We start from the raw sequence: 72089 nt of genomic DNA on the forward strand, positions 1-72089 counted from the left end.
TAGTGAGCACATACTCAGAATGTCTGGGTTGCACAACCGCTTGTCTCAGCTGGGAGTTAATCTCCCGGATGACGCGGTCATTGACAGAATCCTCCAGTCGCTTCCACCAAGCTACAAGAGCTTTGTGATGAACTACAATATGCAGGGGATGGAAAAGACCATTCCCGAGGTATATTCAATGCTAAAATCAGCGGAAGGGGAGATCAAAAAGGAACATCAAGTGTTGATGGTGAATAAAACCACTAAGTTCAAGAAGGGCAAGGGTAAGAAGAACTTCAAGAAGGACGGCAAGGGAATTGCCGCGCCCGGTAAGCCGGTTACCGGGAAGAAGTCAAAGAATGGACCCAAGCCCGAGACTGAGTGCTTTTATTGCAAGGGAAGTGGTCACTGGAAGCGGAACTGCCCCAAATATTTAGCGGACAAGAAGAAGGCCGGCAACACCCAAGGTATATGTGATATACAAGTAATTGATGTGTACCTTACCAGTACTCGTAGTAGCTCCTGGGTATTTGATACCGGTGAGGTTGCTCATATTTGTAACTCAAATCAGGAACTACGGAATAAACGGAGACTGGCAAAAGACGAGGTGACGATGCGCGTCGGGAATGGTTCCAAGGTCGATGTGATCGCCGTCGGCACGCTACCTCTGCATCTACCCACGGGATTAGTTATAAACCTCAATAATTGTTATTTAGTGCCAGCTTTGAGCATGAACATTGTATCTGGATCTCGTTTAATTCGAGATGGCTACTCATTTAAATCTGAGAATAATGGTTGTTCTATTTATTTGAGAGATATGTTTTATGGTCATGCCCCGCTGGTCAATGGTTTATTCTTGATGAATCTCGAACGTGATGCTACACATGTTCATAGTGTGAATACCAAAAGATGTAAAGTTGATAACGATAGTCCCACATACTTGTGGCACTGCCGCCTTGGTCACATTGGTGTCAAGCGCATGAAGAAGCTCCATGCAGATGGACTTTTGGAGTCTCTTGATTACGAATCATTTGACACGTGCGAACCATGCCTCATGGGTAAGATGACCAAGACTCCGTTCTTCGGAACAATGGAGCGAGCAACCAACTTATTGGAAATCATACATACCGATGTGTGCGGTCCAATGAGTGTTGAGGCTCGCGGAGGATATCGTTATGTTATCACTCTCACTGATGATTTAAGTAGATATGGGTATGTCTACCTAATGAAACACAAGTCTGAAACCTTTGAAAAGTTCAAGGAATTTCAGAGTGAGGTTGAGAATCAACGTGACAGGAAAATAAAATTCTTACGATCAGATCGTGGTGGAGAATATTTAAGTCACGAATTTGGTACACACTTAAGGAAATGTGGAATAGTTTCACAACTCACGCCGCCTGGAACACCTCAGAGAAATGATGTGTCCGAACGTCGTAATCGCACTCTATTGGATATGGTGCGATCTATGATGTCTCTTACCGATTTACCGCTCTCATTTTGGGGTTATGCTTTAGAGACTGCCGCATTCACTTTAAATAGGGCACCGTCTAAATCCGTTGAGACGACACCGTATGAATTATGGTTTGGGAAGAAACCTAAGCTGTCGTTTCTAAAAGTTTGGGGATGCGATGCTTATGTCAAGAAACTTCAACCTGAAAAGCTCGAACCCAAATCGGAAAAATGCGTCTTCATAGGATACCCTAAGGAAACTATTGGGTACACCTTCTACCTCAGATCCGAAGGCAAGATCTTCGTTGCCAAGAACGGGTCCTTTCTAGAGAAGGAGTTTCTCTCGAAAGAATTGAGTGGGAGGAAAGTGGAACTTGATGAGGTGATAGTCACCCCTTCCGAGTCGGAAAATAGCGCAGCGCGGGAAAATGTTCCTGTGGTGCCTACACCGACGGGGGAGGAAGTTAATGATGATGATCATGAAGCTTCGGATCAAGTTGCCACTGAACTTCGTAGGTCCACAAGGACACGTTCCGCACCAGAGTGGTACGGCAACCCTGTCCTGGAAATCATGTTGTTAGACAACGGTGAACCTTCGAACTATGAAGAAGCGATGGCGGGCCCGGATTCCGACAAATGGCTAGAAGCCATGAAATCCGAGATAGAATCCATGTATGAAAACAAAGTATGGACTTTGACTGACTTGCCCGATGAGCGGCGAGCCATAGAAAACAAATGGATCTTTAAGAAGAAGACGGACGCAGATGGTAATGTGACCATCTACAAAGCTCGACTTGTCGCTAAGGGTTATCGACAAGTTCAAGGGGTTGACTACGATGAGACTTTCTCACCCGTAGCGAAGCTGAAGTCCGTCCGAATCATGTTAGCAATTGCCGCATACTATGATTATGAGATATGGCAGATGGACGTCAAAACGGCATTCCTTAACGGCTTCCTTAAGGAAGAGTTGTATATGATGCAGCCGGAAGGTTTTGTCGATCCTAAGAATGCTAACAAAGTATGCAAGCTCCAGCGCTCAATCTATGGGCTGGTGCAAGCATCTCGGAGTTGGAACATTCGCTTTGATGAGATGATCAAAGCGTTTGGGTTTACACAGACTTATGGAGAAGCCTGTGTTTACAAGAAAGTGAGTGGGAGCTCTGTAGCATTTCTCATATTATATGTGGATGACATATTATTGATGGGAAATGATATAGAATTCTTGGAAAGTATAAAGGCCTATTTGAATAAATGTTTTTCAATGAAGGACCTTGGAGAAGCTGCTTATATATTAGGCATCAAGATCTATAGAGATAGATCAAGACGCCTCATTGGTCTTTCACAGAGTACATACCTTGACAAGATATTGAAGAAGTTCAGTATGGATCAGTCCAAGAAGGGGTTCTTGCCTGTATTGCAAGGTGTGCAATTGAGCACGGCTCAATGCCCGACCACGGCAGAAGATATAGAAGAGATGAGTGTCATCCCCTATGCCTCGGCCATAGGGTCTATTATGTATGCCATGCTGTGTACCAGACCTAATGTAAACCTTGCCGTAAGTTTGGTAGGAAGGTACCAAAGTAATCCCGGCAAGGAACACTGGACAGCGGTCAAGAATATCCTGAAGTACCTGAAGAGGACTAAGGATATGTTTCTCGTCTATGGAGGTGACGAAGAGCTCGTCGTAAAGGGTTACGTCGACGCTAGCTTCGACACAGATCCGGATGACTCGAAGTCACAGACCGGATACGTGTATATTTTGAATAGAGGAGCAGTAAGCTGGTGCAGTTGCAAGCAAAGCGTCGTGGCGGGATCTACATGTGAAGCGGAATACATGGCAGCCTCGGAGGCAGCACAGGAAGCAGTCTGGATGAAGGAGTTCATTACCGACCTAGGGGTGATTCCCAATGCGTCGGGCCCAATGACTCTCTTATGTGACAACACTGGAGCTATTGCCCTTGCGAAGGAGCCCAGGTTTCACAGGAAGACCAGGCATATCAAGCGTCGCTTCAACTCCATTCGTGAAAGTGTTCAAAATGGAGACATAGATATTTGTAAAGTACACACGGACCTGAATGTAGCAGATCCGTTGACTAAACCTCTCCCTAGGGCAAAACATGATCAACACCAGGACGCAATGGGTGTTCGATTCATCACAATGTAACTAGATTATTGACTCTAGTGCAAGTGGGAGACTGTTGGAAATATGCCCTAGAGGCAATAATAAATGGTTATTATTATATTTCTGTGTTCATGATAATAGTCTTTTATTCATGCTATAATTGTATTGTCCGGAAATCGTAATACATGTGTGAATACATAGACCACAACCTGTCCCTAGTAAGCCTCTAGTTGACTAGCTCGTTGATCAACAGATAGTCATGGTTTCCTGACTATGGACATAGGATGTCATTGATAACGGGATCACATCATTAGGAGAATGATGTGATGGACAAGACCCAACTTAAGCATAGCATAAAAGATCGTGTAGTTTCGTTTGCTAGAGCTTTTCCAATGTCAAGTATCTTTTCCTTAGACCATGAGATCGTGCAACTCCCGGATACCGTAGGAGTGCTTTGGGTGTGCCAAACGTCACAACGTAACTGGGTGACTATAAAGGTGCATTACGGGTATCTCCGAAAGTGTCTGTTGGGTTGGCACGGATCGAGACTGGGATTTGTCACTCCGTGTAAACGGAGAGGTATCTCTGGGCCCACTCGGTAATGCATCATCATAATGAGCTCAATGTGACTAAGGCGTTAGTCACGGGATCATGCATTGTGGTACGAGTAAAGAGACTTGCCGGTAACGAGATTGAACAAGGTATTGGGATACCGACGATCGAATCTCGGGCAAGTAACATACCGATTGACAAAGGGAATTGCATACGGATTGATTGAATCCTCGACACCGTGGTTCACCCGATGATATCATCGTGGAACATGTGGGAGCCAACATGGGTATCCAGATCCCGCTGTTGGTTATTGACCGGAGAGGCGTCTCGGTCATGTCTGCATGTCTCCCGAACCCGTAGGGTCTACACACTTAAGGTCCGGTGACGCTAGGGTTGTAGAGATATATGTATGCGGAAACCCGAAAGTTGTTCGGAGTCCCGGATGAGATCCCGGACGTCACGAGAGGTTCCGGAATGGTCCGGAGGTGAAGAATTATATATAGGAAGTCCAGTTTTGGCCACCGGGAAAGTTTCGGGGGTTATCGGTATTGTACCGGGACCACCGGAAGGGTCCCGGGGGTCCACCGGGTGGGGCCACCTGTCCCGGAGGGCCCCGTGGGCTGAAAGTGGAGGGGAACCAGCCCCTAATGGGCTGGGGCGCCACTTTGGGCCTCCCCCCCATGCGCCTAGGGTTGGGAACCCTAGGGGGGGGGGGAGTTTCCCCTTGCCTTGGGGGGCAAGGCAACCCCTTCCCCCTTGGCCGCCGCCCCCCCCCTTGGAGATCCCATCTCCAAGGGCTGCGCACCCCCCTTGGGGGCCTATATAAAGGGGGGGGAGGGAGGGCAGCACACTACAGCCTTTGGCGCCTCCCTCCTCCCCTGCAACACCTCTCTCTCGCGCGCAGAAGCTCGGCGAAGCCCTGCCAGAGAGCCGCTACATCCACCACCACGCCGTCGTGCTGTTGGATCTCCATCAACCTCTCCTCCCCCCTTGCTGGATCAAGAAATGAGGAGACGTCGCTGCACCGTACGTGTGTTGAACGCGGAGGTGCCGTCCGTTCGGCACTCGGTCATCGGTGATTTGGATCACGGCGAGTACGACTCCGTCATCCACGTTCATTGGAACGCTTCCGCTCGCGATCTACAAGGGTATGTAGATCCACTCCTTTCCCCTCGTTGCTAGTAGACTCCATAGATGCATCTTGGTGAGCGTAGGAAAATTTTAAATTATGCTACGATTCCCAACAGCCCTCTCCCCTTGGCCCATAAGGCCCCCCAACCCTTGTCGGGGCCTCCGAAACACCTTTCGGTCACGCTGGTCGTCACCCGATACTCCCAGAACAATTCCAGACTCCAATACCCTTCATCCAATATATCGATCTTCACCTCCGGACCACTCCGGAGTTCCTCTTCACGTCCGGGATCTCATCCGGGACTCCGAACAACCTTCGGTAACCACATACTATTTCCCATAACAACTCTAGCGTCACCGAACCTTAAGTGTGTAGACCCTACGGGTTTGGGAACCATGCAGACATGACCGAGACACCTCTCCGGCCAATAACCAATAGCGGGATCTGGATACCCATATTGGCTCCCACATGTTCCACGATGATCTCATCGGATGAACCACGATGTCGGGGATTCAATCAATCCCGTATACAATTCCCTTTGTCTATCGGTATGTTACTTGCCCGAGATTCGATCGTCGGTATCCCAATACCTCGTTCAATCTCATTACTGACAAGTCTCTTACTCGTTCCGTAACGCATGATCCCGTGGCTAACTCATTAGTCACATTGAGCTCATTATGATGATGCATTACCGAGTGGGCCCAGAGATACCTCTCCGTCATACGGAGTGACAAATCCCAGTCTCGATTCGTGCCAACCCAACAGACACTTTCGAAGATACCTGTAGTGCACCTTTATAGCCACCCAGTTACGTTGTGACGTTTGATACACCCAAAGCATTCCTACGGTATCCGGGAGTTCCACAATCTCATGGTCTAAGGAAATGATACTTGACATTAGAAAAGCTCTAGCAAACGAACTGCACGATCTTGTGTTATGCTTAGGATTGGGTCTTGTCCATCACATCATTCTCCCAATGATGTGATCCCGTTATCAATGACATCCAATGTCCATGGCCATGAAACCATGACCATCTATTGATCAACGAGCTAGTCAACTAGAGGCTTACTAGGGACATGTTGTGGTCTATGTATTCACACATGTATTACGGTTTCCAGTTAATACAATTATAGCATGAACAATAGACAATTATCATGAACAAGGAAATACAATAATAACCATTTATTATTGCCTGTAGGGCATATTTCCAACAGAATGTAGTGTCTAGGTTTCTTGCATTTGTGACAAAGCCTTTTCTTGTAGTCACGAGATGAGGAATCATTGCTCCTTGAGGGTCTTCCAAAGCGACCACGTCTTGAGAACTTCTGGAATTTCTTCACAAGCAGTGCTAGTTCATGGCTCAGTTCTTCAGGATCACCAAGGCTGCTGCCAGAGTCTTCATCTTCAGACTCAGAAACTGCCTTGGCCTTCAGTGCACGTGATCTGCCATAGCTCGAACCATAGAGATCTCTCTTTTCAGCAAGCTGGAACTCATGAGTATTTAGCCTCTCGAGGATATCAGCAGGATCAAGTGACTTGTAATCAGCACGTTCTTGTATCATCAATGCCAGAGTATCAAATGAGGAATCAAGCGATCTCAACAATTTCTTCACCGCCTCATGGTCGGTGATGTCAGTGGCACCAAGCGCTTGAAGCTCATTTGAGATGTCAGTGAGGCGATCGAAGGTTTTGTTGAACATTTTCATTGTCGAGTCTTTTGAAGCGGTTGAAGAGATTGCGAAGAACATCAACTCGAGAGTCACGCTGAGTTGAGACTCCGTCATTCACTTTGGACAGCCTATCCCAGATAAGCTTAGCAGTTTCCAAAGCGCTCACTCTTCCATACTGTCCTTTGCTCAGATGGCCACATATGATATTCTTCGCTTGAGAATCGAGTTGCTTGAATCTCTTCACATCAGCAGCATTCAGAGAAGGTGTGACTGAGGGAACACCATTTTCCACAACATACCAGAGATCGTTATCAATTGCCTCAAGATGCATTCGCATCTTATTCTTCCAGTAGGGGTAGTCCGTCCCATCGAAGGTAGGACACCCAGCAGAGACCTTGATCATACCTGCGGTCGACATAACTAAAACTCCAGGCGGTTAAACCAAAATCACACAGAACAAGGGAGTACCTTGCTCTGATACCAATTGAAAGTGCGTTATATCGACTAGAGGGGGGGTGAATAGGCGATTTTTATGAATTCTTCACTGAGGAATTTGCGGGTGAGGAAATTCCTTAGTGAAGAACTACTTGCAGCAGAATAAGTACTCAGAAGTAAACATAATAGAACACAAGCATGGTCATCATGATGAAATGAAGACAGGCACAGAGTACAGAAAGCGTAAACGCAGGATAACACAGGATGAAGACAAACAGACTGAAGAAATTGAACTGAGGAAATTGAGAAAGTCTTCAGTCAAAGTCTTCAAACACATATATGAACGAGCACACAACACAGAGGAAATGAAAGAGTTGAGGAAATAGAACCAGTAGGCTTGGTGAAGACAATGATTTGGTAGACCAGTTCCAACTGCTGTCTCAGTTGTACATCTGGTTGGAGTGGCTAGATATTTAAACCTGAGGACACACAGTCCTCACCGTATTCTCCTTGAGCTAAGGTCACACAGACCTCGCCCAATCACTCGTGGTAAGTCTTCAGGTGACTTCCTAACCTTCACAAACTCGGTCACTCGGCGATCCACAATTCCTCTTGGATGCTCTAGACCATGACGCCTAACCGTCTGGAAGAAGCACAGTCTTCAAAGGTAACAAGCGTCGGATCCACGCAGGATCAATCTGTTGGGAATCGTAGCATAATTTTAAAATTTTCCTACGCTCACCAAGATGCATCTATGGAGTATACTAGCAACGAGGGGAAAGGAGTGCATCTACATACCCTTGTAGATCGCGAGCGGAAGCGTTCCAATGAACGTGGTTGATGGAGTCGTACACGCCGTGATCCAAATCACCGATGACCGAGTGCCGAACGGACGGCACCTCCGTGTTCAACACACGTACGGTGCAGCGACATCTCCTCCTTCTTGATCCAGCAAGGGGGAAGGAGAGGTTGATGGAGATCCAGCAGCACGACGGCGTGGTGGTGGATGTAGCGGGATGTCGGCAGGGCTTCGTCGAGCTTCTACGAGAGAGAGAGGTGTAGCACGGGAGGAGGGAGGCGCCCAAGGCTGTGATATTGTTGCCCTCCCTCCACCCCCTTTATATAGGCCCCCTGGGAGGGGGGGCGCCGGCCAAACCCCATCTAGGGTGGGGGGCGGCGGCCAAGGGGGTGCCTTGCCCCCCAAGGCAAGTGGGGCGCCCCCCCCCACCCTAGGGTTTCCAAACCTTAAGTGTGTAGACCCTACGGGTTCGGGAGACATGCAGACATGACCGAGACGCCTCTTCGGTCAATAACCAACAGCGGGATCTGGATACCCATGTTGGTTCCCACATGTTCCACGATGATCTCATCGGATGAACCACGATGTCGAGGATTCAGTCAATCCCGTATGCAATTCCCTTTGTCAATCGGTATGTTACTTGCCCGAGATTCGATCGTCGGTATCCCAATACCTTGTTCAATCTCGTTACCGGCAAGTCTCTTTACTCGTACCGCAATGCATGATCCCGTGACTAACGCCTTAGTCACATTGAGCTCATTATGATGATGCATTACTGAGTGGGCCCAGAGATACCTCTCCGTCACACGGAGTGACAAATCCCAGTCTCGATCCGTGCCAACCCAACAGACACTTTCGGAGATACCCGTAGTGCACCTTTATAGTCACCCAGTTACGTTGTGACGTTTGGCACACCCAAAGCACTCCTACGGTATCCGGGAGTTGCACGATCTCATGGTCTAAGGAAAAGATACTTGACATTGGAAAAGCTCTAGCAAACGAAACTACACGATCTTTTATGCTATGCTTAGGATTGGGTCTTGTCCATCACATCATTCTCCTAATGATGTGATCCCGTTATCAACGACATCCAATGTCCATAGTCAGGAAACCATGACTATCTGTTGATCAACGAGCTAGTCAACTAGAGGCTTACTAGGGACACGTTGTGGTCTATGTATTCACACATGTATTACGATTTCCGGACAATACAATTATAGCATGAACAATAGACAATTACCATGAACAAAGAAATATAATAATAACCATTTATTATTACCTCTAGGGCATATTTCCAACAGTCTCCCACTTGCACTAGAGTCAATAATCTAGTTACATTGTGATGAATCGAACACCCGTTGCATCCTGGTGTTGATCATGTTTTGCCCTAGGGAGAGGTTTAGTCAACGGATCTGCTACATTCAGGTCCGTATATACTTTACAAATATCTATGTCTCCATTTTGAACACTTTCACGAATGGAGTTGAAGCGACGCTTGATATGCCTGGTCTTCTTGTGAAACCTGGGCTCCTTCGCAAGTGCAATAGCTCCAGTGTTGTCACAGAAGAGAGTCATCGGGCCCGACGCATTGGGAATCACCCCTAGGTCGGTAATGAACTCCTTCATCCAGACTGCTTCCTGTGCTGCCTCCGAGGCTGCCATGTACTCCGCTTCACATGTAGATCCCGCCACGACGCTTTGCTTGCAACTGCACCAGCTTACTGCTCCTCCATTCAAAATATACACGTATCCGGTTTGTGACTTTTTGTCATCCAGATCTGTGTCGAAGCTAGCGTCGACGTAACCCTTTACGACGAGCTCTTCGTCACCTCCATAAACGAGAAACATGTCCTTAGTCCTTTTCAGGTACTTCAGGATATTCTTGACCGCTGTCCAGTGTTCCATGCCGGGATTACTTTGGTACCTTCCTACCAAACTTAAGGCAAGGTTTACATCAGGTCTGGTACACATCATGGCATACATAATAGACCCTATGGCCGAGGCATAGGGGATGACACTCATCTTTTCTATATCTTCTGCCGTGGTCGGGCATTGAGCCGTGCTCACTTGCACACCTTGCAATACAAGCAAGAACCCCTTCTTGGACTGATCCATATTGAACTTCTTCATTATCTTGTCAAGGTATGTACTCTGTGAAAGACCAATGAGGCGTCTCGATCTATCTCTATAGATCTTGATGCCTAATATATAAGCAGCTTCTCCAAGGTCCTTCATTGAAAAACACTTATTCAAAAAGGCTTTATACTTTTCAAGAATTCTATATCATTTCCCATCAATAGTATGTCATCCACATATAATATGAGAAATGCTACAGAGCTCCCACTCACTTTCTTGTAAATACAGGCTTCTCCATAAGTTTGTGTAAACACAAACGCTTTGATCATCTCATCAAAGCAAATGTTCCAACTCCGAGATGCTTGCACCAGCCCATAGATTGAGCGCTGGAGCTTGCATACTTTGTTAGCATTCTTAGGATCGACAAAACCTTCCGGCTGCATCATATACAACTCTTCCTTAAGGAAGCCGTTAAGGAATGCCGTTTTGACGTCCATCTGCCATATCTCATAATCATAGTATGCGGCAATTGCTAACATGATTCGGACGGACTTCAGCTTCGCTACGGGTGAGAAAGTATCATCGTAGTCAACCCCTTGAACTTATCGATAACCCTTAGCGACAAGTCGAGCCTTATAGATGGTCACATTACCATCCGCGTCTGTCTTCTTCTTAAAGATCCATTTGTTTTCTATGGCTCGCCGATCATCGGGCAAGTCAGTCAAAGTCCATACTTCGTTTTCATACATGGATCCTATCTCGGATTTCATGGCTACTAGCCATCTGTCGGAATCCGGGCCCGCCATCGCTTCTTCATAGTTCGAAGGTTCACCGTTGTCTAACAACATGATTTCTAGGACAGGGTTGCCGTACCACTCTGGTGCGGAACGTGTCCTTGTGGACCTACGAAGTTCAGTAGTAACTTGATCCGAAGCTTCATGATCATCATCATTAACTTCCTCCCCAGTCGGTGTAGGCACCACAGGAACATCTTCCCGTGCTGCGCTACTTTCCGGTTCGGAAGGGGTGACTATCACCTCATCAAGTTCCACTTTCCTCCCACTCAATTCTTTCGAGAGAAACTCCTTCTCTAGAAAGGACCCGTTCTTGGCAACGAAGATCTTGCCTTCGGATCTGAGGTAGAAGGTATACCCAATAGTTTCCTTAGGGTATCCTATGAAGACGCATTTTTCCGACTTGGGTTCGAGCTTTTCAGGTTGAAGTTTCTTGACATAAGCATCGCATCCCCAAATTTTTAGAAACGACAGCTTAGGTTTCTTCTCAAACCATAATTCATACGGTGTCATCTCAACGGATTTCGACGGAGCCCTATTTAAAGTGAATGCGGCAGTCTCTAAAGCATAGCCCCAAAATGAGAGCGGTAAATCGGTAAGAGACATCATAGATCGCACCATATCCAATAGAGTGCGATTACGACGTTCGGACACACCGTTTCTCTGAGGTGTTCCAGGCAGCGTGAGTTGTGAAACTATTCCACATTTCCTTAAGTGTGTACCAAACTCGTGACTTAAATATTCTCCACCACGATCTGATCGTAAGAATTTTATTTTCCTGTCACGTTGATTCTCAACCTCACTGTGAAATTCCTTGAAATTTTCAAAGGTTTCAGACTTGTGTTTCATTAGGTAGACATACCCATATCTACTTAAGTCATCAGTGAGAGTGAGAACATAACGATATCCTCCGCGAGCCTCAACACTCATTGGACCGCACACATCGTTATGTATGATTTCCAATAAGTTGGTTGCTCGCTCCATTGTTCCAGAGAACGGAGTCTTGGTCATCTTACCCATGGGGCATGGTTCGCACGTGTCAAATGATTCGTAATCAAGAGACTCCAAAAGTCCATCTGCATGGAGCTTCTTCATGCGCTTGACACCAATGTGACCAAGGCGGTAGTGCCACAAGTATGTGGGACTATCGTTATCAACTTTAAATCTTTTGGTATTCACACTATGAATATGTGTAACATCACGTTCGAGATTCATCAAAAATAAACCATTGACCAGCGGGGCATGACCATAAAACATATCTCTCAAATAAATAGAACAACCATTATTCTCGGATTTAAATGAGTAGCCATCTGGAATTAAACGAGATCCAGATACAATGTTCATGCTCAAAGCTGGCACCAAATAACAATTATTGAGGTTTAAAACTAATCCCATGGGTAGATGCAGAGGTAGCGTGCCGACGGCGATCACATCGACCTTGGAACCATTCCCGACGCGCATCGTCACCTCGTCCTTCGCCAGTCTCCGTTTATTCCGTAGTTCCTGTTTTGAGTTACAAATATGAGCAACCGCACCGGTATCAAATACCCAGGAGCTACTACGAGTACTGGTAAGGTACACATCAATTACATGTATATCACATATACCTTTGGTGTTGCCGGCCTTCTTGTCCGCTAAGTATTTGGGGCAATTCCGCTTCCAGTGACCACTTCCCTTGCAATAAAAGCACTCAGTCTCGGGCTTGGGTCCATTCTTCGACTTCTTCCCAGTAACTGGCTTACCGGGCGCGACAACTCCCTTGCCGTCCTTCTTGAAGTTCTTCTTACCCTTTCCCTTCTTGAACTTAGTGGCTTTATTCACCATCAACACTTGATGTTCTTTTCTGATCTCCACCTCCGCTGATTTCAGCATTGAATATATCTCAGGAATGGTCTTTTCCATCCCCTGCATATTGAAGTTCATCACAAAGCTCTTGTAGCTTGGTGGAAGCGACTGGAGGATTCTGTCAATGACCGCGTCATCCGGGAGATTAACTCCTAGCTGAGTCAAGCGGTTGTGCAACCCAGACATTCTGAGTATGTCCTCACTAACAGAACTATTCTCCTCCATTTTACAGCTGAAGAACTTGTCGGAGACTTCATATCTCTCGACCCGGGCATGAGCTTGGAAAACTAATTTCAGCTCCTCGAACATCTCATATGCTACATGTTTCTCAAAACGCTTTTGGAGACCCGGTTCTAAGCTGTAAAGCATGCCGCACTGAACGAGGGAGTAATCATCAGCACGCTGCTGCCAAGCGTTCATAACGTCTTGGTTTTCTGGGATTGGTGCTTCACCTAGCGGTGCTTCTAGGACATAATCTTTCTTGGCTACTATGAGGATGATCCTCAGGTTCCGGACCCAGTCCGTATAGTTGCTGCCATCATCTTTCAGCTTGGTTTTCTCTAGGAACGCGTTGAAATTGAGGACAACGTTGGCCATTTGATCTACAAGACATAGTGTAAAGATTTAAGACTAAGTTCATGATAATTAAGTTCATCTAATCAAATTACTCAATGAACTCCCACTCAGATAGACATCCCTCTAGTCATCTAAGTGAAACATGATCCGAGTTAACTAGGCCGTGTCCGATCATCACGTGAGACGGACTAGTCAAGATCGGTGAACATCTCCATGTTGATCGTATCTTCTATACGACTCATGCTCGACCTTTCAGTCCTCCGTGTTCCGAGGCCATGTCTGTACATGCTAGGCTCGTCAAGTCAACCTAAGTGTATTGCGTGTGTTCCGAGGCCATGTCCGTACATGCTAGGCTCGTCAACACCCGTTGTATTCGAACGTTAGAATCTATCACACCCGATCATCACGTGGTGCTTCGAAACAACGAACCTTCTCAACGGTGCACAGTTAGGGTGAACACTTTCTTGAAATTATCATAAGGGATCATCTTATTTACTACCGTCGTTCTAAACAAATAAAATGCAAAAACATGATAAACATCACATGCAATCAAATAGTGACATGATATGGCCAATATCATTATGCTCCTTTGATCTCCATCTTCGGGGCACCATGATCATCTTCGTCACCGGCATGACACCATGATCTCCATCATTGTGTCTTCATGAAGTCGTCACGCCAACGATTACTTCTACTTCTATGGCTAACACGTTTAGCAACAAAGTAAAGTAATTTACATGGCGTTATTCAATGACACGCAGGTCATACAAAATAATAAAGACAACTCCTATGGCTCCTGCCGGTTGTCATACTCATCGACATGCAAGTCGTGATTCCTATTACAAGAATATGATCAATCTCATACATCACATATATCATTCATCACATCTTCTGGCCATATCACATCACATAACACATGCTGCAAAAACAAGTTAGACGTCCTCTAATTGTTGTTGCAAGTTTTTACGTAGTTTGTAGGTTTCTAGCAAGAACGTTTCTTACCTACGTATGACCACAACGTGATTTACCAATTTCTATTTACCCTTCATAAGGACCCTTTTCATCGAATCCGTTCCGACTAAAGTAGGAGAGACAGACACCCGCTAGCCACCTTATGCAACTAGTGCATGTCAGTCGGTGGAACCTGTCTCACGTAAGCGTACGTGTAAGGTCGGTCCGGGCTGCTTCATCCTACAATGCCGCCGAAACAAGAAACGACTAGTAGCGGCAAGAAGAATTGGCAACATCAACGCCCACAACTTCTTTGTGTTCTACTCGTGCATAGTAACTACGCATAGGCCTGGCTCATGATGCCACTGTTGGGAATCGTAGCATAATTTTAAAATTTTCCTACGCTCACCAAGATGCATCTATGGAGTATACTAGCAACGAGGGGAAAGGAGTGCATCTACACACCCTTGTAGATCGCGAGCGGAAGCGTTCCAATGAACGTGGTTGATGGAGTCGTACTCGCCGTGATCCAAATCACCGATGACCGAGTGCCGAACGGACGGCACCTCCGCGTTCAACACACATACGGTGCAGCGACGTCTCCTCCTTCTTGATCCAGCAAGGGGGAAGGAGAGGTTGATGGAGATCCAGCAGCACGACGGCGTGGTGGTGGATGTAGCGGGATGTCGGCAGGGCTTCGCCGAGCTTCTACGAGAGAGAGAGGTGTAGCAGGGGAGGAGGGAGGCGCCCAAGGCAGTGATATTGCTGCCCTCCCTCCCCCCTTTATATAGGCCCCCTGGGAGGGGGGGGCGCCGGCCAAACCCCATCTAGGGTGGGGGGCGGTGGCCAAGGGGGTGCCTTGCCCCCCAAGGCAAGTGGGGCGCCCCCCACCCTAGGGTTTCCAAACCTTAAGTGTGTAGACCCTACGGGTTCGGGAGACATGCAGACATGACCGAGACGCCTCTTCGGTCAATAACCAATAGCGGGATCTGGATACCCATGTTGGTTCCCACATGTTCCACGATGATCTCATCGGATGAACCACGATGTCGAGGATTTAGTCAATCCCGTATGCAATTCCCTTTGTCAATCGGTATGTTACTTGCCCGAGATTCGATCGTCGGTATCCCAATACCTTGTTCAATCTCGTTACCGGCAAGTCTCTTTACTCGTACCGCAATGCATGATCCCGTGACTAACGCCTTAGTCACATTGAGCTCATTATGATGATGCATTACTGAGTGGGCCCAGAGATACCTCTCCGTCACACGGAGTGACAAATCCCAGTCTCGATCCGTGCCAACCCAACAGACACTTTCGGAGATACCCGTAGTGCACCTTTATAGTCACCCAGTTACGTTGTGACGTTTGGCACACCCAAAGCACTCCTACGGTATCCGGGAGTTGCACGATCTCATGGTCTAAGGAAAAGATACTTGACATTGGAAAAGCTCTAGCAAACAAAACTACACGATCTTTTATGCTATGCTTAGGATTGGGTCTTGTCCATCACATCATTCTCCTAATGATGTAATCCCGTTATCAACGACATCCAATGTCCATAGTCAGGAAACCATGACTATCTGTTGATCAACGAGCTAGTCAACTAGAGGCTTACTAGGGACACGTTGTGGTCTATGTATTCACACATGTATTACGATTTCCGGACAATACAATTATAGCATGAACAATAGACAATTACCATGAACAAAGAAATATAATAATAACCATTTATTATTGCCTCTAGGGCATATTTCCAACACAATCTCTTCAGTGATGCTCAATCACTTTGGGTTTGTAGGTGTTTGGGTTTGGGTTTTCCTCACTTGATGATTTTCGCTCAAAGTCCTCGGAGGATGGGATGCTCACAAATGACAAGTGTCAGTTTCTCTCGGAGCAGCCAACCAGCTAGTGGTTGTAGGGGGCGGCTATTTATAGCCTTGGGAGCAGCCCGACATGATAAGACATAAATGCCCTTCAATGATATGACCGTTAGGTGGATAAGATATTTTGGGACAGCTGGCACGTAGCACAGCAACGGTCGGAAATTTGAGTATCAAATTCCTCAGGGCTATCATGTTCCTCACTGTGTAGGCAATCCGCACTGGCGAATTCCTAACTCCTCAGTCAGAACAAATTCCTCAGAGACCAGAAGAACTTCGTCTCTGTCACTGAAGAATATGACTGAACTGTATGAGATTTCCAATGGCTTCACTCGAAGGGATTGGTAGGTGTAGGATTTTGAGTTGAGCATCACTTGGAAAATTTTCCTTAGTATTTCCTCGACCCCCTTTAACAGTACGGTGTTTCCTATGACTCAAGAAAGAGAAAATGAAACTACGAAAACAAAAGTCTTCACGCTTCATGTTCCTCAAATGAATACCAAGTCTTCAAGGTCACACCAATTTCTTCACTTTCGAAGTCTTCAGAAAGTCTTCAGAAATCCAAAGTCTTCAGTCGAAGAACTTCATTTTTAGGGGTCGACTTTCACTGTAAATATCAAACTCCTCATAGACTTATAGACCTGTGTACACTCATAAACGCATTAGTCCCTTAACCTATAAGTCTTCAATACACCAAAATCACTAAGGGGCACTAGATGCACTTACACCTAGTTGCCATTAAATTGTGAGTAATTCCTTTGAATCCCATCATCATCACCTGCAAAAAAAAAGAATACCATCTTCATCTTTATTACTAGGGAAGTCATGATCAACTAGAGAAGACACTTCATCTCATCAAACCACGTGGCCGAGCATTTTCCATCTTTCCAATTCAGTTTCTTTCTACAATCTAGTCAAATGGTGACTTCCACATGATGCCCTCTAAACTACAAGTACCTCTTCATATCCATTCTTGCGCTTAGCCACAAATTTCCAAGAGGCCAGTAGTTTCCTTCACAAATTTGGTAACAATGTCCATGAGAGTTATGTATAATGATCTCGATGACAAGGCATCTAGTTTAATTCACAAATGAGCTAACAATGTTCACTAATTATTTTGATCGCGCTCTTTTTAGAAAGTATAATGAGGAGTAATATTGCATTTCACAAGAAGATTTGTTACCTTTATTAACTCATAGATATGGTCTTATGTGGCATGCCTTTATTTTTCCTTTATTTCCATACCTCGTCCCAACAAAGCATGTTGTGGTATGACGAACCATGACCCCATAGAAATATTGTAATGATGTTATATTTATTACAAGATGTCTTTACACTAAAATTATTATCTAATTTATCTAACTTTACTGGGTCAGGTAGCTTCAATGCTAGTATCGGCTCTATCCTTATCCACGAGGGAATCTGTCAGCAATGACGAAGGCACTGAATAAGGTGCAAACCAACATGTAAAGTCCTGAGGTTAGGTTACACCGTCACCCCTCATGGATGGCATCCCACGGCGGCATATAGCCTATGAGCTACTCTGCTCAATGGATTGTGGACCCTTATAATGTTTTAAAAATGAAATGGAGTAGGAGGTTCTATTCTCTTCCTCATTGAATTCAATCATCTTGTTTTGAACTCCAGTGTAAGGAAAGCATCGATTACGATTAAAAAAACATCGATTGATCCCCCACTAAAAAATTCTGGCAAGAGGAAGCTTTACTGATTAGATGTACCACATGATTATAGTAAGCCATATAAGTTGCTCATGGACTATTACACATTGTAAGTCGACAAACTATGTGAAACATGATTACAAAATAGCTACGAGCTTCTCGTGGATCCAGAGTTATATGCCAAAATATAACAAACTTCTAGAATGCAAATCCCTCCTAGCTAATTGCCTAAAAGTGTGAGTAACTCCCCTGAACTCAATCTTCACTTTTGTTACCAGATAAGTCGGGGATCAACTAAAGAAGACTCTTCATCTCACCAAACCACGTGGTCGAGCAACCTATCTATCCACGGTTTCTACAATCCTATAAAACCATGACTCCAACAAATGTTGGCCCCATCTCATAAGGAGTTTGATGACCTCCAAACTTCAAGTACCACTCCACACTCTGTGCTTGCACACAAGCCACAAATTCCAACAGGCGAATAGGACCGCACTACGAGAGTGATGGATAATGATCCCCATAATGGGACATCTAGATTACTTCGCAAACCAAGGCAACAATGTTCAATTTTTTTTGGTCGTGCTCTTGTTACAGTCTATAATGAGGAGTGGTATTGTATTTCACACAGGGTTTTGTTACCCTCCATTACAATTAACAGATACAGTCTTACGTGTATGCCCCATTTCACCTTTCTATCTATACCCCTCCCAATAAAGTATGTCGTGGTAGGGCCATGACCTCACAAAAAATTGTAATGATGTCATATTTATGTATGATATGTGTCTACACTAGCGGTGGCTAGGGTTTGACAGGCGGTTGCGACCTTGCCAGTTCAGTCGCCTCTAGCAGCATGCGGCGAGGTCGGGAATCTCAGGTCCTTCCAGGCATACCTGGAAGTTTTAAGTGCTATGAGTTTTATGGTCTTCGTCGGTGAATTTTAGGCAGAGGGCACGATGCGGTGAGAATGGCTTATCTTGTTCTGACAATCCCTTTCCTGCTAGCGCCACAGAGCTAGAGATCTTGTTTCCACATGTTCTTCTTGCAAAATGTAGGTTTTTTTCCTCATAGATGCACTCATGTGGACCTAGTGAGTTTGTGTTAGAGTCTGGTGTTTTTGTTGGTCGGTCTCTTGTGGCATCGGTGTGCTGCTTAGGCGTTTTGGTGAAGATTTTGTACTTCGGCGACCTACAATTCTAGGGGACCATCGATGGCCAAGCATGTTCAATGCTCATGGCTTTCAATCCTTTTAGATGGACGACTATGGGGCTTTTGGAAACCTTTGTATTATTGTAGGCATATATTTCGTATATTGTTGAACATGCTTATTTCTGAGAACTTTCTCAATATATATTGTCCAACCCTCCCATGCACCAGGGTCCTATTTGAAACTAAGGGTGATTAAGGTGTTCTTCACGCGACAACCAAAACAATGCATTAACGCTTCATGAATATATGTGATACTCAAATTATAGATATTTCCATTGATAGCTCAACCTGTCACCCTCAGGGTCGCGAGTTCAATATTATAACAAGTGCATACAACTTCCAACTGAATCGAAAGCATAAATACAATGAAGACATAGAAGTTCAAATCTGAAATCATATTACTTGGGTCCTAGTAACAAGCATTCGACATATCAAAGTCATAACAACATCAATTCTCAACATTCATCATACTGGGGATCGATCCCCACAAATCTTAAGGCTATTACATAATCTCATCCAATTCTCATCCATACCATGTGCCTACGTAGATCACTCACACATGGTTGTGATGAGCATGAGGGTGCTGATGGAGAAGGAGTTGACGTGGTCGATGCTGAAGTTTCCCCCTATCAGGGGCATGGTTTGGCTTCCATCAGTCCACCAAGATTAAGATCAGCAATGACGGCCACCTCCACCTCGAGGAATAATACACGATAAATTTGACTGTGGTTCTTGAGGTATCTAAGGACCAGTGGCATCAGAGAGGCACCCAAGATTCCTGGTGGGCCCATGCGCCTTAATGGGGGACCCCCCCAAGCCCATCCAGGCTCGGTCTTTTGCACAAGGTCTTCTCATGTCCAGAAGCATCTTTGTATTTATTTCTCCCCATAAATGAACAAAAAATGTTTTCCCTCGAAATAAAAACACTAAAAAACGGGAACTGACGTTGAGAACTTTACTAATACTAGCACGATGCCCATGTGTTGCCACGGAACCATTAGCTTAGAGGTGGTGAAAATAACATTAGTGTCCTTTATGACCGTTGCCTGATTTACGGTTAGAAAAGATAGCAAAAATATGGTGAGAGACATGTAGCGTCGGGGAATTTTAAATGACTATAGTAAGTTAGGAAGAGAACTAAAACCAAGATCGATTTTGAGTTGAAGTCATATTTTTGTCTTTGTTATTTGTACCTTTTATAAAAGAGGTTTTTAACATTCTCCCTCTCACCTCTCATTTTCGCATTAGAGGTAAGAGTATAAAATAGATCTGAGCCATGGATTGCATTAAGCAGTGGGTTTGCTTAACTCTTACTTTTTACTTCCCATATAAAAAGAGGGGGCAAGAGGGAGCATGTTAAAATTGCTCATAAAAAGTTGGTATCACATGAAAGTAGTCCATTTATTCATTTATGATAGATCCCACATGTGAGTAAAGTATATTTGTTTATATGTCTCTTGAAAGGTTGCTAGTTCCACATGTGGGGATGCATGTATTTGTTTATTTGGAAAGGCTGTTGAACCCATATATGAACTCACCACCAACTCCAATCTTTATAAGTAGGATGTTATTCCCAATAAGTCATAAAAAAGCATGCCAATTCATTGATACTAAAGCATGGAAGCTACAAAAAATATGTATACGTCCAGGATGTATAAGTAATTAAATATCCTTCCAAAAAAATACTACGGAATCATAAGGTTTCACATGTAAAAACACCTTTCCATTTATTCGTTTGGAAACCGAATCCAAGCGCCATCTTTCACCAAAGGGAAGGTTTTGCAAATCAATTCCACGCGAGAGCACCAACATGTATGGAACCATATAACTATTATCAGCCTACAAAATAATTAGTGAATCAATCAAGCCTCACTAAAATTAGTAGAACTCAAAAATAAGGTCAAAGTTATATAGAGAAACATCACAGATGAGGTTGTTAATTATCTGGACAAACAAGCTCGCCAAACATTAGAAGATAGGGGTTTACCATGTGAATTTTGTTGAGTTCTTCAACAACAAACTTTGTAGGGATCTTGAGTGTCTTTAGACAAAGAAACCTAGGCTTTGGCTTGATGAAAGAAAATAAAAAAGACAATGCATATAACTTTGGTAAAATCTAGTTTATGAGGGCATCATCATTAATACGATGAAATGAAGTAAATGCACAACAGCAGTTGTGATACACTTTTTACTCGGATATGGTTGGGAACTTGTAATGGTACCTTTGACGACCAAACTGTGTCACCCAGACACCCAATATGAAAATAACTTCAATTTATTAATCATTATTTTCTGGGATATCACCTAAAATAGAATTCCTTGGTTTTCTAGATCTAAACACATTTTGTTACTTACCGTAGCAAACTGGAAACCTAGCATCAATAGCAAGTACTGAGTGTTAACCCGTGTTTCTGTATTAACAAGATGAAACTTTTGGGTCACGACTCGCAGTCCCTTAATTCGGAAAAATATGCTGCATATAGGATATTTCAACTTTTATACGATGAACCGTAGAGAAGTCATTACTCTATGGCTAGTAGCATTACTTCAACTTTCACAACTGAGTTGAGCAATCAGATAAATCTATTTAGTTTACAGGAAATAAATTACAGAAGGAACAGGCTCAAGAGAAGGACGTCTGTAGTTTTATTCCTAACAAATCCTCGATGCTGCCGACACTCCTTGTAACACAAGACTACCTTTATGTAGCATAATTAACTACTCAAAAGATCCAAAAACTGTGATCTTCTACAGAAGAAAATCATTTGATGCATTATTTTCTCCCACAGGGAAAACAGAGGAACATCACAGGCTCACAGCTGATCAACTTGAATAGCGTACTACAAAACGACGGTCCATGGTTCACTAGAGCAGGTCCAGTGCACCTAACTAAGACTGCACAGAAGTAATCCACATGAAGGGAGCAAAACTGTATATAAGTAAGTTCATATAGTACAAAGACGAGGAAATATCGGGGAACAAAAGCAGCTGCAACACGGATTCTTGGGACAACCACCGAGTACTGAGCTACAGTTGACAGGGATAAGGGAAATCATTCAGCAATGGGAGAAACACGTCACAATTATCATAATTTTATTTTCGCTCATAACAGTCTCAGTCTCAGAAGCTAGTGTGTTCAGAAATATAGGTTAATTTGGAATAGATGAATAGTTATTGAGTCTGTGTTCAAGAACTGACAATAGTCTCCTGAAGCAAGCAACATGTGTTGGTTATTCAGATTCAGGCCTGACAACCGAGTAGAATTCTCATGTCAATTGTTGTTAAAGCATAATTAATCACTACTTCCATCTTATGTTGTGCAATTGTATCATAAGATTTAATTGTTCAGATTCAGGCCAGACCACCGGGTAGTCTCCTGAAAAAAATTACCCATTAACCTGACTTTTTCTTCCCAGAATACAACCAAGTGTGACAAACGGAAATGGAGGCTCGAGACTGATAAGATGGCCTCCATGAATGGCACAGTATCTAGACGGTGTCGGTCCGAGAACCGCACCCGCACCCGCCCTGAGGGTGACAGCTGGTGCTCCCCCCCTGACCAGATGAAGAACAGGGAAGCAATGTTGTCCATGGTTCAGGTTCAGAGGGTATCCAGTCCAATCCACTTTACATGTACTTTAGAACTAACAGGAAATGAAGCATTTGATCTTATCCAGGATGTTGATTTTTGCGATAGAATCACTAAGTTCTTGCAGGGAGACAACCCAGTTTGGAGCTCTCCTTTACCCCAACTGATAAAAAAGATGACAAAAATGCTTGACAGAGTTGCTACTCTCTGCTTGATCTCGAAGTTAAGCGAGAGCATAAAAAATATTTGGAGAAGTGGGGTATCGATCCCCATACCTCTCGCATGCTAAGCGAGCGCTCTACCATCTGAGCTACATCCCCAAGTGATGATCGTTTCAAAACAGAATGTATATATTCAAATAGAAGCACAACGTTCGGCGTCCAACATCAGATCTACTACCTTAGTCCTGAATTAGTTGTCACTGAAATTGATGTATTTAGACGTATTTCAATGCAAGATACATCCGTTTGAGTGACAAGTAATTCCTGATGGAGAAAGTATTTTGCAGGCCATAGAAAAAAAAAATAAAGAACGTTTGAGTGACAAGTAATTCCTGACGGAGAAAGTATTTTGCAGGCCACAGAAAAAGAATAAAGAACCATGTTTGGTTCATTCGAAAAGGGACGAAAGCCTAGCATCAATTCAAGATGCCAATTTATATATTCTCTAGGAATATACTAGGCTAGTGAATAGCTTCCTTTCACAGTCGCTATACCCTTAAATACACTCCTTATAACACAAGAGTGCCTTCAACTGCTCAAAAGATCCTAAAACTGTGATCTTCTACAAAAGAAGATCATTTGATGCATTGTTTTCTCCCATTGGGAACAAAGAGGAACATCACAGCCGGTGAAATTCAACGGCGTACTACTAAACGTACGACGGATCCATTGTTCACTGGGGCAACTCCAGTGCACCAGACTAAGACTGTATACAAGTAATCTACATGAAGGGAGCAGAACTGTATACAAGTAACTTCATATACAAAGACTAGAAGATATCGGGGAACAAAATAAGCTGCAACACAAATTCTCTGGGACAACCAGCAAGTACTGGGCCACAATTGACAGGGATAAGAGAAATCATTCGGCAACGGTCATAACAGTCTCAAAAGTTGGGTTGGTGATAGATAAATAGTTATCGAGTCTGTGTTACTGGACTGACAGTAGTCTCTTGAAGCAAGCAACTTGTGCTGATTATTCAGATTCAGGCCATACCACCGAGTAGAGTCTTCATGTAGTCATCTCGATTGCTTATTGTCTGCTTAAACTATGACACGAGGTAGCAGAAATCTGTTCAAGCATAATTAAACACCGGATCGTCCAACGCGCATTACCCCCACCATGCTGGTTTTCTTGGGGTTGTGCTTTTTACAGTAGACTAAAATGCAGTATCCTACCATGCTTTTATGGATCTACCATTAGGATTAAAACATAATAATCACTATACCCTTAAACACACTGAATTTTGGTGATAAAAGTGTGCAACTTTCTCGTGAGTTTTAACACTTCGATGAAAGTAACCTTCGAATTCGAATAAAGATTTTTCTTTCTCCTGATATTTTGTTTCTTGAAGCTAACATATAAATACATGTCATCGTGTACTTGGATTCATAGAAGAACACCGAATAAATTGGAATAGTGGCTCAAGATTGATAAGTTGCCCTCCATGAATGGTGCACTATGTAGATGGTGTCCGGTCCGAGAACCCCACCCGTCATGACCCATGAGGGTGGCCACCGGTGCTCCCCCCGACCAGATGTAGCTTCATTTGTGTTATTCCAGTGTGCGCGGGCGGCAGATTAAGAGCAATGAAGTAACACTAGTGCAGAACCGGGCTTTAGCGCCGGTTCGTAAGGGCCTTTAGTGCCGGTTCCACAACCGGCACTAAAGAGTGGGGACTAAAGGTCCCCCCTTTAGTACCGGTTCATCACGAACCGGCGCTAAAGTGCCACCATGTGGCACGAGCCAGGCCCGGGTGCGTGCAGGACATTAGTACCGGTTAAATGTTTGGGGGTGTTTTGGTATTATTTTTTATTTTTCTTTAATTTTGTGTTTTCAATTTAATTTAGTGATTATTTTAGTTGTTAAATCATTAGATGAAAGTACCGCAGATTAGTTTCGACTGGATGCATGTGGATCCTAACTAAGTGATCAAGTATATGCCATATTCATATTATACTTGATCACCTATAATTAAGTGATCAAGTATAATATGGATATGGCATATACTTGATCACTTAGTTAGGATCCATCCAGCTGAAACTAATCTGCGGTTTCTTTTATAAATGATATAATAACTCATCATCATCATCATATTAATATAAAAACTCTTGCATCATATCATCAACAACAGTAAATTAGCTAGCTAAAAATCATCATAGTCGTCATTACCACTGTTTAATCATCATAGTCATTACCGCTATCTAATCAGCACCAACACTAGCTTAAAGAAAAAACATTCACTTGTACCAGAAGCAAAGATATCATCGAGTTCAACATGGTCATCATATTATAAGCGTTCATAACACCACAAAAGCAAATCACCCTTTGAGATTAAGTTCAGGACGAAGAACACGGACATGAGAGGACAAAAGTACTAAGAGCATGAAGTAGTTAAATCACTCCTGCTGCTCTCTCTCAGGTAAAATAGCATAGAACATGTATAGCTCTCCTGATTCATCATACTGGAGCATGCAGATGAACCTGTCTCCTAATCGTGGGCTGCGCTTCTCATTGCTGCCCCCTAGTACTTCTCTGCTGGGATCGTTAACAATTTTACTTCAATCTTTCACTATTAAGCATTCATCGCTTTTAGAAATCCTGAATGCACTCATGTGCAATGTAGGATATCTTGGCCGTAAGCTAACCATTGACATGTGACCTTTAGTCTCGATCCACTGAGGCACAACTGTCATCGGGAGTCCTTGTTGAAGAACATCGTATAGTAATTAATATACTTAGCAATGAAAGTTTAGCAAAAAAATAATATATGCAAAAGATGCACTGAGGACAAATAGTAAAATCTTACCATCTTTCGTAAATAGATGTGGCCGTAGTTCAATACGATCACTATTGGTCGCACGTTTTGAGTACTAACATTTCTAAGTGCAGGAAGAAAATTTTTCTTAACAATATGAAGATCCTCAAGCCATGAAACATAATGACTTATCTCCTCGCAGTTTAGTTCAGCTCCGGGACAGTAGTAGGTCTTGTCTACCAAGCGCCGGACATGTTTGCTTGAATGAAAATAAGTTGTCAATAGAAATTAGTTGTCAACTATTTTTGAATAAACAATATCAAAGACATAAATATGGTTGAGAAACTCACATAATGGTAGAACTGGAGGCGTCTGCACATCGACCCAGATGTTTCTATTACCTTCAATATCATCGACCCGGACGAATATCAAAGGTGATAACCATATCAGGCTCAAATGCATAAGCCTTGCATAGTGCTTGCCAAGTTTTGCATTCAAAATAGGTGTACGTGTCTGCATTGTATAATTTGACGTTGAAAGTATAACCATGCTCGGTCTTCAGGTAAACTCTCTTTACCTCCATAGTTTCCATAGCACTGAAACCTATCTTATCCAAGACAACAATTCTTGCATGGCAGGGGATGCGCTAGTAGAATAGTGAAAATTAAAATTATAAGTTGAAGCAAATGAAGCATATATAAGTCATGCTTAATTACGAAAAAAGACTTGTCGTTGTGACATACTGTATCCACTTCGAAGGTCTCATCCAGCTTGATGCTGAAGCGCCTATCATCAAGAAGAAAATTTCTGTCGCACAGGCTGCGCTGGTCTTTACAGTATTCGCACTTAATGAAATCTTTTTCGTCGTCAGACGACATTTCCTATGTTCATATAGGTGAAACATTAAACACTTACTAGTTCTATTAATTCAACTAAGCATTTAATAAAAATAAACTTGTTCTATTAATTTTCTTACTAAAATAAAGTAGCTAGTTCTATATAGTAATATTTTAATTAGATAATCAAATCTCAGATAGCTACATTTTCTTACTAAAAATAAACTAGTTCTATTAATTCAACTAACTCAACTAAGAATTTACTAAAAATAAACTAGTTCTATTAATTTTCTTACTAAAATATATAAAGTAGCTATATATATATAGTAATATTTTAATTAGATCATCAAATCTCACATAACTAAATTTTCTTACTAAAAATAAACTAGTTCTACTAATTCAACTAGTTCAACTAAGCATTTACTAAAAATAAACTAGTTATATATATTCAACTAGTTCAAATAATCTCATATACCTAAATTTTTCTTACTAAAAATAAACTTGTTTTATTAATTTTCATACTAAAAATAAACTAGTTATATTAATTCAACTAGTTCAAATCTCATATATATACCTAATTAATATCTAGCTAATTCATCTAAAATTGACATTAATATTTAACATCTTTTCCATATAATTCATCTAACATTAACATTCTAACATTCTTATCTACGTAATTTATCTAACATTAATCTAAACAACAGAAAATAGAAAATAAGTAAAAACAATATGTGTGTGTGTGTGTGTGTCTGTGTGTGTGTATGTGTGTGTATATGTGTGTGTGTGTGTACGAGTGGGGGGCGGCGGCATACGGGCGGCGATGCGACGGGGACGGCGCGACGACGAGCGGCGGGCCGGGGCGACGGCGCGATCGACACGGCGACGTAGTACGGGGCGGCGGCGACGGGCGGCAGGGGCGACGGCGGTGACGGCGAGGGCGGCGGGGCCTGCGAGGGCGGCGTGCGATGGGCGACGGCGCGGCGGCGGTGGCGATGTCGCGCGAAGTAGTTGGAGAAGAAGTGGTGGTCGATGAAACTGAATTTTTCGTAAGTGCCATATATATAGGAGGGGCCTTTAGTACCGGTTGGAGCCACCAACCGGTACTAAAGGCCAATTTTCGCCAGGCCAAGGGGCGGGAAACTGCCCCTTTAGTACCGGTTCGTGGCTCCAACCGGTACTAAAGGCCCACTCATTAGTACCGGTTGGAGCCACCAACCGGTACTAATGGTTGTGCGCTGCCACCGGTGGTGCACAATGTTTACTCTCACCTCGTCGAGCGAAGGGCAGCCGCACTGGTTTATAAACCCAGCCGCGGCTGCTCCTTCGAACTTCTCTATATAGCAGGCTTCTGGGCCTAACTTCGGCGCGCTGCCCTGTGAGCCTGCAAAAACAACATGATGTCAGAACATGTTGGAAATTGATGACGTCGCTTTGAATGATGCATACTGAACGCAAAAATAGGCTGGAGTACAAATAAGTTTAAAAAACATTGAAGTGCCCGTGTAAAAGATGAGTTCTCGTCCGAAACCCTGATACTCCGAAAGAGATTGTCCAGTTTGTACACGAGGTGCGTCCAGTTTTCGCCGTGACCCTCTCTACTCTTTTGCACATGCTATGCGGGTGAAATAATGATACCATGCCAAGTTCCAACATTTTCAGAGTTCATTTTGTAGTGATTTTCAATTTCACCGTCATTTAGCTCTCTAGACAAATCGGTAAATGACTGAAAAACAGCAAATGATGTCAGAACGTGTTGGAAATTGATGACGTCGCTTTGAATGATGCATACTGAACGCAAAAATAGGCTGGAGTTCAAATAAGTTTAAAAAACATTGAAGTGCCCGTGTAACAGATGAGTTCTCGTCCGAAACACTGATACTCCGAAAGAGATTGTCCAGTTTGTACACGAGGTGCGTCCAGTTTTCGCCGTGACCCTCTCTACTCTTTTGCACATGCTATGCGGGTGAAATAATGATACCATGCCAAGTTCCAACATTTTCAGAGTTCATTTTGTAGTGATTTTCAATTTCACCGTCATTTAGCTCTCTAAACAAATCGGTAAATGACTGAAAAACAGCAAATGATGTCAGAACGTGTTGGAAATTGATGATGTCGCTTTGAATGATGCATACTGAACGCAAAAATAGGCTGAAGTTCAAATAAGTTTAAAAAACATTGAAGTGCCCGTGTAACAGATGAGTTCTCGTCCGAAACTCTGATACTCTGAAAGAGATTGTCCAGTTTGTACACGACGTGCGTCCAGTTTGTACACGAGATGATTATCATAAAAAATACATTGATTATCAATGATCTTTTTGTGTACAATCTGAATTGTCAATATGAGTCCTCAACGGTTTAGAAACCGGTGAAGACTCATATTGCGACCACAAATTCTACACATAGAGTTTAATGAAGACCAAGTGCTTGTGATAGTTTGAGAAGTAACATATTTAAGGAGGTAAAAATCTTGCTAGGGGAGCGAGGTGGGACTAAAAACAGCCTGCCACAACCTCTTTACTACCGGTTCGTGCCACGAACCGGTACTAAAGGTGCTGGCCGGGCCCCATTCTCTTTAGTACCGGTTCGTGGCATGAACCGGTACTAAAAATCTTTTTCTGCCTAGCCGTTTGAACCGGCACTAATGGACACATTAGTGCCGGCTCAAATGCAAACCGACGCTAATGTGTCTCATATTTGTCCATTAGTGCCGGCTCAAATGCAAACCGACGCTAATGTGTCTCATATTTGACCCTTTTTCTACTAGTGTAATTCTGTCCATGGTTCAGGTTCAGTAGGTTCAACGAGTATCCAGTCGACTGTACATCTCGCTTAAAACCAACAGGAAGCATGTGATCCAGGATGTTGATCTTTGCGATAGCATCAAGAGGTTTTGCACGGAGACAACCCAGTTTGGAGCTCTTTTTATACCCTTATTGATAATAATATGAGCTCTCTTTTATCCTGATTGATAAAATTATGACAAAGAGGGTAGTTATACTTGCTGCTTGATCTCGTAGTTAAGCCCTAGCATCCCCCCAAAAAAAAGCCCTAGCATCCCCCAAAAAAAGAAAATGTTTTTGGAGAAGTGGGGTATCGATCCCCATTCTCGCATGCTAAGCGAGCGCTCTACCATCTGAGCTACATCCCCAAGTTGTGATAATTTGGAACCATAACACTATATATCAGGACGTTCTGAGATCTAACGGCAGATCTATTTCTGCAGGACACGGAAAAGAATACTCTTCTTCTGCTTCCCTGATCCCTTGGATACGCTCTACTGTTCCTGCTGATATTCTCAGTCGAGTATCTGAAACCGAATCCTGTTTGGTTCATTCAATAGGGAACGAAAGCAAGCCATGTACTACGTATGATGCCAATCTCTGCTCTTGGCATCAACTGAAGATGCCAAGGTCTATCTATCAGCATGAGTAAGTTCGCTTTCCTTTCTGTAAAAATAAGTTCCTTTCTGTAACAGGAGTAGTACAGTGTACAGAAGAAGTAAACCAAGTCGCCGATCAAACCGACGACCAGACCAAACGGGAACGAAAGCGTGCATTGATTGCAGGCACAGTGTCGCCACCAGTACCGCGTCCGTACTCGATCGGTACTGCTGTCTGAAAGCCAAGTACCCCAACGACTGACAAGGAGGTCGACGGACAAAATTGCATCGCCGACGGGGGAGCAGAGCATGGATCGCGTCGTTTGCCCTTGAGTGCACGGCGGGAGACGGTGACTCGACTGGCCTATACCTCGCATCACTATCTACTGTATACCTGAATTGGATTTTATGATTAAGCATGCGATTCATCCCAGCTAAATCCGACAGATTAACCTGTGTTTCTGCTATGAAATGCGCAGCATTGCCAGCGGACAGCAGAGTAAAAAATGGGATGTGCAGCGCTCTGCTCTGAGCCCGGCGTGCCGGCCACGTGTACGCGTCAGTCGAGATTTGGCCGATGCATCCATCCACGATCCCAGACCAAAGTCCAACTTGGATGGAATCATTTCCACTCCACCCAGAACCCAAGCGGCACCCGATCACACTCGCTCACACTGACACTCGCTCACCAAACACACATCACTAGCTCCTAAGCTGCCGCTGCCGCTCATGGCGTCGCCGAAGAAGGCGAGGAAGCCGCGGGCGAGGCGGCCGCTGCTGCTCCGTCGGGCCATGCTGCACGCCTCCCTCTGCTTCCTCGTCGGCCTCCTCGCCGGCCTCGCCCCGGCCGCCCGCTGGACCGCCGCCGCCTCCGCCCACGTCTCCCGCGCACTCCACGCCGTCGACGGCGCCTTCGACCGCGCCGTGCTCCTGCTCCGGCAGCAGCAGCGGCAGCTGCGGGACGGGCGCGTCCACGTCGCCGTCCTCCCCTCGCCGGCGCCGGGGCCGCCGGCGCTGGAGCCGCTGCGGCAGCCCCAGCTGCTGCTGGTGGTGACGGCCACCGAGCGGTCCGACCCGGAGCGGCGCGCCGCGGGGCTGACGCGCGCCGCGCACGCGCTCAGGCTCGTGCCCCCGCCGGTGCTGTGGCTCGTGGTGGAGCCGGCGGCGGACGCGCTGCCCACGGCGCGCCTGCTGCGCGGCGCCGGGGTGGCGTACCGGCACCTGGCCTACCCGGAGAACTTCACGGCCGACGGCGTCGGCATGGGGAAGGAGCGGCACCACCAGCGGAACCTGGCGCTGGAGCACGTGGAGGAGCACCGGCTCGCCGGTGTCGTGCTCTTCGCCGGCCTCGGCGACGTCTACGACCTCCGCTTCTTCGACCAGCTCAGGCAGATCAGGTGAGTGCGCGCGCGCGTCGTGCCTCCTAAACTTTTAGTCAGTTCGTCGTTCTATCGATCGGATCATGCATCGTGCACGCACTTTTCACCAGTGTGCATGATCTTAGCACTACCACCATTACAAACCGCATTTTAGCATAGTGAGTTAGCAGCTGGATGCATGATCTTGATTCTTGAACATTGTTAGCATAGTGAGTGTTTGGCCGGTGTCGGTGGAGTTTGAGGACACGTACATTACAATAGTTGATGGTTGACAAGCAGTTAATAAGCATGAGACTGGAAGTAGGCCATGGTGTCCATGGTGACCACGGTGATCAGTGATAATAGTGTACGACGCAGATTTGAATCGACCAGGAATAGCTAGATGGCATGGCATGATGGATGCCACAGCACACAGCAGCACCAGCAGTACAGTGTTGTCGAGCGAACGCGTCCATGCATGTGCGGACCATGCTCTGCCTCCTCTGCTTCAGCGCCCGCCCAAGTGTCGGCAGCGCCGTCCAGTCCGAGAAACATGGATGGATGAATGATTGGCCACCTTTAATCAATTTGACACTGTTCACTCATTCATTAGCCGTCGCTTTTTGGTACGTGCCACTGACACGTGCACTGTGTACATGTATGGCGCAGGACGCTCGGCGCGTGGCCGGTGGCGACGGTGTCGGAGCGCGAGCGGAGGGCGACGGTGGACGGGCCGGTGTGCGGCGGCTCGCCGTGGGCGGTCACCGGCTGGTTCTCCACGGCTGGGGCGCCGACGGTGAGGGCGAGGCCGCCGGCCGGCACGCTGGACGTGGCGCGCTTCGCGTTCGGCAGCGCCCTGCTCTGGCACCCGAGCCGGTGGGACAGCTTCCCCGTCTCCGAGCCCGACGCCTCACAGGTACAGTGCTAAATTAACTCTTTTTAATCCGGGGTTCCGCACACGGCGACGGCGGCCTTGTCGTCAAAGCGGCCGCGAAAGCGTGCGGTTTTTCGTCCGTGAAATTTGCCCCGTCAATTTTGTTGCTGTGCGCCGGCAAGACGAACGGCCGGGGCAGGACATAAACTAAGGCCGTGATTCATGCGCGGCGTGCACCGCCTCACTAGCTTCCGTTTGTCTCGATCTTCACTAGAGTCCCTTCGTTCAAAAATAATTGAAGTTCTAGGATTGCCTAAAGTCTAACCAAGTCAATAGAAAAATCTGCTAAGACCTACAATATCAAACACTAGATATAATAAGAATATATTTTTCATAATGAATCCGATGAAGCAAATTTGATGGTGTAGATATTGACATGTTTTTGTATAGACTCGGTCAAACTTAATGAAATTTGACTTTGAGAAAAAGCTAAACTTCAATTATTTTGAAACGGAAGTAGTAACGATTAATCATTATCATGGCCCGGTCTTGCCTAAGCCTATGTATGTTTTGTTTTCAGGATTCCGTAAAGTTTGTGCAGCGGTTGGCTGCGGAGGATTACAACAAGTCGAGGGGGATGCCCAACCGGGATTGCTCGGAGATCATGGTGTGGCGCGGAGATCAGTTCGTCGCAACCTAGATTCAGTTACTAACGCTAACTGGTTGAATGATGTGCGATGCCATAGAACAACAAATTTAAACACACACCAAATTTAGACATACTTTACGCATCTAGCACGGCGACCTAATGAGTGCACAAGTCTACTCTGCGCATCGGCGAATATACACAGGTGCGATGGTAGTAGACGTTATCACTTATTGCATGGTATTATCTCCGTCCTGATTTACTAGTCCCCGTCGTATTTTGGTCAAAGCTTGACCACGTATTTGACTTGCAAAATGTGAATGCATGTCATCAAAAAAAATATCATTGGATTCATGTCTGAATGTAATTTCCAATGATATTATTTTTGCTACGTATAACATATATTTTATTTGTTAAAATTATGGTCAAAATATGACCCAGAATACGAGGGGGGCTAGTAAACCAGGACGGAGGTAGTAATATTAGTCCCGAGCTACACACTTCTCTCACCGAGTCACTCTCTTCTCTGCCTAGTTAAAGTCACCGCATCCCATCTCGCCTAGGTAAGAAATCAATTGGCTCGGATGGCGCCACCGGTAGCCCCTCATCACCGTCGAAGCTGCAGGAACATGGAAGCCCTATGGACACTTCTTTAGGTGTGGCGAGAAGGAAAATGTGGCAATGCGGTGGACTATGGAGACATTGTTGTCACTAGGGTCGGTGGCTCCTGCCGCACTCTCAGGGCGTGTTCGGATCTCATCCGGCTTCATGCTTCACAAAATCCTGGAGCAGATCCGAGCCGAACAGAATAGCCCCGAGAAACTAGCTTAGCTGTGGTCAATCGCAGTGCAAAAATCTGGAGCGAGGAAGGTCCGACTCCACCGATTGAAAAAGCTGAAGTTCACCCTATTTACAACATCCCGCCACCACTAAAGATACCGGCTCGTTTCCCACGCTCGAAAAATACAACCTATCGCTACAGGAGCGATCCCCTTCACCTCGTTGTGCACTTGTTGATCCTAATTGGGCTGCCTCCAGCTGGCCCAGTCTGCACCGAACAAGGCCACAACCCTCGTAGCCGGGCTGCAGCGCTGGAGAAGCTGCCGATGCAGCCAAACGCGTCTGAAATCGCTACCTGGAGTTAGAAATCATGAAGAGAAGTTGGATATGTGAAGTTTTTTGAAGCTAGAGAACATCCGAACACGCCCTCAGTGTCCTAGTGTGGCCGCTTCAACGCTCGCTTCTCAAGCTCTATGTGGAGATCAAATTAGTGGATGAGAAAGGAGCTGGAGGACTATGGGGCGACGAATGGTGGATTTATTGGTGGTGAGGACATTGGTGGGGTTCCCGTGCCTATTGATGGGGATGAACAAGGCTAGGTTCACTAGAGCAGGGTGGGAAGAGCCAATGGTGGTGCAACCGCCCTCCTGAAGTTCCTCAGTTTGTACTTTGTATGGGATAACAATGGCAAGTGGAGCAAGCTGAACAACTCTATCTCTGTTCTTCACTGCATCAAAACCCATGGCAAGCCTGCACCAAGCCAACACTATGACTATTGAACGACATCAACCGACCATTTGCAAGTTTCGAGAGAGGACTTGTGTAGTGTTCATGATGTTTCATAGCTTTCCCAACCCTAGAATTATATTTTTTTCACCTAATTAAATATTAACAATTGAGTGTAGGAAGAAATAAACATCTCTAGCCCTTCTTAGTATTTGGATTAATCAATTTTCATGGAGTTATTTGGAATATTTAATCCTACCAAAAAATAGTGATAAAACCCAATCATATTATTCACTCTCGACAACATCTCATCGTCCATGGCTGATTTACTTTTAACTCGACTGTACATCCATTCTACAACAGAGTAATTAAAAGGCCAAATCAAAGACATATTTTCACATGTGTACTTTTGATCTCCAAGTTAACGCAAAAGTTTGAGAACATATTTGTAGTGAAATTTGTCAACTTTATCAAGTGTGGCCTAAATTTTTATATATATATATATATATATATATATATATATATATACTTTAGAAATGTATATTGTGTTGATCATGTGATTTCTTTTCATAATTTCCAGTGAGTTTCTGCTAGCTCAAATTCAATCATATGATAGTACCTATTGACATGGTAGCACTAGATAATTCCTTCTGCCAACTGATCCAAGGGCATCACCGATATCGATGCCCTTCTTCACCCCACTCACGAGATGCCTCCTCCATTCACGCAATCCAAATTGTCCTTACATCAATTTTTGATGCACATACATAGTCTTTGAGTTGTGATATTTACAAAAAAACTAACCATCAATTTTCCATTGTAGTTGGGTGGTACTTCTCCTTTTCGTGATCTAAGGCATAATAATCATTATAAGCAAGTCATAATAGCCTAGTTCTCTGTTTGCAAGCAGGATAGCATTTGCTAAGCACACCGTAATAGTCATGACAATATCAATCACCCCCTCTGTAGAGTCTAGACATGTCACCAATGCAGATATCGAAATGAATACAAACTTCTGAAGACATATAACACTATCCATTAGCTAATATTGGGAAACTAAACTTCTATTGTGAGTACCAGAATCATATTACAAATGTTTGTTCTCTTGATGGCATAATCAAAACGATATAGTACTCCCTAAACCACACTTAACACTAATGAAACTCAAAACTCTTGATAGGGAAATCCCTAGAAACATGAAATGAGTACTCCTAAGAAGCACATTTAATCTGGTAAAGTGCATTTCCGCCTTATTTTCATGAACTCCAATACTCCCTGCAGATCACAACCAGCTGCAAAAATAAATAAGTTAATGATCTTCACAAGACAACAAAAAACTCAACATGTGGGCACCCAGATCGAGAGTAGAATATTTTCATTACATGTATATGTGCTAAAGAAATGTCACAATACTTACCAAAGACATTTCTTCACAAATTTCAACATATACTCATCTGTCGGAAGATTCTCATCACTGAAGTAGTACTCCACCTACGAACCTATAACATTTTACTTTCTAATAAACACATAATTTAGAATACATGATTATAAGATTTTCGCAACACTAACTATAAGAGGATGCATTCTATCTATATGAAGGTGGTAGCCACACAGAGCACACACCACTGGACATTCTCACACATCGTGAGTATCTCAAACCGCTCCAAGCGTTGATGAAGTAATATACATGGTCGAAACAAATGATTTCTTGTATCTCTAACAAAACAAATGTTCACCCCAACAAAGTTCCCAGCAATATCACTAAGTAGATATTCCAAGTCCACATCCTAGAACAAGTGGAAGGGTGCACATAGTGACATAGTACAAATGAACAATAGAGCAAGGTCGCAGAAGTCATCACATTCTGAAATAAATACTATCAAAATCTATGTATTGTTCATGGGGCAAACAAATAGTATAAAGTAGACCCAATTCTATGCAAATAAATCCCAATGATGTATGAAAAAAATCAGGGTTTTTTCGTGTCGGAGAGGGAAACAAAGAAGATACGAACACATCAATGGTGGAATGAATTGCTAGATAAAAAACATGCAGTATAACATGGATTAAGTGAGCAAATACAAAGCCCAGAAAGAAAGGGATCGTCCTACACCTTAAGAGGTCGCGATGTTAGCTGCAGGGGCACTACAACATTGGCGCATACATTGGTGGCTCTAAAGAAGTAGTCTCTAGAGTGTTGAGGACGATGAGGGGGTCCTCCTCCGCCTCAAGAGGCGGTGGTGATAGTAGTAGTGGCGGTGCACCATCGCGTCATTCAATACATTTCTTAAATCAAGAAAGGGTCTTGGCAGTATTACTGAATCCTCATTAGTATGACATCACTTCAATAACGTTTATGTTCCATGTACTAAATAAATTTAGCCAAATCTAGAGTTTGCAAATTAGTCAGACATCCCAGCTTGGCAACAAAATCTCGAGAAAACATCTGCAACATCCTTCCCTTTCGACAAAATAGGATCATCGCCGAGTTCCGCATCAACAAATTGTAATGTAAGGTTTTAACAATATCACATAGTTCTCAGTGATTGATGAATATAACAATCACCTATCGGGAATTTTTGAGGAACATGGGCCTTCTCCAGGACCTTGCTTTCGAGAAATTGTAACTCAAATTATTAATATGAGTCAGCGGCGAAGCTCAAGCACATTTATTATGCATGACATCCTAGATGGGTGTGGGTAAATCTGGAAATGGTTTTGAATTAACCAGGTGAAATGGTTTGGTTTCCTACCGTGGGCTTAATTGGTTTGGGTTTTCATGGGTCTGGCATTTTAATAGTTGGGTATAGTTTGGACTTAGAAAAGAACGAGTTGGGTACGGGTGGGTGTGAGTCTGTTCAGTTTGGTCTATTACAGTTGCTACGTATAGTTTTAAAACCGGTTTTGTAGATAGTTTTGGAGTAGATTGGTTTGTCGCCGCTCGGACGATGAACTCGCCTGGACCCCACGACGCCGAATGAAGCCACCATGGATGGCACTTAGCGATGAGCTCGAGGCTCGAGTGTTCGCGGCGCCGCTCAGTTGGCTTGAGCATGGCCTTCGCTGGGCGACGCGGCGCTCCTCTGCACCACCGCCGCTGCATGCACCTGTCACTTTGGTATCAGTAGGTGGAGGGCGGATGGCTGGCTGACTAGCTGGCGAGCACTGTGCACTGGCCGGCGTCTACGTAGTACATGCCCACACTCGTAAGCTAGCTAGCTGTAGGTGTATCCGTGCATGCACGCATGCGCGCTGCGAGTTTTACCGACGCGCAGACTGCAGTGGCACCGAGGGGCTGGCCATGCGACAGGCTTGAGCTCGACCGACCGACTTGTCTTATCCTCTTGGCGTCACGCTCTGCTGCATGCGTCGGCAGGCGGAGAGCAGAAAATCGCTGGAGTTCGTGCACGCGCGCAGCGATGCTCCAAGTTGTCGATCAAGAAAACTGGCGCACTTTTCCCTTCCGCGGCGGCCCACGCGACTCCAACAAGCACTTTTTGTCGCACGATATGCCTTGAGTCAGGTTGGACCAGAGGAGTTGGATGTCGCCATGGAGGTGTGGACGCCTCTCACGCGACCATGCTTGTCGGCGAGCATGTCGCTGAGCTTTCCCTGTAGGGAAGCAAGTGAGCCATGCGTGGCGCGACACAGCTTCCATGGCGCCGACGCGCGAGTTGGTCCTGCAGAAGTCGAAGAGGTGCCGGTATGGGGTTTCGTCACGATGGCGCCAGCGCGCCGTCTTGCTTCCCTCCGTAGCTATGCTCCTGAATCATGCTATTAGGCCTTGTTCAGCTAGCACTAGGCCGGTAACCAATCTGGACCTATAAGCTAAAACCACGGTTCCTATTGATAGTTTAGTTTGGTTCAGGTGGAGATTACTTGTTGTTTAATTTAGTTTGGATCGCATATCACCTTCCAATGGGTTAGTTAGGTTTGGTTTTCCTAAATTTGTCACGTGGTTCAGTTTGGGTATAGTTGACTTCCCCAACCATTGCCAGATTTAGGTGTGGGAGAGAGGAGTGTGACAATAAATGTTTCTGGGACGGATGTCGTGATACAGAGAATCACAAAAGGCAAAAGCAAAAAAATGCAAACGTAAGACGAGGGAGATACAAAGAGAAGCTCGGTGGAGCCTATTACAACGACCACGCCGTACCATCACTACCCCAGACCCCTTTAATAGCAACGATAAATTTGAGAATATCTTTTTTTATAGTAGTTAGATAATAATATATCTCTCTCACTAATACGAAATAGTAGAAGCTATCCACAATTACTTTTATCAATTTGACTATACAGAACCAAATAGTTATTATCTATTTATATTATACATTTTTACTTAGTTACATCTCATAAAAATATTAGTACTTGGGTTTTAATTGATAATACATTTATTGCACAAAATTAATTTTCTATTGTCTAGCAATGTTAACCGCAAACATTGTTGGCAACATTAAAACTATAAGCTTAGTGGCATACACCACATATTCTATCATTATGATTATATAAATGCTTGATTGTCAGCATAACTCTATAATCCGTGAAATTATGTTACTTATTTCAAATTTTTGCTCACGAGATTATTCTGTTGAACTTAGTTCTGTTTCAAAATAAAGAAGGGCCAATTAGATGGAAAGATCATATCCATATGAAAACAATTTGTCACTTAGGTGTATTATAGTGGATTTATACCTAATTTGTCACTAAGGCACAACCCTAGAAAATATCGCAGGAAAGTTCCCATAATAGTATTGGCAGCTTAGTTTAACTAAGAGGTCATTCTAGAATTTATGAGATGTCAACAGGTGATTTCTATGGAATTCTCTCCTCTCACTTATTAACATTGTTCATTCGTGGACAAATGGAATCCCATTTTTCTTAGTTAAATTTAAATACGATCAATGTTCTAATTTATGCAAACATAATAAAAGTTAATTATTTTGACCTGTAGCCACTCAACCAACCATGCCCCTATGTCAAAACCTGGAACAAACCCAGGATTCAACGGCTTATTTCAATGGTAAGCGGTGTGCCCGTCAACGGTGAGGCACATGTGGTGACCTCATCTCTCTTGGAAGTGTTCATATGGATAAAGTGTATGTATGTGCGTACATGTACGTGTTTGTGAGCATCTGTGTCTATACTGTGTTTTGCAAATAAAATAATAAAAGAAGGGTGCTATGTTGTTTGAATAACACAAAATATTTGTATTTGCGTTCATTGCATACATATGGCTTAGCCCCCTATGGAGAGAGAGCCTAGACGTGAGACAATACTGAGCATACGCTGGAAGAGTTATAGTGCCCTACGTGGATTGGTGAATTCGATAAGGCAATAAATCATTTCTGATGTGTATATATAGTGCAAAAAACAAGAGTACATCCATGATCATTGAGTATACCACGAAAAGTACACAATGACATCCACGGCATACCACGAAAAGTACCGGACAACCAACAAGTTAAATGTTGCACCAGCAACAAAGTTACAGTCAAGACGACATACATGGCACGTAGGCCAGCAACCTACTACCTCCACCCGGGATTGTAAGGCCGGCAAGCCATCGAGCGGAGTCCATTTTTTCAAGGCCGCTGACATGCCTCGTTGCTTTTTCTCTCGATCCGCGTCGGAAGGCAACACGAACGACTGGCGGCATGCAAAAGAGAACATCGCATGGCTGTTTGCATGTCAAAACTGCCCGCTAAAGTGACTGCATGCATTAACTCCCTGCTAATTTGATTGGTGGTTACTGCACTCGAATATTACGCGTCCTCGAAATTAATATCATGCCTTGGTCCCAGAGTTTAGGCTAAGCGGACCTTTAATCTGGGACAGAGGTAGTACACACTAACTTAAGAACAAAATGACCCCAGAACCATCAGGTGGACAGATGATCCCGATCCTGTTTTATGAGATTAGATGTTGTAGCCTTCACACAAGAGATCAAGCGGATAGAGTATCCCACATGACAAAATTTGTTTATCTCACTAGTACAAAATGATAGAACCTTTGTCAGGATGGGAATGGGCCGACCCGCCCCTGGCCTTGGACCCGTCCCTAGTGGCCTTAGGGCCAACATAAGAGGCCACGGGCCGACCCATATCATGAATAACAGTGGCCTTGTTGCCCTGATGGGTATTTCGGACCGATCCAATTATTAGTGAGTTTTTTTTTCTTGTGATGTGCTGATAACTAAAATCCTAATATAGTAACTCCTCCCTTACTGCTTAACTGTACTTTGTTCCATTTTATTGTCTAACTTAGTTCAGTTTGTAAATAGCTATATGAAAAATGTCCGTGCCAGCCACAAAATTAGTATTTTGAGGATTTGCTAGTTAGTGTTAAATGCTTTTACTATCAAAACGACACTAGGTACATTTTTAGTATTTGTTTGAATTGTGCACAACATACTGAATATATGCGTTGGGAAATTTCAGATTAGGACATAATAGACACCGTGAGATACGAGACCATGAGGTGGGCCGATTCCGTTGACCCAACGGGTCACTTGGTGTCGGCTCTACTGACCCAAAGTTTTATTTGAGCCCAACCCTTGTGACCCATCGGGCTCGAATTTTTGGGCCGGGTCAGCGCCCCAGCGGGCCGACCCGTCCCATTCCCATCTTGAAACCTTTGCAACACTTGCTTCTATCAATTTCATTATATAAAAAAAAACAAGTTATCATCTATTTATATTGAATATTTTTACTTAGTTACATATCATAAAAAAATTGTTTGGTTTTTAACTGATTTTTTTTCGCGAATACGCAAGCTCCGTATCTTTGTATTGATAGAAGGAGAAAGTAGCATGGGATTACAACGCTTACAGGGCCATGTACGCAGGAGGCATGGTGCACGAGCGTCGGAGCAAATAGGAACGAGGGGTCTGCTCAACCCTAATGTCTAACCTAGTAGCTACTCGCCAGGGATGATGTTTAGTAGCCCTTTGGCACCTGCCTTTGCCCATAGGCGCGCCTCATCTTTGATGGTTTCGGAGATGAGGGTGAGCGAGGGAGTGGCTTGGTCGAAGATGCACGCGTTGCGGTGTTTCCAGACCGAGGATCTCATGCCAAATCTGACGCGAGAACGAACAGGCCGCGAGGAGGTGATGCATGGACTCGAGCTCTTGATCACAGAGTGCGCACGTGTCCTCGTGTGGTAAGCCGTGGCGGGCGAGCCGCTCCGCGGTCCAGCAGCGGTCTTGCATGGCAAGCCAAAGGAAGAACCTGACGCGAAGAGGCGCCCATGGACGCCAGGTGAGCCGCCAGTGGGGATCTTCGCAAGCACCAAAGAAAAGCGCCTTGTAGCAGGAGCTCGCCGAGTATGTGGCGGAAGTAGTCCAACGCCAGGAGAGCACGTCCGGCGTGGAGGAAAGCGGTGTGTGGCGTACCAGGCGCCAGAGGTCGACGTATTGCACCATGGCCGCCGGGCCATTTTAACTGATAATACATGTACTGTACAAACATTCATTTTTTTCTATTGTCTAGCAACATTAACCACATAAAATTGTTGGCAATGTTATAACTATAAGCTTAGTGCCATACACCACATACTCTATCATTATGTTATGATTATACAAAAGCTTGATTGTTAGTAGAACTCTATAATATGTGAAATTATGTTACCTTTTAAAAAATCATGATATTTTGTTGAACTTAGTTTTGTTTTAAACTAAAGAAGGCCCAATTAGATGGAAAGATCACATCCATATGCAAAATAAATTTTCACTTACGTGTATAATAGTTGGTTTGTACCTATTTTAATATATGTAAATGATTTGATGGGGGTGGGATTGGGTTCTACAAGGCACAACCCTAGAAAATATCACAAGGAAAGTTCCCATAATACTTTTGCGTAGCTTAGTTTTAATTAAACAGGACATTCTAGAATTTATGATATGTCAGCAAGTGATTTCTATGGAATTCCCTCCTCTCACTTGTTAACATTGCTCATTTGTGGACAAACGAAATCCCATTTTGCTTCGCTAAATTTAAGATGATCAATGTTGCTACTTTGTGCCAACAAATAGTGAAAGTCATCTATTTCGACCTCTAGCAACTCAACCAACCATGGTCCTTTGATAAAATTTTGAATAAACCCAGGATTTAATGGATTTATTTTTTCGGTGGTAAGCGGCGTGTCTGTCAACAGTGGACACATGTGGTGACTTTGTCAATCTTAAGACATGCCGGCTCATTCTTTCGTAGGTGCTCATAGGGATAGGGTGTGCGTTCGTTCATGTATGTGTTTGTGAGTATCTGTGTCTATACCATGTTAGGCAAGAAAAGAGGGTGCTATGTTGTTTGAATGACGCAAAATATTTGTATTTGTGTTCATTGCATACATATGGCTTAGCCCCCTATGCAGAGGGAGCCTGGACGTGAGACAATTTGGCCTAAAGTATGACTGAGCATACGCTGGAGGAGTTATTGTGCCCTATGTGGATTGGCGAATTCGATAAGGCAATAAATCATTTCTCGATGTGTATATATAGTGCAAAAGACAAAAGTACATCCATGATCATTGTGCATGGAAACTATACTTCATTACCCGTTATCATTTTGCCCTCCTATTTTGGAGCTACTAGCACCGGGTAGCTAACAAAACTTGCTTAGCTATGTTGCGATCAACGTACATAGATATGTATATGTGGGTAGGTGGTAGGTACTATAGTCGGATAGTTCTAGTTAAACTGGAGGAGTATGTATCCCAAGATCATATGGAGCAAGCTAGGCAGCGACGAGCTGATCTCCACGCCACACCATGATCTCCGAGCAATTGGGATCGGGCATTCCTCTTGACTTGTTGTACTCCTCCGCGGCCAATCGTTGCACAAACTTTATCGAATCCTGAAAGAAAGACAACACATGACAACCATGATCTAATTACTGTGGTAATAATTCAAGATGGATATATGGAACATCACTCCAACGTTAAGAAAAATCACGATGGTGCAAGTGCACCAAGGAAATACTCTCAAATTACATAATAATGGGATCCATTACCAAGCTAATCAAATGACGGAATTACCTGTGAGGCGTCGGGCTCGGAGACGGGGAAGCGGTCCCACCGGTGCGGGTCCCAGAGCAGGGCGCTGCCGAACGCGAAGCGCGCCACGTCCACGGTGCCCTCCGGCGGCCTCGCCGCCCTCACCGTCGGCGTCGCGTCGGCCGTGGAGAACCAGCCGGTGACCGCCCACGGCGAGCCGCCGCACACCGGCCCTTCCACCGTCGCCTTCCGCTCGCGCTCCGACACCGTCGCGACCGGCCACGCACCGAACGTCCTGCACCATACATGTACAGTATACCACTCCAAATCAATGTACAGTAACGGCAACGGCGGCTAATGAATGGATTCAAATCAATGTTGCTTTAGCGCCAATCATTCGTTCGCTCGTCCATGTTTCTACCGACACCCGGGCGCGCACCGAAGCAAGCAGAGGATGGTGCGCACATGGACATGCACGTCCACGACAACATGGTGGTACTGCTGGTGCTGCTGAGTGACATCCATCATGCATGCCATCTAGCTATCCCTGCTTGATTCCTAGCTAGTGGTGTACTATTAGCTAGTGCATCATATTATCACCGATCACTATGGCCAGTCCCATCCTGCATTCACATTATTTGCTACGGCTCATCTACTGCCAAGTGTCAACTCCACCGACAGTCCGACACCGCTGGGTGCAACTCTGAATTACACGCTACTCCAACTTAATTACTGTACACACTACTGTTACCAGTTTACTAAAGGATCGATCGACAAATGAAATGAACAGGGTAACCAAACTTGTAGCCTTGTAGCCTTGTAGCCTTGTAGGGCAGGACAATGCATGCACCTGATCTGCCTGAGCTGGTCGAAGAAGCGGAGGTCGTAGACGTCGCCGAGGCCGGCGAAGAGCACGACACCGTCCAGGCGGTGCTCCTCCACGTGCCCCAGCGCCACGTTCCGCTGGTGGTGCCGCTCCTTCTCCGTGCCGACGCCGTCCGCCGTGAAGTTCTCCGGGTAGGTCAGGTGCCGGTACGACACCCCGGTGCCGCGCAGCAGCCGCGCCGTGTCCGGGGCCTCCGTCGCCCGCTCCATCACCAGCCACAGCACCGGCGGGGGCACGAGCCTGAGCGCGTGCGCCGCGCGGGTGAGCCCCGCGGCCCGCCGCTCCGGGTCCGACCGCTCCGTGGCCGTCACCACCAGCAGCAGCTGCGGCTGCCGCAGCGGCTCCAACGCCGGCGCAGGCGGCGGCGAGGGGAGGGCGGTGACGGCGACGTCGACGGGTCCGTGCTGCAGCTGCCGCTGCTGCTGCTGGAGCAGAAGCACGGTGTGGTTGAAGGCGCCGTCGACGGCGTGGAGCGCGCGGAAGACGTGGGCGGTGGCCGCGGTGGACACTACGTGGGTCCAGCGGAAGGCGGGGGCCAGGCCGGCGAGGAGGCCGAGGAGGAAGCAGAGGGAGGAATGCAGCATGGCTCGCCGGAGCAGCAGGGGCCGCCTCGCCCGCGGCTTCGCCTTCTTCGGCGACGCCATGACAAAGCAAGCAGCAGCAGCTTGGCTAGTGTGTATGTGTGTTTGGTGGTGTCAGCAGCAGAGCAACTAGGTGGGTGATCGAGTGATCGAGTGAGTGAGTGTGTGATCGGGTCTTGCTTAATTTCTGGGAGGGAAATGATTCTGTACGCCTCACTTGGAAAGTTGGAATTGATGGATGTAGCTCTGGCACATGTGGCCGGTCTAGAGGAGAGTATTGCATTTCTTTTTCTTTCTTCTTGTGTCGGCTGGCAAGTCTAGTCATGGTCTCTCTGGCGGTGTAATTAAGAGATAAAGAGAATGCCTCGTTTATTTAGCTCAGTTTGCGGTTTTATGGCAAAACCATGTATCTTTTGATCATGTGGCTTTATTAATATAAACCGAGGTGAAAGTCTGTTTCGAGAGAATGCGTTACTTATTTAGCTCAGTTTGCGGCTTCATGGCGATCCAGATGCACAAGGGTATTTATGATTAACTAGAACCTTTTCAATTTCCTCTGGTTGTGTGAATTCCGAGTTCAAAATTTGGGAGAAACTTTACTCACAAACAAGTAATGGAGAAAATCTTGCCTCATGTGCTGATGCACTGTCTTAAGCCGACCCCGACCTTGGTTCTTCATATCCAAAATGGGATCCGTCACCGGCGGGGATGGTGCAAGTCAATGTGGATGCCGTATTTTCCAGTTCTTCCTAGAGGATGTGATTTGGTGTGGTTATCCGGGACTCCCTTGGTTCTTGTCTTGCTGGTTGCAGACTTGCAGTGGACACATTGAGGGGTTGGCCACCCTTGAAATGGTTGGGGCATAGGCAATGCGCGAGGTGATCTTGTTCATGGGACTAAGGCTTCAGGAACATTATCCCGAGCTTTGATTGCCCCACTCTTATCTCTAGGCTAAATATGGTGCCGAGGGACAAATCTCCTCTCGCAACTGTGGCGGAGGACATCAGGAGGTGAGGGGCCAGCCTTTCTTTAGTCTCCTTTGTTCATGTTAATCATGTTTTGAATGTGACGGCGAATATCTTGCTAGGGCGAGCGAACTGTGTGTTTTTTCTGATCTTTCATGGTGTCATCCTAGAGGGTATCGGGGAATCTCTCGATAAAGATGCGTTATGATGAGTGAAGAGCCAACCTTCTAAAAAACCAATGAGCCAAATGATCTGAGATTTTTTCGAGAATATTTGGTTGTGTATTTTGGATTTACTGGATTTTTTCAATTTATTGTGGAATATTTTAGTTGTTAGTATTTTCTAGCATTTTCAGCATGGGCGCAACACGGTGTGTGTGTGTGTGGTAGGGGGTGAGGGAGTCCTGGACTAAGGGGTCCTCGGGCGTCCGGCCTGTTAGCCATGGGCCGGACTGATGGGCTGTGAAGATACGAAGATCAAAGACTGCACCCGTGTCCGGATGGGACTCTCCTTGGCGTGGAAGGCAAGCTTGGCGACCGAATATGTAGATTCCTTCTTTGTAACCGACCTTGTGTAGCCCTAGATCCTCCCGGTGTCTATATAAATCGGAGGACTTAGTCCTGAGGGAGAGATACTCATTACCATAGTCATACAGGCTAGGCCTTTAGGGTTTAGCCATCTCGATCTCGTGGTAGATCAACTCTTGTAATACTCATATTCATCAAGATCTATCAAGCAGGAAGTAGGGTATTACCTCCATAGAGAGGGCCCGAACCTGGGTAAACATTGTGTCCCCCATCTCCTATTTCCATCGATCCTAGACGCACAGTTCGGGACCCCCTACCCGAGATCCGCCGGTTTTGACACCGACATTGGTGCTTTCATTGAGAGTTCCACTGTGCCGTCGACGACAGGATCGATGACTCGGCTCGCCCTTAAAAGACGATATCACCACTGGAGGAGAACTGGCCCAGGCCAAACCCTCCGGCTGGGCGGCTTTACAATGGCCCGTTTGGCCGTCAGGCCGACGATGACCTCTCGGGCCATCAAAAATCCCCTTCCTATCGACTCCAAACACTCCAAGCAGATGGATCCGGCGGAGTTTTCGTCTTTAAACGAGCTCCTTGATCGCATCGCCACCCTGGGAATCGCCACAGATTACGATCGGATCGGGCTTAAACCCGACCAGAGAGAAATCAAATCTCCACCGGTCACCCACTAGATATCGGTAGTCGAGGAGCGAGACGACGACTCTTCCCCTATACTGAAGACGGACTATGTCCGGGTCGCCGACCCTGTAGAGCCAGATACCCACCAGCAAAAGGAGGTGACCAGCCTTCCGAACATAGAATCGGACGGCGGGCATAAGCAACCAGAAGATACTCCGGATCCCAGACTGTTAAGTCCGGAAAACCTTCAGACTCCGGATCATCGATCAGGTCAGGGTCCGGATCCAATTCCACCCACCCACCCAGACATAAGCGCTCTCATGAGCATACAACAGCAGTCTCAGGAAACGGTCCACCACTTCTGGGCCAGATTCCTCCTTGTCAAGGACAAGGTTAAAGATTGCCGCGACGAGGACGCGATATCAGCGTTCTGCAACAATTGCACGAACGAAGGAATCCTCAACGCCATTAATCGCCGCCGCATACTACACTTCGCTGACTTGGCAACTATCGTACAGAAGTACAGCGCAATGGAAAGCGCCTGGAAAGATCAGGCAGCTTGTTGGGAGCCATCGGTCCCAACTCAACCGCTGGTCCAGGCGAAAAGGGCGCATCCCCGTGACACGCCCAGTCCAATAGCCAAAAAATATAAACCCATTACGCGGCACGAAACCGTTCTGGAGGATGGCTCGATGGCCCATGCAAAATACACACAACACCGGACACCATACCAACCCACAACCTTAGAGCATGTTGGATACTCCGGCAGGTAGCCAAGAGCGGCGAGGACATTCTTACCAAAAACACCCCAGGGAAACACCCTCCAGAAGACGACGACCCCAGAGTATTGACGGTCTTCGAGACATTCGCTTCAAACAATAAGCGCAAAAGGGCACTCCGCGACCTCGCCGAAGTCTGTCAAATCGCTGCGATAAACCCTTGGAACGACACGGCTATAACCTTTAATGTCGGTGACGAACCAAAATACAGGACAGTCTGAGCACTAGCCGCATTAGTCCTCAGTCCCATCGTGGACGGCTTTCGACTCACCAAGGTCCTCATGGACGGTGGCAGCGGACTAAACCTCATCTATGAAGATACACTCCACAAGATGGAAATAAACAGAAGCCGCATCGAGCAAAGCAACACGACCTTCCGAGGAATTATTTCCAGTCGAGAGGCGCGGTGTGCGGGAAAAATCACACTTGATGTGGTATTCGGCACGCCGGAGAATTATCGGTCCGAAGAAATAACCTTCCAAGTGGCTCCTTTCAGCAGCGGATACCACGCTGTGTTGGGGCGAGATGCTTTTACACGCTTCCAAGCTATACCTCATTACGGGTACATGAAGCTCAAAATGCCCAGACCAAACGGCATAATCACTCTTGTCAGTGATACGGACATAGCACTCCGCGCCGAAAACAAAATCGCATCCCTGGCCCTTGAGACATTATCTGAAGCCCTCGCGGCCGAAGAATTAACCGCACTGCGCTCCACGGTGGATAGGGACGACGTGATCTTAGACAAACGACCCAAATCCACCTCCTTCAAACCGGCAGAAGAAATAGTCAAATTCCAGGTCCACCCAATGGACCCCAAGAAGACATCATCTATTGGAGCACAACTAGACCCAACAGTCGACGCCACACTACGGGATTTCCTTCGCGAAAATTGGGATATATTCGCCTCGCACCCTTCTAATATGCCTATAATCCCACGCAAGCTGGCCGAACATAGTCTCAATATATTAAAGGGATATAACCAAGTCAAACAAGCACTGCGGCGCTTTTCCGAACCCAAACGCCAAGCTATGGGGGAGGAGTTAGCCAAGCTAATTGAGGCCGGATTCATTAGAGAAATAAAACATCCGGACTGGCTGGCAAACTTGGTGATGGTACCAAAGAAGGACAAATCCTGACGCCTGTGCGTCGATTTCAAAGACCTCAATAAGGCTTGCCCTAAGGATCCCTTCCCCCTCCCCCACATTGATCAAATCATTGATGCTACCGCAGGACACGACTCATTGTGTTTCCTTGATGCATATTCCGGATACCATCAAATCAAAATGAAGGAGTCCGATCAAGCTGCAACAGCATTCATTACCCCATATGGGCCATTCTGCTTCAACACCATGCCCTTCGGGCTCAAGAACGCCAACGCCACATACCAACGCATGATTCAAACATGCCTGGAGAAACATATCGGCAAGACAGTTGAAGCTTATGTGGACGATGTCGTCATCAAAACTAGACACGTCGAAACACTAATAGACGATTTACGTCTCACATTCGACAACCTCCGCGCGTATGACATTAAGCTCAATCCGAAAAAGTGCGTTTTTGGTGTCCCCGCTGGGAAACTGATGGGCTTCATCGTTTCCAACAGAGGAATTGAAGCAAATCCAGCCAAAATCCGAGCTCTGTCACAATTGGCTACGCCAACAGACCTTAAACAAGTCCAAAAGCTCGCGGGTTGCGTGACAGCTCTAAGCCGCTTTATCTCCAGATTGAGAGAAAAGGCACTGCCACTCTATCGCCTTCTACGACGAACCGAGCACTTCGAGTGGACGGACGCGGCAACAGCCGGACTGGAAGAAATAAAAACCCTTCTAGCGAGCAACCCAATCCTGGCCGCGCCAAACGTCGGCGAACCCATGTTACTATACATATCAGCAACACATCAGGTGGTGAGCGCGGTGCTCGTCGTTGAACGAGAACAGGACGGACACAAATTCCCGCTTCAGAAGCCAGTGTACTACGTATCCACTGTCCTTACACCATGCAAATCCCGGTACCCTCATTATCAAAAGATAGCATACGCGGTCTTCATGGCATCCCGAAAGCTACGACACTACTTCCAGGAGTGTTCGATCATGGTGATTTCTGAAGTACCACTCAACGACATAATAAACAACCGCGATGCCACAGGCCGGATCGCCAAATGGGCCACTGAGCTCCTTCCATTTGATATTACATACAAACCACGTTGAGCTATTAAATCCCAAGTACTGGCTGACTTCGTCGTCGAATGGACAGAGGCCGAACTCCCTAAAGAGTACGTCACATACTCCAATTTGTTTATGTATTTCGATGGCTCCAAAATGCTGGCAGGACTAGGAGCGGGCATCGTGTTAACGTCTCCTACCGGAGACGTCGTTCAGTACATACTCCAAATACTATACACAGATTCCAACAACACAGCCGAATACGAGGCCTTGTTGCATGGTCTCCGGATGGCTGTCTCCATGGGCATACAACGCCTAGAGGTGCGTGGGGACTCAAACCTGGCAATATCTCAAATAAATGGAGATTTCGATGCCAAGAATCCAAAGATGGCAGCTTATCGTAATGCCGTCTTAAAAATGTCAGCTCGGTTCGAGGGGCTCAAGTTCCATCATGTGGCCCGAGAGAGTAATCAAGGGGCGGACGTTCTCGCTCGTATTGGCGCCAAGCGCGACCCCGTCCCACCTAATATCTTTCTGCAAAGACTTTCTAAGCCATCCGTGGTGTGGCAGGGGGAAAGCGTCAACACTAGTCCGGATCCGAAGACAACTCCAGATTCCGAACACACAGATATCATCGGCGGCTCAGCCAACGAAATAACACCGTCGGCCCATCTCATTGTGGCAGTCATTGCCCCATGGACCGAACCCTTCTTGGCCTACCTTAATAGGAAGGAACTTCCTGAGGATCAGAATGAGGCCCGCCGCATTGTCCGGCGTTCGAAGGCCTACAAGGTTCACCACGGAGAACTCTATAAGAAAAGCGCTACCGGAGTCCTTCAAAGATGTATCTCCGAGGAGGAGGGGCGGCAGCTCCTGGCTAAGATTCACGCCGGTCTTGGCGGGAACCACGCCGCAGCTCGGGCCCTTGTTAGCAAGGCCTTCCGTACAGGGTTTTATTGGCTGACGGCCCGATCAGATGCACAGGACCTTGTCCAACGTTGCGTCGGATGCCAACTCTTCGCCAACCAAAACCATATGCCCCCACTGCCCTACAAACACTCCCCATCACTTGGCCTTTTGCGGTCTGGGGACTGGATATGGTTGGACCCCTTAAAGGAGGAAGCCATAAGAAAAAATATTTGCTGGTCATGGTGGATAAATTCACCAAGTGGATAGAGGCCAAACCAGTTAAAACGGCCGAATCCGGGCCGGTGATAGAATTCATATCCGGCGTTGTACACCGTTATGGTGTTCCGCACAGTATCATTGATACGTCTCCAACGTATCTATAATTTTTGATTGTTCCATGCTATTATATATTCTGTTTTGGATGTTTAATGTGCTTATTTATACACTTTTATATTATTTTTGGGACTAACCTATTAACCGGAGGCCAACCCAAATTGCTGTTTTTTTCCTAATGGAGTCCAAACGGAATGAAACCTTCGGGAGCGTGATTTTTGGAACAAACGTGATCCAGAGGACTTGGAGTGGACGTCAAGCAACCAACGAGGCGGCCACGAGGCAGGGGGGCGCGCCTACCCCCCCCCCAGGCGCGGCCTCCACCCTTGTAGGCTCCTCGTGGCTCAACCGACCTACTTCTTCCTCCTATATATGCCTACGTACCCCCAAACCATCGAAGAGCACCACGAAAACCTAGTTCCACCGCCGCAACCTTCTGTACCCGTGAGATCCCATCTTGGGGCCTTTTCCGGCGTCCTGCCGGAGGGGGCATCGATCACGGAGGGCTTCTACATCAACACCATAGCCTCTTCGATGATGTGTGAGTAGTTTACCTCAGACCTTCGGGTCCATATTTATTAGCTAGATGGCTTCTTCTCTCTCTTTGGATCTCAATACAAAGTTCTCCTCGATTCTCTTGGAGATCTATTTGATGTAATCTTCTTTTGCGGTGTGTTTGTCGAGATCCGATGAATTGTGGTTTTATGATCAAGATTATCTATGGACAATATTTGAATCTTCTCTGAATTCTTTTATGTATGATTGATTATCTTTGCAAGTCTCTTCGAATTATCAGTTTGGTTTGGCCTACTAGATTGATCTTTCTTGCAATGGGAGAAGTGCTTAGCTTTGGGTTCAATCTTGCGGTGCTCGATCCCAGTGACAGTAGGGGAAACAACATGTATTGTATTGTTGCCATCGAGGATAAAAAGATGGGGTTTATATCATATTGCATGAGTTTATCCCTCTACATCATGTCATCTTGCTTAAACGTTACTCTGTTCTTATGAACTTAATACTCTAGATGCATGCTGGATAGCGGTCGATGTGTGGAGTAATAGTAGTAGATGCAGGCAGGAGTCGGTCTACTTGTCACGGATGTGATGCCTATATACATGATCATACCTAGATATTCTCATAACTATGCTCAATTCTATCAATTGCTCGACAGTAATTCGTTCACCCACCGTAATACTTATGCTCTTGAGAGAATCCACTAGTGAAACCTATGGCCCCTGGGTCTATTTTCCATCATATTAATCTCCCATCATTTTCATTACTGTTTACTTTGCTTTCTTTACTTTTACTCTTTATCATAAAAATACCAAAAATATTATCTTATCATCTCTATCAGATCTCACTCTTCGTAAGTGACCGTGAAGGGATTGACAACCCCTTTATCGCGTTGGTTGCAAGGTTCTTATTTGTTTGTGTAGGTGCAAGGGACTTGAGCGTGACCTCCTACTGGATTGATACCTTGGTTCTCAAAAACCGAGGAAAATACTTACGCTACTTTACTGCATCACCCTTTCCTCTTCAAGGGAAAACCAACGTAGTGCTCACAGAGGTAGCAATCATCACCGATAATGGCTCCAACTTCACAACCGACGAAGTGAAAACCTGGTGCGCCAATCTGGGCATCAAGCTCGATTACGCCTCTGTCTATCACCCATAGATAAACGGTCAAGTCGAAAGAGCCAATGGTCTTATTATGAGCGGCATTAAGCCTAGACTAGTGCGGTCTTTGAAGGAATCAGACAAGCACTGGGTTGAGGAGCTCGACTCCGTACTCTGGGGGCTGCGGACCACGCCCAATCGCACTACCAGATACACACCTTTTTTCATGGTGTACGACGCAGAGGCAGTACTACCCTGCGACATTATTCATGACTCACCTCGAGTGCGCATGTACGAAGAGTGAGAGGCCGAGCTCGATCGGCAGGACAACTTAGATGCCCTGGAGGAGGAGCGCGACGTCACAAAAGTCCGTTCCGCATTTTATCAACAGCAGGCTCGCAGGTATCAAAGCAGAGAAGTGCGGGCTAAAACTTACAACGTCGGCGAACTCGTTCTACGCCTGCCGGAGAAGAAAAAGGACAAACTCAAGCCCAAGGGGGAGGGTCCCTTCATCATCGACGAAGTTCTCACCGGAGGGGCGTACCACTTGCGTGATGCGTCGGATAATCGACTAGAGCCGAACCCCTAGAACGCGGCCAGACTCCGAAGATTCTATGCCTAGCGCCGAACTCTTTGTTCGTCTCCTTCCCCTTATTGTTTTCATCATTTTTCTCTCTTTTCGTTTTTTCTCTTTAGCCCTAAAAGCTTTCGTGCGGTTAGGCCTTGCACCGCCGACGCATACATCTTCAAGTATGTACGTCTATTATACCTGGGGGCTTCTTGAACAGAAGCTTGCTATTACTATTTTCCGAGCATCAAGCTCATCACATATGCGTCCTCTCCCATATGTACCTTTTTTTGACATTATATGCATCGATATGACTTAAGTTTTGGCCAAGCTGGGTTGCCTGGCTCCTGTGCTTATGCCCTACGTTCCCGTTAGTTCGGCTAGGGCATAAAGGGAGCACCTCTGCGATTGTTACTGCCGGGTCATCCAGATGTGTACCTCAGACTGGGTGAAGCCGAAAGCTAGCGTTCTTAAGGGAATATTCGGTCGGTGAACTAAAGATGTTTTTACACTCGTTCCATTGTGAACCCCCAGAAGCTATACACACTGTGATTCTTTCATCACAGCCCGGACATGCACATAGATGCATGCACACTCAGGGAAAGGAACCCTTAACGGAACTATTCTTTCTGGAAGATGTTTCTTACAATTTTAATGTAATATAGCATAACTAGCCGGACACAACTTGTCTGTTTAAGCAACTATGACCCCTACGCCTGGTTTCCACGCATACCCCGGTTTATTTTGCCGCTCAGGTATTCGGAAACACTCCGCACCTTCGGGTCGAGAGGTCGAAGCGAAAAGGTCGGCCATGACAATCGTTTTACAATCCAGCTAGAAGAAAAGTACATAGTCACTTAGAACTTAAAAACTTCCTCCTCTATACCGTCCAACAGGCGGTCTAATTTACAATCCTGTTGGGAATATCTAGCAGCCACCTCTACTTGGTCATATACTAAACTAACGGGAATTTCTTCCCCATTTGACCCTATTGGTCCGACCCGGGCCATGTGATTCGGATCCAGCTTGGTATACCGCGTTTTTACCATGGCCCAGGCCTCTCGTGCACCCTCTCAGCAGGCCGATATCTTCCATAGTCGGATACGCCGCCGCGCTCCCTTGAACACCTCTACAAACTTCTCCATACTCCCTGGAGGGGAGGCGGATGGCCATAAGGCCTTGGCTAGACTCCATTGCCTTCCGAGCTTGCTTGTGCAACTGCGACAGCCCTTGAAAAAGATCACTTGATGATCCGGACACCTCCTCTTCGGGACGGCCCGTCAACATACCTGCAATCACAGCTATATCACTACTCTTACCAACAAACTGTTATAAGGTAAATTCGGCCACATACTGAATATGCCGCCTCGCAGCTTTTTGTTCTCCTTCACGGAGTCGGCTAGCTGGGCCCGCACATCTTTCAGCTCTTCGCCCAGCTGGGTGTTTGCATCTTGGAGTTTGTTTTTCTCCTGTCTGACACGGGTCAAAACCCGCTCGCCTGCGGCATGCAGTCTTTTCGACTCTTTTTCCTCCAGTTGATCCGATGATCCTATTATGAGATAAAGCCGTAGTGTTAACACGGTCGCTATACAATAACTGTTTCTCGATGGAGGGAAATATTACCGGAAGACGCCACCTTGGATTTTTCTAGTTCGGCGGTCACTACGTTTAACTGCGTCCGGCACTTTTCTAGCTCTTGGGCTAGCACGTCGTCCTTCTCCGACAGAACCTGATTATGCGGCGATCCTCAAATCAGTTGTTCCAACTACTTTAAGTCTCGGGGGCTACTGGCATACGGTTATCATACTGAGACACAGTAAACTTACCTGCACATCTTTTAAATGCTGCTTTGTGGCTCTGCTAAGCCCATCTCGAGCAGCTCGGATGTATGCATCAGCCGAGCTGAAGGCATTAAACGCCTCTTCCGAAAAGCGGGGGTCTCGTAAAATGGCCCTCCGGCGCCGATGATTGGCGCTCTCCACTTCTGAGTTGGTGATGAACATATTTTCCGAGCCCTCGGTCGAAGGACAGTCCGGCGTCACTCCCATATCAGCCCCCGTCCCCTCGGCTGGGGCTGGATCCCGGCTGTTGGGAGTATTACTGACCGGACCCCCGGACACAGTCCGGCGGACTCTTTTCCTGATACCGGACGAACATGAAAGTCACAGTTGGATGCGACTATTAAAAAACATATTTGCAAACCCATACCTCTTTGACGAGGGCCCGACCGTGTCTTCATTTTCCTTCCTCTTCGAAGGCTTGCCCGGTGCGGGAGCCGCTCTCTTCGGAGTCGCTCCTGGAGTAGCACGGTATGTCGAACGCCTCCCCTTCGAAACACGAGACAGTGCGGTGGGTGAGGCGGAACGAGGGAATCCTTTCGGGGGAGATGTCTCCTGACTACTTACGTGCGAAGCGGGGAGAAGACCAGGGTAATCGGCGATGATGGCCACTTCGGTGCCGTCGTAGCTCGCCTGGTAAAACACGCCATTCTCGAGCACCACGAATATATCCGATTCCTCTTCGAATCCGGGGTCAAGGTCCCGATTGTGGCCCTTAGGCCGCGGGGCGGGGCTGTGAAGCCCCTCCAAAATCTTTCGGCAGTGCTGTTACAAATGGACGGGTTAATATTCATTGAGCGAAGCTCAGGGAGTGGAATGAGTAGAGCAGAAGAGTTGGGGGCTTACCCAGCTAGGAGGACTGTAGATGGAATATCCTTCTCTGTGCGTGATGCGCAGGAACTCCTCTTCCTCACCCTTGAACAGTTCGGCCAATATTTTGGCTAGGGCAGCAGGGGTGTCCGGACCTTTCCTGCCGCAGCGGGAGACGTCATCTTCCCCATTGTAGTTCCACATGGGAAGTCCTCTATATTGAAGTGGCTGGACCCCCCCGCACTATGGAGGTCGCCATCACTTCGACTATCGTGTATCCGGACTAGGCAAGCGTCTTGATCTTGCTCAGGAGTTGGTGGACTTCCGCACTATGTTCCTCCTCGAGGCTACGAGGGCGCCAGCTGTGGCATTTCTTCAGAGGAACACTTGCAAACTCGGGGAGACCCCTCCGGACTGGATCTGGAAGTACGACGTCCTCAATGTAAGACCATTCAGAGGTCCACTCTTCGGAAGCTTTCTTCGGTGTGCCGGATAGGTATCCGGTCTCAGCAATGCGCCATATCTCGGCCTCGCCCACTTCAAATATCGATCCCTCGTGGTTGCGCGGGACAAGACAAAACAACTTTATCCACAGATCAAAATAGGCCTCACAACCCAGGAATAGTTCGCATAAAGCGACATAACCCGCAATGTGCAGGATGGAGGCTGGGGTAAAATTGTGCAGTTGGAGGCCATAATACTCTAGAAGCCCTCGGAGGAATGGGTGAATTGGAAATCCCACGCCCCTCAGCAGATAGGGGACGAAGCACACTCGTTCCCCCGCAGATGGATTGGGGAAATCTTCCGCCTGGGTCTTGCCGTTGAAGGAAGCCAACCCTGCTCGAACAGGGACCAGATCCGTAGGGGGACACAGAGCACCTCTCCCACTCGCCTTTCTCTGGGTTGGAACGGGAGGAGGAGCTAGGAATGCTAGCCATGTTGGAATGGTTTTCCCTGGCAATCTCTGAGGATTTTCTCCGCGTGGTGCCGAATGGATCTGAGACCAAATCTCTTTAAATAGATGCTCTTTCTTGCATGGCCGGGGTGTTATCTGCAAAAAATACCCTGACCGTCCACATTCGCCCGACACGTGGAAGCTGAAGCCATTGATGCACAGAAGCCGAGGGGTGCGGCATTGAATTAAAAGCCGAATACATTACTTGGAAGTCGTCGTTGGAGGAACCCGCCTTGCAATGCCGAAAACAATCTGCACGCCGAACACCTCGTCATTGAAGTCTGGTTCGGGGGCTACTGAGGGAGTCCTGGACTAAGGGGTCCTCGGGCGTCCAGCCTGTTAGCCATGGGCCGGACTGATGGGCTGTGAAGATACGAAGATCGAAGACTGCACCCGTGTCCGGATGGGACTCTCCTTGACGTGGAAGGCAAGCTTGGCGACCGAATATGTAGATTCCTTTCGTTGTAACCGACCTTGTGTAACCCTAGATCCTCCCGGTGTCTATATAAACCGGAGGACTTAGTCCGGAGTGAGAGATACTCATTACCATAGTCATACAGGCTAGGCCTTTAGGGTAGCCATCTTGATCTCGTGGTAGATCAACTCTTGTAATACTCATATTCATCAAGATCAATTAAGCAGGAAGTAGGGTATTACCTCCATAGAGAGGGCCCGAACCTGGGTAAACATCGTGTCCCCGTCTCCTGTTACCACCGGCCTTAGACGCACAGTTCAGGACCCCCTACCCGAGATGTATAATGGGTTGAAGTCTCAGGGGTGGGAATGACAACGGTGAGTGGCGGTGGGTCGACGGTAGTTGCTGACCTCTAGGACCCCGGGTCATACATGCCCTGGAGAAAAAGCACGAGACTTGGGCATTGTAGATTAATGCACCACCAATCTTGCACCTGTCACATAAGTAGGGAAATGAAGGGTGTCCGAAGGGTTCCCGCTAGCAATGGAGGTGACACGGTCGTTTTACCATGGTTCAGCCCCCGGGTGGAGTTTATTGATTAGTCAGAGGAATACAGTGGAGTTTCTTTCTTGAGAATTCTAAGCTAGGTCACATGCCTATTGGTGGACAACAGATCGGTGGTTTTACGGCTATTATTGGTGGATACGATACGGTCATGCCATCCCACGGTTACAGGGAAAGTATCTCCCATAATCGCTGAACCCGTGAAACAATGTGTTTGTCTTCACCCCTTTCGAGTGTCCACTCGGGCACAAGATTCGGGAGTACTTGGACACTCGAATCGGTGATATGATCCGGCTGTCCGTAAGGTACTCTTCGCCGATTCTATATCTATATCTATATCTATATCTATACTTATATATATACTAATAAAGGGGCTATTGCTTACTACCATCGTTAATTCGTTCGCCTTGGTTTCGTCCGTCGTCGTCCCTCGCTAGACTGGGCGAGGCATCGTAGGTTGGCCCATCGCCAGTCACCATATGGGCCGTACTGGGCCGGCACTAACTTTTGTTTAAAAAGGTGGTGCTAGAGGGATGTGAGGTTTCAACTCACGACCAGGCTCTTTGTTGGGCCAGCAGCCAACTGAGCTACTCAAGTCCTTTAGTCAAAAACAAGGTTGACTTACTCATTAAATAGTCCCACCTTCACCTCAAAATAATAATAATTAAATAGTCCCACCTCAGCCCCTTACATGAAATCATCTCAATTTATATATGCTTTTAACTTCCTGGTATCTAGGCGGCATCATGGGGATTAATAAACGAAAGGAACCAGCACGTACAGGAACACAGGCAAAGGCATCAGAATCCTCGGCGATGCGACTCGCCCGACCCCCGCGTCGCCTCTCTTGGGCGACACGGGGGAACCCCACCGGCGCTGGGTACTTCCCCCCCTCTATCCCAGCACCTCGCCGCCGCCTGAGGAGCCCGCCGGCAAAGCCCGGTCAAGCTCTAGGGAGGGTGGCGGCGGGGCTTCTCTCAGGGTGGCCCACGGGCGGATCTGGTGTGTGAGCTCGACGGGGTTCGGCGGGCGAGCGGGCGCGGCTCTGGCGATTGCTGGCGTGGATCCGGTGGTCCGGGAGTAGGGGCGGCGCGGCGGTGGCCTCGCGGCGACCAGATGCGGCGCAGACGGCGGGGGGTTCTAGCGCGGGCCACCGCTTTCTGGCGGATCGAGGGCTCGACGAGGCTGGGCCCGGTGGTGGCGGCGTGGGTGGCTCAACAGTCGGTGCACTGCGCGCGCCTCGGCGCACCTTGTCCCCCGCTCGGGTTGGTGGTGGTCCAGGCTGCAGGTCCCACGGCGGCGGCTGCTCCTTCGGCGGCGCGACGGCTGGGCAGCGTGGCGAGTAGGCGCGGCTACGGCGGCGGCCTCGCGACGTCCAGCGGTGGGTCGAGGCTAGGCGGCTGCGACTGCTCTATCTCGCTCATGCGGCTCCAGCTTCCGGCGATTCAGATCTGGTGCGACTCGGTTGTAGCCTTCCGGCGGCAGCTTTGGCTGTCCTCCGGCCACCGAGGCAAGGCTTGGGGCGAGGTCGTAGTCTGGTCAGGCCCTCCCTTGCCTCCAGCTTTGCGATGTGGGCTCCATGCCGTCGGGCCTGGCCGGGCTCCTGCCGATGGTGATGACGATGACGTGGCGCCTCTTGGGCTCTGGGGCGGCGGCCCCGGGTATGGTGGTGGCGGCTTCGGCCAGGAGATGGTGCGAGTCTGGTCACGGTGGATCGTGGGATATCGTGGCCAGAGTGAGGTCAGCCTCGGCAGGGGTGGTGGTCAGTGGGCGGCGGTCGGCGGTGACAGGGGGTCGGCACATCTCCGGGAGAAATCATTGCTCTGGTCTTCACCGGAGCCGGCGACGGCGGCGCCCGCAGGTGCCGTGACCTTTCTTGGAAGCGTCGTCGTGGAGTTTCTCCTTCTCCCCACGGCTTGGGCTCCGGAGGGAAATCTTAGATCCGTTGGATCGGGCGATGGAGGCGTCTTCGCGTCTTTCTCCTCCTTGGGGGCATCGTCTCGGAGCCGGCTATGACTGAGAGACTAGAGGATGATGGCATCTTCGCCGTCAATGGCGGCATCTTCGCTGCATGGTTTGCTGAGGCGGGGCGCTGGTTTCTGTTTGGCAACGATGATGGGGTCGAGAGGAGCTTGGGTCGCGGCGTGGTCTTCGGTAGTCGGTTCTTCCCGGCGTGTTCGGGGTGCTTTTTTGGACACGGTCGGTGCAAGTCCTGCATATTTCCCCTATGTTGCTCGTCATCAAAGTCGGAGCTGTCGGTTGCTTGCGCGTGTGGCCATCCGTTGGCATGTGCCATCGTGGCTTCTGTTCCATGTCGGTGGCCAGGTTGGCCGGTGGTGCCCATATCATGTGGGTTGTGTTGTATCGGTTTTAGCCCGGTTTTCCGTCAATTAACCGGGCAATTCTCTTCTTCTTAATCAATGAAAATGGCAAGTCTTTTGCCTCGTTTCAAAAAATAAACGAAAGGAATTTCAGGATCAGGGACGAGAATCAATCTTAAAGAAGGAGAGAGAGACGAGGCAAAGATTCAGAAAAAACTGGTGCAGCCCACCATGGGTGTGCCCAGCCTAATAGGAAGGTTGCAGCAAAAGCTTGAGTTAATAAGAGCAACTCCAATGGGGCGACCCATTTCGTCCGCGGCCGTCCGTTTGGGTCGGCGCGGATAGAAAAGGCGGCCCAACGCGCCGACCCAAACTGAAGCGCGTCCGTTTTTAGTCCGCGGGCGACCCATTCCCGGCCCATTTTTGAGCCTGATTTGCGTCGGCGCGGACATGCGACGGACGCGCGCGCGCTCGCCTACTCCTGTTCCCGGGCCCGCTGGTCTGTGGCACATTGGCCTCCCTTCCCTCGGCGAACAAGCAACCCTCGCCCCCGCCTCCTCCGTCACTGACGCCGCCGCCCATTTTTGCGGCGACTCTTCCAGCTGCCGCCGCCTCCACATCCGCCCAGTAACGCCGCCCCTGCCCCCAGTCGCCCGCCGCCGCCGTTTTGCCGCCGGGGAGCAAACTGGTTCCCGCCACCGCTTCCTCCACCGCACAGCCGCCCGCGATAAAGAAGACGCCTCGCCGCCCCCGCCACATACGACCGGCACGCTCGTCGGACGCCGGCAGGGCAGCTAGCTGGTCTGTGGGCGCCGCGTCTCCCCTCGCCGGCTGTCTTCTTCTTCGACGCCCGCAAGCTGTTCGACAGTTTGCCAAGGTACGAAAATGGACTCCGCCGACGAGTTCTTTTTCCATAATTTCATTTGCGACTCCGACGATTCGTCGTCCGACGACGAGGAGGAGATATTGGCTGCTGTGTTGGTCCATCACCACCTCAACAACCAGCGGCCGTTGTTCCATGGCTCCATTCCGGGCCACCTTCCGGCGTTGAATCGTAACCGAGAGAGCGGACATTTCCTTCTCTGGAAGGACTACTTTGATACAACAAACCCGTTGTTCAAACATCACAAATTCTACCGCCGGTTCCGTATGAGTAGGCATGTTTTCAACCGTATTAGAGAGGGAGTGGTCGGCTATGATGACTACTTCGAGTGCAAAGAGGATGCCGTCGGCAAGATTGGTTTCTCCTCTTATCAGAAATGCACTGCCGCCATCCGAATGCTTGCATACGGAGTGCCCGGTGATCTCATTGACGAGTACGTCCGTATGAGCGAGTCTACATGCCTAGAGTCCCTGTATAAGTTCTGCAAGGCTGTGGTTGCTGTGTTTGGCCCTGAGTACTTGAGAGAGCCGACAGCTGTAGATACAGCCCGTTTGTTGGCGATGAATGCTAGCAGGGGCTTCCCGGGGATGCTTGGCAGCATAGACTGCATGCACTGGGAGTGGAAGAACTGCCCTTCTGCTTGGCAAGGGCAGTATAAGGGACATGTCAGGGCTTGCACTGTCATACTAGAGGCCGTGGCGTCTCAAGATCTCTGGATCTGGCACTCTTTCTTTGATATGGCTGGATCACACAATGATATCAACGTGCTTCAGCGCTCGCGGGTGTTTTCTAGGCTTGCCGAAGGCAACAACCCACCGGTGAACTTTACTGTCAATGGCCACAACTACGACAAAGGGTACTATTTGGGTGACGGTATCTATCCTCAGTGGACCACTATTGTAAAGACAATACCCAACCCTGTCGGAGAGAAAAGGAAAAGATTTGCTCAAGAGCAAGAGAGTGCTAGAAAGGATGTCGAGCGTGCCTTTGGTGTTTTGCAATCTCGATGGGGCATCGTTCGGTATCCTGCTAATGCTTGGAGCATGCAGAAACTATGGGAGGTCATGACTGCTTGTGTCATCATGCACAATATGATCGTAGAAGACGAGCGTCCGGAACGTCTGTACGATCAAGGCTTTTCAGTTTCACGGTGAGAATGTTCTGCCTGAGCATGGAGTAGCGGCAACATTTGAGCAGTTCACTCAGTTTCATAAAGACATGCGTGATTGGGAAACTCACGTGCAACTGCAAAATGATTTGATTGAGCATATGTGGACTCATGTTGGCAATCAATAGATGTATCTTCTTTTATTCGTTTGCAAAACTATGTGAAACATTTTTATTTTTATTTGGCCTGTAAAACTATACTATTTATTTGGGCGGACTATTTTGCTTGTTAAATTTTCATTTCACAATATGTTGAATGCAATGTAAAATTGGGCGACCAGCCGGCCACGCCTGGACATATGGGTCGACGGCGTTGGGCGCGCTGCCGACCCATATAAAAAACAGAGCAGACGCCGGGCGGACGGCCGACCCAAACGGACAAAAAGCGGACGAAATTGCCGTCCGTTTGAGTCGGCCCGTTAGAGTTGCTTTAAATCTTAAAGAAGGAAGAGAGAGCCAGCGAAGCTCACCTACATCAGAGAAAATTCAAAGCAAGCAGGCCACTACTGATTTCACGGATGAGAATACTTGGGGCTCACCCACATACGCCGCCCTAGCCTTACGCTCCACGGGCAGCTGCACTGCACGCATCCCACCTGCGCGCCCACCGGCCAGAGCTGGGCCTGAAGCCCCACAGCAAGGCGCCGGCGGAGGGACACCGACCACGCCGGATCCGGAGACCGATCCACGCGCCCCCGCCCAAGCATCCGCTGAGGACGACCCTGAGCAGGCCACCGCTACGACAGACCTCATCCGCCACAGGCCGGCCGCTAGGAGCCAATACGTAGCCGCGCTGCAACCGGTCCGACGAACGATCTGGCGAGCAACCGAGCGACTGCACATCGGCACAGCAGTCCCCGTCGCCCAGCCACCAGCGAACCCACCGGGGAGGGGTTCCACCACCACGGCACGGGAACGGAACACCGCTCCACAGCCCCCTGTGCACCGACGAGCAGGCCGCCGTCGCAGCAGCAGCAACAAGGTTAACATTTGAGAAAGCATAGGCTTTCCTACACCCCTTATCTAGCCACTCATTTTTGCATCGCGATTCGTGCGAGTACATGTCTTTTTTGTTTCTCCCATATAGAACAACATATGAACTTCAAACTTGGCAGCTCAACAAAACATTCTTACTAGAATGTGGGAAAAAACTTTTAGAATTTTTCGTGCAATATAAATACTAAAAAGTACATTTTTTAATAAAAAAATCTAATTTCATATATTTATGTTTAACAAAAAAATCTGAAAGTTTTTTCTCACATTCTAGTTAGAACATTTCGGTGTCTTGCAAAGTTTGAAGTTCATATGTTGTTTTATTTTGAAGAAACAAAAAAGAGAAAATCTGATGTACAAAGTTAGTTGTCTAGCACGGATCTTAAAGCAATGTTGGAGGGTAAGGATAAGGGGTGTCCAGAAACCTGAGCTGTAAATATCCGCATCCGCAGCAACAACAAGTCCACGCTGCGAGAACCTCCTGCGCCACCTTTGGCAGCTGGGCCTGCAACCGCCGTAGCGAGGGCCAGCGGCAGCGGCGAGGTGGCCTGCGTAGAAGGAAGTGGTCGGCGGCGCTGGCTGAGTTCGCCCCCGTTGCCGCCCTGGGGCGTGACATGGGCAAAAAATGTCTACACGTCAGGAAGGGGAAGAGAGACGGGGCGCTTTCAAGTTTCAACTGTGTCCTCAGGACCAGGAGTTCACGTCATGGGTGTACGTGGCTGCCCTGCCGCTCCACCCGAAAATTAACATCTGATGAGAAATAGATGTAAAGTTTCCTTTTATTGTCCATGGGGAACAGGAACGTACTCGTGTTTGGGCAAAGTCTAAATAGTGCAAAAGAAAAGGAACATAATATAATTTTGCAAAACAAACAAGCAATATTTCCTAAAAAGACATACTAAAGACCTGTTTGCTTTTGAATATTAACAAAAAAATTATATAAATAATCCCACTTCAATGAACCACAACTCTTCCATTCACTGATAGTGTGATGCTGAAGGAGGCGAAGTCAAAGACATGGATGTGACTTCATCAATTTTTTTGAATTGCGGACACTAAAACTCCTACCATCATCGACGGCGGCGGCGTCGAACATGAAAAGTGGCAGCACGAATGAAGCACTAAAAACGCACGATTTTTTTTTTCTTCCGATGCAACACATGGCACATTAAATTGCAGCATACAAAGGTTAAAGGGAACCTTATTTTGAGAAACATAGTACAACAAAAATATACATACACTTACGCCTAGAGAGACTCAACCGACGGATCTTCAGATTGATGAAGTCACCACAAGTATTTCGCTATCGATGCAAATGTCACCTCCCACTCAAAGAAGAATCCAACTCTTTACGAGACATTAACGTGTCCAACCTGATTTTTAATTCTTGATGGTATTGGGGTACCACCATCCTACTAACCCTCCAAGCAAAGGTTGTTTCTAAGGGTTGAAGCGAAATTGGTAAATCCATATATAGCCACGCATGCATGCGCTGCGGTAATGGACATTAAAGTAGGATATGCATTTCTTCTATACCTCGGCATGCGCCTCCATGCTCCTGTCATGCTGCGTTGATGGGTGTTTTGGTGAACACATCAATTTTCTCTTCCGTTGCTATAAAATACTCTTCCAAACCAAACAACTAATCATCTCTAAAAAGAACATAATAAAAATCGTGTTTGCATTCAAAACTTTGGAAAATTCTAATACAACTTTGGACTACTTATTAAACCCCTCAATAGTATATACAACAGTTCCGCCCTCTGTGTATCCCACTAAAGATGTGTTCAAAAATGTTCGTCTTCAAAACATTTTTCAGTTCTAATTTTTTTTCAAGATTGTTCAAAAAAATCAAATAAAGAAATATTTGTGTTTTTCGAAAAGTAAAAATAAAACCGATTGACAAATTATTCATAAACCACTACCGATGTTTATCAAAACTACATGCATGAAATTGTGTATAATGGCACACGGAGTAGTATAAGTTTTTTCGCCCGTTGCAACGCACGGGCATTTGTACTAGTAGGTATATATACACAATGACATATGGAGAGAGCGAACTGACTTAGGGATAACGTGTCTGGGGACTAACGAGTTTGGTTCGATGTGTGGCATGGCCGATTAGTTAACGTGTCAGAGTGACGTGGCCACACGAACGAGAAATATGGAGTAAAATGGATGGAACCAGATTAGGGGAGACATTTTGATGGCTCAACAAGTTTAAGATTGTGTAGAATAAGTTAGGAGTTTGGGGTTGAAACTTAAACCAGATTAGGAGTTTGGAATAAGTTTGGAGTTTGTGCATGCCGTTTCTCCTATTTCCTCCGGCCCGTGTACTTTCTGTTACGATTGGATGCAACACACTTGTGCATGTAGTTTGCTATGAAGTTAAGCTCTTCACATGACCTACACACATGGCTCTAGGTGCCTACACGCTGCACGAACAGGGAATGCAATTAAGCAAAAGTCATAGTAGTACACGTAGAAAGATTGTAGAGGAACGCTTGCTTACTTTACAAGGTTGGTTGATGATCACGTGGTTACCTCATCACAAAGGAATCATCCAGTGCCATTCAAAGCAAATCACACACAATGTTTGTGCCGATCCAGAAACATATCGTCATCACGTACTCCATGTGAAAGAAAATTGACACTATAAATTCATATAGTTGTGTCAAAATTTAGGTTCTCATTAGACTAAATCACTAACAGATTCGAACCAACAATTTTGTATGAACAAAGTTGGAAGCAAACATTTTGCGTTTTAGATATGGTATATCCAACTAGGAAAAAACACATGTCACATGCAATTTGTGTCATGACATAACCTACGTTTTTTTTGTGATTGACCATGTCATTGACTTGTGGCCTTCGGATTTAGCAACAACAACAACAACATCATCATCATAAGCCTATGTGGCGTTTCTTTGGAGTTGAAAATGAGTTGATGTCGAGGACATTAAAGAAGAGTTTGGTACTTGTTATCGCCGTCGGTCATCCCACCTCTCACTTGCCTCCCACCTGACTGAATAATCCGCACCATTGGGTCAATGCTGATTTTGTGTGTGAACTTTTATTGGGAAGGTAGTGAGGTGACTTTCTCATTAATTATGTGTGGCATTTTTGTTCAATTTTTTCATGTCCGCCATTTGTCTTTTTTATGTTGTGGCATTCATTTTTTTCGAAGGCCCCTGATTGAGTAGCCCTCATTTCCTATGTTGTCCTACTCGGGCTATTGAGTGACCATCCAAAAATAGTAAGCACGGCATTTTTATTGCGACCAACTAAAAACAAACCGCACGCTAAAAGCCCAGAATTCAAATGTTTTAGCTCCCTCCTAGCACGTGGCTAGTGGAAGCTATCATAGCCGTGGATGCTAGGCCGCCGCCGCGTGGTGCTCGTTGATGCTGATACTGCTGCCACCGCTATTGGGAAGGTCGGGGAGGACGATCAGCGAGGTCGGGGCGTCATGGTGGTGCCTACCTGATGGCGCCGCTCCGGCCACACAGACATCGACGGGAAGCTCAACCGCCATCGAGACCTCTTGTCAGATGAGCTTGAGCGGCACAGAGAGACAAGTACATAAGGGAAGGGGTAGAAGGGTGTCGAAGAGAATGGGAAGGAAAACAAGAGATAAGATTATTACGACTAAGGAAGAGAGGACAAAGAGGTAGGATCAGTGCGAATTTCCTATTTGACGCGTTGTGCGTCAATTTGTCGAGGCGCCGCACACGCATCATACGAGACGGGCCGGCCCATTTAAAAATGAGGTGTGCGTTGCATTGATACCGGTTTTGGGAATGTTCTGGAAGGTTCTAGTCGGTTTTCCCGGTTTTGGGAAGGTTCCTGAACCCTTTTTCTATCTCTGTGTTTTTTTCCTTTTCTCCTGTTTCTTTTTTTATTTTCCCTCCTTTTTCGTTTTTCTTTTTCTTTTCCTTTTTTCTATTTTGTTTCACCTTTTCTTTTCTTTTATTCCCTCTTTTATTTTAATTCATTTTCAAGTTTATTTTTCTTTTTCAACAAATGTGCTGAAATTTCAAATGTATGCACATTTTTGATTTTGTACATATTTTTCAAAAACATTCCTGATTCCAAATTTTCTTCAGAAATTCCAAAAATGTTAGGATTTCAAATATTTGTTCGCTTCTTATAAAAAAATGTTCCAAAATTTCAGTACAGAATTTGAAATTTTAAAATGTTTGTGTTTCTAAAAAATCCGAAAATATTCCCACTTACGAAATTGGTTCACAAATTTTAAAAATGTTCATGTTTGATAATTTGTTTGCAAATTCAGAAAATCTTCAGGAATTTCAAAAAATGTTCCCAATTTCAGATTTTATTCAACAACTTAGAAAAATTTCATGTTTGGAAAATGTGTGGGAATTTCAGAAAATGTTCCCACTTTCCAAATTTGTTCACAAATTAAAAAAATGTTCATGTTCCTGAAGAATTTTTAAACGCGTTCCCACTTTCAAATTTAGTGCACAAAGAAACATGAACATTTGTTGCAAATTCAAAAAATGTTCCACCTTTCCAAATTTTTGAAAAATGTTCGTGATTTGGAAAATTTATTCATAATTTCAAAAAATGTTCGTGTTTTGGAAAATTTATACATAAGTTCAAAAAAATTCTATTATTTAGAAAATGTTTTAATCTTTTTGGAAATTGTTCATAATTTCAGAAAATGTAGTCGTTTTTAATTTTGTTCCTTTTTCATTTTTTTTGGAAATCCTCAAAAATGTTCTCGTGTTGAATTTTTTTTCAATTTTGAAAATTCGTGTTTCAATATATATGTACCTTTTAAAAAAGAAAATCACATTCAAAATTTCAACAAAGTTTAAATCTGTGCTGCTTATAGTTCATATTGAACGGGCTGCCATTTGAGTAATAAAAGAGTTTATTCTCAAAATAAAAAGAGACGTAGGAGGTACTCTATTCGAGCCTTCATTGGGACCTTTAGTTTTTGGAATTTTTGGGAATGTTCAAGTTTTTGCCGCTGTCGTACGTTACTTCATGTGTTGCGCTGCACATCCAGCACAAGATCTATCCTGTCGCAGCGGCTAGCACAACACGCAAATGACTACAGAGTCGGGGGTTCGACGCAGATGTAGTGCTCTCAGTTTTTCGCGTTTTTTCAGCTCGCGGACGCCAAATGGGCCGGCCCAGGCGAGCCACCCCCTGTGCAAAATGTCAGCTCTTTGACGCAAAGAGCGTCACATAGGAGCTCCCGGATCTGTGGAGGAATATTTTTACCAATGAGTTTGAGTGGGCTGTTTCTTGTAACTAGAGTCTGTTGAATCTGTAGTAAGCAGCATGTGTTATGGCCCGTCAGTGGCCATTCTGTAGTAAGCAACACATCTTAGGCCCGTGAATGGCATGGGTGGTGTTGACATCACTAAATGGGCCTTAATTACTTTGGGGCGTTAGTGTTGAATTTCAACTACTAAAACTCGACCGTTTTACCGAAATTATCATCAACAATGGGTATCCCTGCCGTCATTACCGACGGCATTTCTTGCTCGTCATTGGCAACAGAATAGTGATTCATGCATAACGCTGTATATTTTCTCTATTATTACAAAAAAAAGGCGAATACATTTTATCAGATATTCTATGAATGGAGGGAGTAACCTATGTTTGGATTTTTTTTTTGGTTGAGAAATGGATTCCCCGATTTTATTGACATAAATAAAAGTCTACAGTAGCACCTGCGACCTATCAGACAAGAACTTGGCAGCGACAACAAAAGTAGCTCCTGATCCGCAGCAAACTAGAAAGAGAAAGAGGGACATGGAGTATCTGCTTCCGGGTGCATATGCACCCGGATAAACAGTAAAATGTGAAAACATATTAAGATGAATATGCTTTTTTTTACAAGACAAATATAGGAATGTTCTACTCCTGTGCAAAATTTGCTGAAGAAATAACATTCCATGTACTCGGAACAGAAAAAACGAAATCTGTACTATGAAAAAGGTCTTTTCTGAAGCATATTGGGCCTTGTTTTTCTTACTGAGAAAGTTCTATGACTGTGATGTCCTGATGGAAATTTATACGTAGAAAGAACACTCAAGAATGTTTGCCTACAAAAGATCGTATTCTTTTGATTTTTTTGCATGTTTTAGAATTTACAGTTTGCCCAGCGGGACACTTTAAGAAAGAGGCACTACAAACACAACCAACCAATAGAGAAGGATCACAATAGCACCTTCAGAAAACAGCGTAAAACACACTACAAAGCACGCAGAGTCGGAACTGAAACAGACCAGACCCCCTCCCCTCCCCCCGCGTCGCCCCCGCGTGCGACCGGGGGGGGGGGGGGGGGGGGCGCACTAGCCCCGCCAGTCCAAACTCCTCCCTCCCTTCTCCCCACCTCGCCGCCGTCGGATCCCGTTGACGGACAAAGCCCTGCCGGCGTGGGTGGCGGCGAGGCTTCCTCTCTCCCCCGCGCAGTAGTGGATGGCGCGGGCCGGCATTGTCGAGTTGGGGAGCTGCGCTGCGTGGGGCGTGGCGGCGGCGAGCTCGCTGGCGTGGAGGGCCACGTCGGAGATGGTGGGGTGTGCCGGGCGTGGCGGCACTGGTTCGGGGCAGGCGAGGCCTCCGGCAGCTCGGCCGCGTCAGGTGGCGCGGGGAGATGGCGGCGGCTTGGTTGGGGCGCCGCACGTGGTGTTTGCTAGGGTGGCGCTCCCTTGTGTGCTCCAGTGTGGAGTTGCTGGTGAACCCCTACCCCGTGCTTGGCATGGAAGCGATGGGGCGGGGCTGCCTCTAATCTGGCGGCGTTGTGTTGTTGGCTTCCTGGTGGTTGCCTGCCCGGCAGCTCCGACGCTTGGAGCTCGCCAGGTGGCGCGGGTTGGGCAGTGGCCTAGTGTGGCTGCTACTCCAGTCGTGGGCGGCTCCACGACAGCTTGGCAGGTCGGCTGCATCGGTGACTCCTCCATAGATGGCTTGTGTCGGCTTTTGATCCCTCTCCTCGTCACCCAGGCACTACTTTCGTCGAAGGGTTGGCCCTCTTTCAGCTACAATCCATCGCCCGCCTCGCGCTCGGTGCTGCAGGACCGAGCTCGTTTCGCGCCCGGCTGTAGGACCGACCTCGTCTCGCGCCCGGTGCAGCAGGACGGGTCGATGGAGGCCAGTTTTGGCTGGCCTATTGGGTCTCGGCGCTGGGGCTAACTAGGGGTGCGAAATGCGGGGCCTTTCCGCTTATCTCTTTGGTTGGGGCCGGGTAGCGGCGGGTCTCGAGTGAGTATCTCAAGTCCTCCTCTGGTAATTTCCCTTCGTTTCTACAATTAAGGATGGCAATTTTACCCACGAGTATGGTTACCCGCGGGTACTGTACCCACATGGGCAGGGTATGGGCACACTTATATACCCATGGGTAGTACCCATACCCTACCCGTTAAGTCATGGGTAGGGTACGGGTATAGCGTTGTACCCGCGGGTATACTCATACCCTCCCCGTTTGTGAACTAATGTTAAGTTGTCGTCAATTAGTCATTAATTTGTCATGTGACTCATCTATTCCTCTTGACTTAAGAGTATGTTATGATTTCTAAATTTTTGATAGTGGTCATTTACTCATCTACCTGTTATTGAGCTGAGATAATTAATTTTCTTTGTCAAATGTGCTATCAAAGAGCGCAAAAATTGTGAACAACTTGTGTACTATTTATTCTACCCGCTGGGTACCCAATGGGTACGGGTACCTGTCGGGTATGGGTAAAGTTTCATACCCATGGATACGGGTATAGGTAAATTTTGTACTCACTAACTATACAGATATGGATATGGTATTGCTATACCCTGCTCATACCCTACCTATTGCCATCCTTATCTACAACTAGTAAGCTTGCACGTGCAACGCACGTCTCGATCAATACTCTTTTCAGTGATATACACCTATTACAAATCACATGAATTTAAAGATCAAGCAAAATACTCATGAAACTTTAAAATATACGACTCGCTATGATCATGTCAGTTGGTTTACAATGAGAAGTAGTGCCCAGAGGATTAGGTCCATGGAGCACATATGGTCCAATAATGCTCGCGAAACAAACTACAAGCAGAAAATAAACGTAATTTGAATGAATAAAAAATGGTAAATGATATACAACCACAAATAAAGGGAGCATACATATGGAGAAAATGGAACATAATTTAGTGGACAATAATGCCCGACCATGTTATGACATTTTTAGAGTAACTTCGAACTTGCTTGTTAGATATCATCTATTCCAAGTCAATAATGCTTAAAATACATTGAAAAGGGGATGTAAAAGCCAAGCAATACAATTTGCTATTGCTCTACCAAAAAAATCAATTGTGCAACACTATCTTGTCTCCATTGAAATATCTTCACCAAGATTATGTTATCTGCTTCCTCTTCATCCAGATTCATACTGAATTTAAATTGCTCATTTGTTGACACTCAACATAGGAGATCAATAATACCCTGATAGTAAATCAATAAAGAGAAAAGCCACTTCACAAGCATGTCTCATATTGCCGTATATAATAGGAAAGGGGGTGTAAAAACCAAGCAGTACACTTTTGCTATTGCTCTACTAAAAAATATCAATTGTGCAACACTATCTTGTCTCCATTGAAATATCTTCACCAAGATTATGTTATCTGCCTGCTCTTCATCCAGATTCATACTGAATTTAAATTGCTCATTTGTCGACACTCAACATAGGAGATCAATAATACCTTGCAATAAAACACTAAAGAGAAAAGCCACTTCACAAGCATGTCTTATATTGCCATATATAATAGTACTTACTGCCCATGTAAGAATGACAACAACAAAAAACAACCAGGATTCTATTCATTATATGACATGGTACCATACTTTCCAAGGTAATT

General features: G+C 46.4%; 2 protein-coding genes and 1 non-coding gene across 3 annotated transcripts; 1 reads left to right on the top strand and 2 right to left on the bottom strand.

The window, feature by feature from the left end:
* Positions 1 to 22987: 22987 nt before the first annotated feature.
* TRNAA-AGC (transfer RNA alanine (anticodon AGC)) lies at positions 22988 to 23060 on the bottom strand. The gene has a single exon. It is a non-coding gene; the product is annotated as a tRNA-Ala (tRNA).
* Positions 23061 to 30513: 7453 nt separating this feature from the next.
* LOC109749232 (probable glucuronosyltransferase Os03g0287800) lies at positions 30514 to 33203 on the top strand. The gene is made up of 3 exons (XM_020308206.4): positions 30514 to 31331; positions 31962 to 32208; positions 32747 to 33203. Exons 1-3 carry the CDS (start codon positions 30664 to 30666, stop codon positions 32864 to 32866), a joined length of 1035 nt encoding a protein of 344 aa, XP_020163795.1. The 5' UTR covers positions 30514 to 30663; the 3' UTR covers positions 32867 to 33203.
* Positions 33204 to 42776: 9573 nt separating this feature from the next.
* LOC109749233 (probable beta-1,4-xylosyltransferase IRX9) lies at positions 42777 to 45239 on the bottom strand. Its single transcript, XM_020308207.4, has 3 exons — positions 44157 to 45239; positions 43349 to 43601; positions 42777 to 43167 (listed from the first exon to the last, which is right to left on the bottom strand). The coding sequence occupies exons 1-3, from the start codon at positions 44834 to 44836 to the stop codon at positions 43048 to 43050; spliced, it is 1053 nt and encodes a 350-aa protein (XP_020163796.1). The 5' UTR covers positions 44837 to 45239; the 3' UTR covers positions 42777 to 43047.
* Positions 45240 to 72089: the final 26850 nt, after the last annotated feature.

This window comes from Aegilops tauschii, chromosome 2 (genome assembly GCF_002575655.3).
Source record: "Aegilops tauschii subsp. strangulata cultivar AL8/78 chromosome 2, Aet v6.0, whole genome shotgun sequence".
In the NCBI taxonomy this organism is placed as follows: domain Eukaryota; kingdom Viridiplantae; phylum Streptophyta; class Magnoliopsida; order Poales; family Poaceae; genus Aegilops; species Aegilops tauschii.

Bases quoted from the DNA above. Each gene is read 5' to 3' on its own strand.
- LOC109749232 (XM_020308206.4), top strand. From the start codon at position 30,664: ATGGCGTCGCCGAAGAAGGCGAGGAAGCCGCGGGCGAGGCGGCCGCTG. The intron at 31,332-31,961 runs GTGAGTGCGCGC...TGTATGGCGCAG, and splicing joins GACCAGCTCAGGCAGATCAG to GACGCTCGGCGCGTGGCCGG. The intron at 32,209-32,746 runs GTACAGTGCTAA...TTTTGTTTTCAG, and splicing joins CCGAGCCCGACGCCTCACAG to GATTCCGTAAAGTTTGTGCA.
- LOC109749233 (XM_020308207.4), bottom strand. From the start codon at position 44,836: ATGGCGTCGCCGAAGAAGGCGAAGCCGCGGGCGAGGCGGCCCCTGCTG. The intron at 43,602-44,156 runs GTGCATGCATTG...TGTATGGTGCAG, and splicing joins GACCAGCTCAGGCAGATCAG to GACGTTCGGTGCGTGGCCGG. The intron at 43,168-43,348 runs GTAATTCCGTCA...TCTTTCTTTCAG, and splicing joins CCGAGCCCGACGCCTCACAG to GATTCGATAAAGTTTGTGCA.